Genomic DNA, 61996 nt, shown 5'->3' with positions numbered 1-61996 from the left:
TTTAGTGTCATATTCCAAGGGTTACATATACTTGTTTTTCTTTGCCTTATAGTCTGATTCATAAAGCAGTGCTGGTGTGAGACTGCTCTGTGGTAGTGCAGACTCATCACTCTCTTTCTCAGTCTCTATAACTGTCTAACTGTTCACACATTCATACACAGTTTTTTTTCTCTCTCAGACATTGTCTGTCTATCTCTCTCTCACACACACAGTCTTTCTTACAATTATCAGTCTTTCTCCAGCTCTTTCACTCTCAGTCTCTCACCCCCCCCACACACAGACATAATTGATATTTCCCTTTCTCTCTCACCTACATATACATTATCACTATTAATCAGACACACATACACACACTCCCATGCCTCTCTCTCTCTCCCTCTCTCTCTCTCCCACACACACACACACACACACACACTATCACTGTATTAATCAGATTCAAATACCCTCCATCTCTCACTCTCTCTTTATATAAACACACACATACATTATCAATGAATCTATATTTCTCTCACTAACACACACATTTTACATATAATGTGTATGAAATGTTTAAGGAAGAGTGGTGCAGTTTAATTTCTGAGTTTTCTTAATTTCAGGCTTGATGCCCAACAGCTGTGCTAGGTCTATATCAACCCAGTGACCCAGTTACTTAGTGTTGGGACTTTGCTAAAGTGTTGAGGCAAGCTCCTAGCTAGTAACTCTAGATGTTGTGCTCTGTGAGCGCTTGTGCTACACCTCTCTTCTGCTCTGCGAGGGTGCCTGTGTTTTTACACTCCCCTGCCTTCTCCAGTTTTCCCTCTCACGTCTCTCTCTCAGCTTCCCTTAGTCACTAAAGCTCCTCCCTGTTTTCTGGTTTTGTTTGTAAAGCTTTAGAGTTTTGTTTTCCCCAGTGCATCAGGGCTGCCATTCTTCCCATGGCGTCCTTTGTTTTCCATTTTTTTCCACAGTCAGTGTGGTGTTTATTTTTTCCACTTGTTTTGTCGTTTTCCATTCCATGAAGCGTGATATATGCACAGTTCATTTAATGGCTGTGTGTGTCTGTGTGTGGGACAGTGCCATGCTCTTTAATTTTGCCTGTGTGTGTAGAATGTGATGTGTTTTCATGACTGACTGTTCTGTGAGTATCCAGCCACTATTGAGCTGATGTGGTCTGAGTCTATGACACAGAAGAGGATGACCAAAACACATCTGATTCCTCACATGATTCTCCATGGTAACATGTGTTAGTGTGAATGTGTGAGCATGGCTGCAGCACAGGGCTGTGTCCTCCCCATGTCTTCTAGCACCTGGACATTACACACACATGACCTGGATATCACATGCACCTGGCATGGACACCACCAACCTGATCTAGATTACACTATAATACTACATATTATACTATATATAGATATTATACTATAATATCATATCAAATTATAATAAAACATGATGAATCTAACAAAGGGTCTTAAATTACTTTATTGACTTTTAAAATCTTTAATTGAGAAATATTCAAGTCATTAAAAATATATTTTTAAAGGTTTTGCGGCCCATATGAATACATACCACCCCAGTCTTTAATCTCTGCTCCGGTCACTCTGGTGCATATTGATACCCAAACATATGTATGGCCTCAGGTCTGTCTCTCTCTCTGTCTCACTCACCCTCACACAACCCCTTCCATTGGTTGATTTCTCTCAAAGATCCTTTCAACTCCTCCCCCTACCCAGAGATTTAGTAGTGAACTTTGGGTGAAGCAATGGGTTTGATCTGCAAAAGTATTTCAGCCTGATCAATATGTTTAAAAAGTTTAAACAAGTCTTAGGATTGATTCTTTAAAAGTAAGACTCTGAAGTTTGAAGCAGACATTTGATACCCATTCAGAGAAGATAAAGTCACATGTCAAAGGGCAACATGAGCTCAGGTTTGCTGACAAAAGGAATGCCCATCATGACACTGCCCCCAAGTTCTCATATAAATAGGGGTAGAACTCACTGAGCATCACAGATAGAACGATGAGCCTAGAATCACATCTCTTATTCTATACTCATGATGAACTCATATTATAAAGAAGCTGCTCTTATGGCATGGAGGACAAAGAGAACAGAAACCCTGAAACAAGCTTTTATGAAAAAACTCAACACACATACCTGTATAATCTGGATGAATCCTATTTCAGCCATGAAGCACCCAGACTATTCAAGACAGGGTTCACCCACCCACTGTCCAGAGCTTTGAAGCTGTGCTGCATTCAGATACCTCCATCCTCGAACAAGATTCAGGCTATTGCTGAAGTAGTAGTAGCCAACCTGCAGGAGGTACAGAACATCTAAGCTGCTCTCAGAAGCATCAAAGAAAAAAAAACAAAGTGTGCAGGGAGCATGAAGATGTCATGAACTACTGGAATCTGCATGAAAACCTGAACCCCAGTGATCCGGTCATGTGGGAAACCTTATCGACAACCACTCTGGTCCTTCACCCAAGAAAAGAGTGCTGATGAAGGAGTGGATCATGCTGTTCTGCAAAACCATTGAAATCAGAGTCAGAACAGGATGTCACAGATGAGAACAAAACTGTATCTAATTTGGAAAATCTGATGTGTGTAGTACGAGAGTCTAGCAATCAGTAGAGTTCGATAGTATCTGAAGCCAATAATATGTTACCCATTACATGCATATATAAATCACATTCTTTGATTGCATGCTTTCATTTTTAGCTGAATGTAACAAGCATAACCTCTTTTACTGAAAGATGCTAATAAATCCATAATCCATTCTAGCACTCTTCATCGTGTTTCAATGAGTTCACCATGATTGAACATCTGCTGAAAAATATTTACTATGCTCCCTCAAACCCCGGGTCCTATGGAGGGGTCGAGAGTCTGCAAAGGTCTGTGGTGGAAGAAATGGCTAAAAGGGTTGATGATAAGGAAATCAAAAACTGGTTACCAGCTCAGCATGTATACACCCTACATAAACCAATCTCTGTGAAATTTAAAAGAAAGTAATTTTAGGAAACAGATGAACAATAGCAGGCCGATTTGGTAGACATGTCTAACTTATCACAGCATAGTGATAACATGAATTTTATGCTAATGTGTATAGATATACTTTCCAAGTATGCTTGGGTACGTGTGATAAAAAACAAGACGGATGCCGAGGTTACCAAAGCCTTTGTTTCGATTCTAAAAGAAGGCAGAGGTGCTAAAAAACTTCAGACTGATTTTTTAAATTAAAGTTTAAAAACCATGAAAAAAATGTAACATCAATCACTTTGCTACCGGAACGGGGCAAAAAGCTTCAGTGTGTGAACGGTTCAACAGGGCGTTGAAAACCAGAATGTGAAGATACTTCAAAGCCATCAGTACAAGAAAATACATCAATGTGGTGCAGGACTTGGTTCATGCATATAACAACAGCTATCACAGTAGCATCAAAAGGAAACCCATTGAAGTGAATGAAGGAAATTCATTCACAGTGTTTAAAACCTTGTATGGGTTGTTTCAACACAAAAAGGTGGAAAAACTAAGATTCAAATTTATAGTCGGTGATTACCGTCAGAATTTCACAATTAAAAAGAACTTTATGGATGAATATTTTAGTTTCTGAATGTCTAAGGAGACACTCTCCCATATACAAATTACAGGATTTTGATGGGGAAAATATAGAAAGGACCTTTTATGAACAGGAGCAGCAAAAGATTATAGTGGGAAAAGACAAAGCCTTTAAAATAGAAAAGATACTATCCGAAAAAACTAGGAACTGAAAAAAGATGAGCTTGATCAAGTGGGTTGGCTGGCTCGATAAATTTAACTCCTGGATTCCAGCCGAGGACGTCCTTAACATTGTGAAAGGTTGGGGGGGGGGGGGGGGGGGCTCTTTAATTGCGTGCTCACGTCTCTGTGTAAAAAGACGCGTTCGATTCCTTTGTAAGCAAACCCAAACTAAGCAAGCCTTTGGTTAACTCTAAATGCACATTACTGACATAAAAGTGTTCCTGAATAGAGCATTAGTCCCCCCTTTTCTATTTTATATTAATTTCTATTGACCACTGCAGTGCCATTTTCTTGGAGTGACAGCAATTCTCACCTATGTGTGAAGGGGGAAGGGGCAGGTGACTAGCATTTACTTCCAGGTGTTTCCAAGTGTTTCTAGAGCAAGTAGTGTGATTGGCAGCTGTTTCATCAAACAGAGGAGGGTTAGACGAAAACGTAGACCCCTCACTTGCCTTATTTAGTCAATCCTTTAATGTTTAAAGGTCTGCGCACTGTGCACTGTCAGTGCTTCAGTGTTAGTAGATAGCCTAGCACTTGGGTTTGACGCTGTTTGGCGAAACTCGTACAACCATAAGAATAATTTGATAATTTTACCAATACGTTTGGACATCATGGAAAGGAAGAGGCTTATTTTAGCTGAAGTTTATGTGGAGTTGTTTGGGTGCTGCCAGCGTGGACTAGCTTCGATGTTTGTATAGCAAATCACTGGATGCTTCCATTGACTGCTGGAAAAATTCGTAATCCTGATACAAATCGTAAGTATAAATGAGAAGGTATACTTCTTTACAGTATTACAGCATTTACAGTATTTTCCCCAGCATTTACAGTATTAGCTACAGTATTTTCCTATAATAACAATGATGCTATGAAGCTAATATTGTTGTGGAACTTACTAAAGTAACTTACTCTGATATTTTAGCAAAAAGAAACATGCAAACTTGATGTATAGTGACTGATGACTTTGTGTGCATTTGGAGAGGTTTTTGGTCACTTTGGAGAAGTCTAGGACACCTACTGGAAACATTGTGTAGCTACTTAGTCATTAGTCATGTATATGCTCAAAACTGTTCAGTTTATTAGACAAGACGCTGGTGAATCAGGAAATGTAGAGTATGAGTGAAAATGAATCTCCAGCATCGACACACATTATAAACCCAAAACATCAAAGGCGTTTTATGTTTTGTATTTTGACATTTTCTTCTATATTAGATGAGCTCAAATGGAACCTAAATGATGGACAAATAAGCCTGGATGTGAATGGATGTCTTATCCCAAGTGTCTACTTCAATTTGAATCCTGAATGATCATTGTGCTATGTGTACAATTTCAGATAACTAGTGTTAGTCAATCAAAAATGATCTTAAAACTGCAGGTGCGTGGACAGGTTTTGCTGGAGCGCTGTGGGAACAAGGGGGAGGGATACAGATATTGCACCAACTGGCCGTTGAGTCCCTGATTAGTCCACGCACAGCCTCAATCCTCCGTTCCTCCTCTTGACGAAGAAGACACTTGCGGACGCTGGAGAGGTGGAGGGTCAAATGAAACCTTGCTGAAGAGCCTCTTTAATATATTGTCCCATTGCTCTTTCCTCCTCTTGGGAGAGAGGGTAAACCCTACATCAGGGAGGAACCGGGACCTCCTTCAGTGTGATGGCGCAGTCCCAGTCATGGTGTGCAGGTAGCTGTGTTGCTCTCGTAGGGCTGAATACCTGCACCAGGTCACTGTATTCCTGTGGCACGGTGAGGTCATTATCGGCCTCGGGACTCTTGATGGAGGTGGACTGCAGGGACACTGTCTGGTGAAAAAGACGTTTGCCCTCGCAGGCGACCGCCTACTCAAGGACCCGATTCTCCGTCCACTGCATGTGGGGATGTGTGCCTTTAACCATGGAAGCCCTAGCGTAATTGGATGAGAGACGGAAGGGAAGAGGTAAAAAGCAACATGCGCCACATGTTCAGTTTCAAGGAGGACACGAGGAGTAATGTGTTATGAGCCCCAACCCCACGGGTCCCCCATCGAGTGCCTGCATGCTTAACGGAGTGGGGAGGGTAATGGCTCTTATTCTCAACTTCTTAGCAAATCCCCAGTCCATTACATTGCCCCCTGCACCAGAGTCAACCAGTGCCGAAGTGGAGAGTCCACGGCCCATGTGTACAATCACCACAGATAGTATGCACATAGACAGGTTTGAGGAAAACTGCAACAATTGCAGTGCTCCCTTCGGTTCTCCGGCTTGCCTTTTACGCTGGCCACACTTAGCTGCATGGGCTCCACCGGAACTTCTGCTTGCGCCACTGCAGGTGCATTCTCCTGCTGTTGTCGACCTCGGGGAAATTGCCGGGATCGCTCCTACAGGAGATGGTCATACGTGATAGCAAGGTGTACTACCTCATTCAGTGAGTTGGCTTCCTGCTTACATGCCAGTTCCGTCTGTAGGTCTGCCAATGACGAATGTATCAGCCAAGGCAGACTCTTTCCACCTAGCTCCCGCAGCTAACATCCAGAATTCCATGGTGTAATCTACCATTGTTTGGATTCCTTGCCTCAGGCATAGCAAGTAGTGCTCACAAAGACTCCCCTGACACTCAACCGTGACAATGAATCAAACAGAGGGTCCTCAAAATTGTTTTATTGGCTTAATTGAAAAATAAACATTTTAAGTGATTTAAATAAAAAGAAAAGTTTTCAGCCTCTTTATAATATTTATATATGAATACATATCACCCCAGTCTTTAATCTCTGCTACGCTCCTCATGTCAATCTGGCGCATACTGATAACCAGACATGTGTACAGTCTCAGGTCTGTCCCTCACTCAGCCACTCACACACACCCCTCCCATTGGTTGATTCTCTCAGAAAGACACAACTCCTCCTCTACCCATGCTGGAATACACCTTCTGACAAAAATTATGTAATGACTTTAGGCCAGAAAGTTCAAAACATGCCGCCTTTTTTCTCCCCAACCAAGCAGACCTGTGTATGAAAGGGATGTGAGATTTGTTTAATTGAGATATATTAATGTGATTAAATATATTACAGTCTCATATTCTACCACTCTGTATTCTCTGCTTTCTCTCTGTTCAGTGCCCTTCTCTCTGACACACACACACACTCACGCTGTAGTCAGAGGTCACAGTTATTCTTTGTGAGCTAGCTAGGAAAGGTTATTGTAACATGCTGTTAAATGTCTATATTCTGATGGTTATTGATAAATATAACCGCTGATATATTTATATATATTGATAAATATGACCGCTGTATCATAGAGTTCCAGTTATATGTACGTGAACCATTTTGATCAACTGAAATGTAGACGTATGTACATGTAACATTTTTCTGATTATGTAAATCATACGGCTATTCTAACTCTCATGGCTAGCTAAATAGATTACAATTTTGATTTCTATTGTGTAATACTTTGGATATAAATGTTTACATTTTCTGTTACAGAACAAGACAAAATATAGTCATCCAGTATAGTCTACCATTTTGAGAAAAACCTGAACTTCAAAGTGGGTGAATCTATTTATAAAAAATTGAACCAATAAGATCACAGTTCATTTAGATTACATGCTTTGCGAGTGCTTTAGGTATGAGGGCTACCATAAAGGTAATCTTTCTGCTCACACATCAGTCGGTCTGTAATTCTGTACTCTGTGTTTCTAAGGTTCCAACTTTCACGGGTTCCTTGAATCTGTGGAGAAAAGTGCTGACCAAGGTAATTTCTAATTTGTGAACCTTTATACATTTTATGTAATTTATTTATCATTTAAATTTTTTTTATTACTTCTCATTTGTAGATATGAGAAGACCAAAAACAGTTCCTATGCTGAATGAATTGTTGCACAGTAATCTTTTCTAGAGTGTGTCTACCATATGTTAAAAGAGCTGCTTTATTTCTAAAAGTTTATGCAGTGTGTTAATTTGTCACACAGAGGCAGAAGGGGTGAATCCGATATACCTCTCAACCATCGTCAACTATTCGAGTCCTCTGGTGGAGCTCACAGGTTTTGCAGCAGACCTTGTACAACTAAAGAAATGCATACAGTCCATATAAACACACTCTGGTGGAGGGTAGCTCCATCACAGGGTGAAAAGTTTCACTTCACTCTGGCACTGGAGCTAAAATGCTAACAGCTCCCCTGAGGTGTTCAGACCATGGTTCAGAGACAAAAGATAAAAACAGACCAGCTGAACTGGTTTCTGGTAATGAAAACTGCCGTGTACAAATTCCAAACTGTACAAAACTGAAGCCAAATCATCTGAGTGCTCATATTCTCTCTCTCTCTCTCTCTCTCTCTCTCTCTCTCTCTCTCTCTCTCTCGCTCTCTCTCTCTCTCTCTGTACTCCTCCTATGTCTCTCTCTCACCATCTCTCACTCTCACACAGACATGTGACAGCAGCACTACACCATGATGGATCTCTCTCTGTCTCACACAACACATGTTGATAGAAAGTGTTTCATTCTTTTCAAGCAGCTAAACTGGTTTCTGGTGATGACAAGTGGTTGTGTCTCAGTTCCAAACAGAACTTAAACAGAAAAATCCCCAGTATGAATTAAAACCTACACTGTTAGTGTAGTGACCTGAAGTGCTAACTTTACCCATCCAATGTTATCTAAACACTTGTACAGTGATGTTAACACCCGCGGTGTTGATACACCTCTTACAGTATTCATGGTGTTTACATATTTGTATTTGTGTCTGTCTCTGTGATCATGGTTGTTTCTCTCTTGTTTTCTGCATCTGCTTCCATGTCTTCCTGTGTCTTCTGTTCTCACCATGTCTGCTCTAGTGTCTTCCTTCTTTTCCCAACACGCACACACAGATGGACATATGGTATAAACACACACATGGAGGGAGATATGATATTCACAACAAGACTTGTTCTTCCACTCTTGGGATGTTATGGGACTGAAATGTGCTCATACTGGTTTGGCTCCTTCTAAAAAGAAAAAAAAGGTGCAACTAGATTATCGTTCAGATCATAACAGGAAAGAAACAGAGAGTGTGTGTACAGATGGACTGCAGTGAAGAAACAGAACATGTTTACAGGTGGACTCCAGTGAAGAAATAGACAGTGTGTGTACAGGTGTGTTTATAGTAGTAATAAACAGTTATGATCAACAATTGGTCAGTTATGTTGCTACAGTAGTGAAAACTCAGTAGTGAAACAGTAGCTAAAGTGAGTGTGTTGACAATTAATTAATCTGGACATCCTGATGAAGACAGATCCAGACATTCTTCCTGAAGACTTATAGACTGAACAGTAAAGGTAACACTGCTCCCATGCTTCATAGATATTGCTGTAATCTTGTGTATTTCTCTCTGTAATTAATTATGGCTTTCAGTAAGATTCCTAATACCAATCATTAGCCACATTCCTAAAACCAGTCATACGGCCAGATTCCTAATACCAATAATACGGCCAGATTCCTAAAACCAACCATGTGGCCAGATTCAGAAAGCCTATCATATTTACATTTACAGTAATTATAGTATTTAGCAGATGCTCTTATCCAGAATGACTTGCAAAATTGCTTTGTCATTTACTCATAGAAAACATCCTAGCCCGTACAGTAGGTTAGAGTCCAATATACCAATGATCTAGAATACAGGAATCACTGCTGATGCCTACAAGTACAAAATACATAAGGTCTATCTTAAACAATGATAAGTGTAATACACAATAAGTGCTAGGGTTTGTTAAACAACATCAGTGTAATAAACAATACCCTACAATAAGTACTAATTTACTCAGTCAATATAGGAGCAGGGTCAGTTGTCATTTAAATATTCCACAAATAGATGGGTCTTCAGTCTGCGGTTGAAGACTGCAAGGGACTCTGCTGTCCGGACAGCAAGTGGGAGTTTATTCCACCATCTTGGAGCTAGGACAGAAAATTGTCTAGTTGCTTGTCTTCCATGAGACCTGAAGCACAGTATTTCAAGCCAAACCTTACTTGAGGTTCGAAGTACTCAAGGTACGAATTGAGGACCATTGACCTCATGTATGAAGGGGCTGGTCCATTTTTGACTTTGTAGGCAAGCATCAAGGCTTTAAATCTGATGCGTGCAGCTACTGGAAGTCAATGAAAGGAGCACAGCAGTGGAGTAATGTGAACTTCAGAAAATTGAAGACCAGTCATGCTGCTGCATTCTGGACAAGTTCAGAATGAACTTAAGGACAAATTCACATCCAAGAATACCTAGATCTGCAGGAAAGTCCACATACCTGGACTACTGGATTTGAACCTTTCCTATACAAAGTGTTGCAACAAGACCAAACTCAAATAAGGAAAATATTCTTTATTAATTCTAATGTATCCTACAAGATATTTGATTGTGTGGACTATGAATCCAGTTTCCCTCAGTGAATGTAACAGGTTCCCCAACCTGAACAGTTCTGAGACAGCTGTCTTTAGAAATTCATGTGAACTTTCCATATGTCTTTGAAATGTTCTAAGCGCAAGCGGAGACAGTATGGGGAATGCAGTTTATTAGAGAACACACATAGTCCATAGATGTAATTCAAAGTACAAGCCGTATATCCAGAAAATCATGTATGTTTATACAATATGACATACAGCTGTCTTTACTGTCTGTAAATATATTCTGTATATGACATACAGCTGTCTTTATTGTCTGTATGCATGTATATACTGTATATGATATACACCTGTCTTTATTGTCTGTCTGTACATATATACTGTATTTGACATACAGCTGTATTTACTGTCTGTGTATATAATGCATATGACATACAGCTGTCTTTAGTGTCTGTATGTGTGGATATACTGTGACACAGCTGTATTTACTGTCTATATGTATGATGTATATTCTGTATATGACATACAGCTGTCTTTATTGTCTGTATGTATGTATATACTGTATATGACATACAGCTGTCTTCTATTGTCTTTATATGTTTATATACAGTATATGACATACAACTGTCTTTATTGTCAGGATGTGTGATGTATATACTGTATATGACATAGAGCTACCATTACTGTCTGTATTTATGTTTATTGCATAGCTGTCTTTACAGTCTGTATGTATATACTGTATATGACAAACAGCTGTGTTTATTGTCTGTGTGTATATGTTGTATATGACACTCAGCTGTCTTTATTGTCCGTATGTATAATGTATGGCCTACAGGTACCATTACTGTCGGTTTGTGTGTGTATACATTATGACATAGAGCTGTCTTTATTGTCTGTTTGTGTGTATATACTGTATAAGTATTTCTGTCTGTATGTATGTACTGTATGTGACATACAGCTGTCATTATAGTTTTTATGTATGTTTATACTGTATATGACATACAGCTGTCTTTACTGTCTGTATGTATGATGTATATTCTGTATATGACATACAGCTGTCTATTGTCTGTTTGTATATTTATACTGTATATGACATAGCTGTCTTTACTGTCTGTATGTATGTACTGTATGTGACATACAGCTGTCATTATAGTCTTGTATGTATGTTTATACTGTATATGACACTCAGCTGTCTTTATTGTCCGTATGTATAATGTATGGCCTACAGCTGTTTATTGTCTGTATGTATGTTTATACTGTATATGACATACAGCTGTCTTCTATTGTCTGTATATGTTTATATACAGTATGTCTTTATTGTCTGGATGTGTGATGTATATTCTGTATATGATATATCGCTGTCTTTACTGTCTGCATGTATATAATGTATATGACATACAGCTGTCTTCTATTGTCTGTATATGTTTATATACAGTATGTCTTTATTGTCTGGATGTGTGATGTATATACTGTATATGATATACCGCTGTCTTTATAGTCTGTATGTATATTTATATGTAATGTTGAGCGATAAGGAGGCGGACACATGCGCGGAGAGGAGCGAGATTTATTATGCGCAAATCCAAAATCAGAGTTGTTATCGTAGTCCAGGCTCAAAGAGCCAACACGGAGAGCACGGGGATATATAAGTAGACAAAATAAACACACGAAGGCAAACTGGGAAGCAGGCTATAACTAAGGCTAGGGAAAACTCATGGCTAAGAAACACAGAGTACAAACCAACAGTATACAGTATACAGTATAAACATACATAAAGACTATAATGACAGCTGTATGTCAAATACAGTACATACATACAGACAGTAGACAGCTGTATGTCTTATACAGTATATACACACAGACAGTAAATACAGCTGTATGTCATTTACAGTGTATACATACAGACAGTAAATACAGCTATGTCATATACAGTATAAATATACAAACATGACATAGCTGTATGTCATATACAGAATATACATCATACATACAGACAGTAAAGACAGCTGTATGTCATATACAGTATAAACATACATAAAAACTATAATGACAGTACAGCTGTCTACTGTCTGTATGTATGTACTGTATGTGACATACAGCTGTCATTATAGTCTTTATGTATGTTTATACTATATATGACATACACCTGTCTTTATTGTCTGTGTGTTTATATGTGTATCTGACATACAGCTGTCTTTACTGTCTGTATGTACATACTGCATTATATTCCGCTGTCTTTACTGTCTGTATGTATATACTTGTATTTGATGTACAGCTGTCTTTATTGTCTGTATGTGTGTATATACTGTATATGATATATAGCTGTCTTTACTGTCTGTATGTGTGTATATACTGTATATGATATATAGCTGTCTTTACTGTCTGTATGTGTGTATATACTGTATATGATATATAGCTGTCTTTACTGTCTGTATGTGTGTATATACTGTATATGAGATATAGCTGTCTTTACTGTCTGTATGTGTGTGTATATACTGGATATAACATACAGTCTTTTGATCCCCCTCAAGACACTAACACTTTCTGAAATCTTCATACAGATTTTCTCTGCTGTTTTCTACAGGTCTGCAAAGATGCACCATAACAGATAAACTAAGACATTTACCAAGACTCTGCTGGTTGTGTGGTCTCCTGTAACTCAGGTAAGGCTCTGACCTTAAGTAAAGAAATTAGGGTGCTAGTAACACTTACATCTTGCATTTGATTCACAGGGTGCACACGTACTGTCACACTGATACACATGTAAGCCACTCTGGAGAAGAGTGTCTGTAAATGTGTGTGAACAAATGAATCCTTATTAAATCCTCGATAAATCAGTTTTCTTACTGGGTAACTCCATCACAATTGTCAGATTTTCATAACTATTGTACCAAGGGTCGATTTCACACAGACACCTATAACAGAGCCACAAACATTTTCATTACATGTTTACATACTTCCTCACATATTTGTTTCTGGGTTAAATTTCCTGTGTTCAAGATCAACATTTTTTACTTGTAACTACTACTTCTTTTTGATAAACACATGCAACCTCTGAAATAATGTGGATGAACCTGTTTATTGCTGCTGTGTTTCAGTTGAATGTTGCTTAAGATTGGTCATGGACAACCAAGAGAAAACACCAGTCAGGGGAACAATTCCAATGTTTGAAAGTAATAGGGGGGCACTGTTTCACATTTTCATTAAACTGTCTCATTGAATTTGTGGTGAATTTGAGTAAGAATACATAATTTTTATATATTATTTTGTTGAGTCAGTTTGAGTGTCATTGGGCTGTCAGACCCACAGGCTGTTCGTTGTGTTGTGTATTGTGAATCTGGCCCATGGGCTATGTGTTGTGTATTGGGTGGGCTGTGTGCTGTGTGTCTGCACCAGAACAGTGCAAATGCACTGTAACGCTCATCCATTAGTATTGTGCAGGTCATACCTCAGTCTACAGTACTACACATACAGTCTGATTACACATACACATACACATACAGTCTGGTCCTCCATGTTGATTGGGCGTATGGCAGTGTAGTGTCTGTATCCCTGTCACATCTGGTCCTCCATGTTGATTGGGTATAGGGGTGGACGGTGTCTGTATCCCTGTCACATCTGGTCCTCCATGTTGATTGGGTATAGGGGTGGACGGTGTCTGTATCCCTGTCACATCTGGTCCTCCATGTTGGTTGGTTCTCCTTCCAGCAGCAGTCTGTGGGTCGCCTCCCATCTCACCCTCACAGGTCTGTTCTCTGATCATTCCCATCTCACCCTCACAGGTCTGTTCTCTGATCACTCCCATCTCAACCTCACAGGTCTGTTCTCTGATCATTCCCATCTCACCCTCACAGGTCTGTTCTCTGATCACTCCCATCTCAACCTCACAGGTCTGTTCTCTGATCATTCCCATCTCACCCTCACAGGTCTGTTCTCTGATCACTCCCATCTCAACCTCACAGGTCTGTTCTCTGATCACTCCCATCTCAACCTCACAGGTCTGTTCTCTGATCATTCCCATCTCACCCTCACAGGTCTGTTCTCTGATCACTCCCATCTCACCCTCACAGGTCTGTTCTCTGATCACTCCCATCTCACCCTCACAGGCCTGTTCTCTGATCACTCCCATCTGTTCTCTGATCACTCCCATCTCACCCTCACAGGCCTGTTCTCTGATCACTCCCATCTCACCCTCACAGGCCTGTTCTCTGATCACTCCCATCTCACCCTCACAGGCCTGTTCTCTGATCACTCCCATCTCACCCTCACAGGCCTGTTCTCTGATAACTGAATATAAAGTTTGATTTTGTGTATCACACAACTTTGAAAATCATCTCATTGTATTACCTGGGATTTCACATCTTATTCAGTAACATTCCAATGCTTTTTCTTAATTGTGAAAGCCTATTAACTCCTTCCCCACCAGTAAGGCTGTTTCATAATCAATGTTTTTCTGTCTGTAAATGTGTTTCTATACTGCCATCTTGTGGTCACTGATGGGCATTTCAATGTCCATGGTGCCATTTGTGTAAAAATAAATTATCTATTATAGTTATGTGACATTAGTGATGGGCAGATCATCAATAACTGCCCCACTAATTTAAATGTGAATTTAAATATGTGTATTCAGAGTAAAACAAGCAGACTGTATGACCTCAGACTATCAGTGTTTTCATAACAGACCCACACAGTGGTAGTGAGAGATGACAAACAGGTAAAACCCAGTGAACACACATCAACACTTTACTCAGTCCTCTCCACATCCCTCACACAGCACACTTCACCCAACACACATTCACTCCTCTCTGTCACTCACACAGCACACTTCACCCAACACACATTCACTCCTCTCTGTCACTCACACAGCACACTTCACCCAACACACATTCACTCCTCTCCACATCCCTCACACAGCACACTTCACCCAACACACTCACATTCACTCCTCTCTACATCACTCACACAGCACACTTCACCCAACACACTCTCATTCACTCCTCTCTCCATCAATCACACAACACTTCTCCCAACACAATCACATTCACTCCTCTGTCACTCACACAGCACACTTCACCCAACATGCTCTCATTCACTCCTCTCCACATCCCTCACACAACACTTCTCCCAACACAATCACATTCACTCCTGTGTCACTCACACAGCACACTTCACCCAACACACATTCACTCCTCTCTGTCACTCACACAGCACACTTCACCCAACACACATTCACTCCTCTCTGTCACTCACACAGCACACTTCACCCAACACACTCACATTCACTCCTCTCTACATCACACACACAGCACACTTCACCCAACACACTCTCATTCACTCCTCTCTGTCACTCACACAGCACACTTCACCCAACACACTCACATTCACTCCTCTCTGTCACTCACACAGCACACTTCACCCAACACACTCTCATTCACTCCTCTCTGTCACTCACACAGCACTCTTCACCCAACACACTCACATTCACTTCTCTCTACATCCCTGCACTGTGAATATAAAACGTTTGTGAACCTTCAGTAAACCGGACTGTTGCCCTTCTTCACATTGCAGGATGGACAAAGAACAGCTTCTCTTCACTTTAAATGACCTGGAGACAGAAGACCTGAACATATTCCAGTGGCATCTGAAAAACGGAGTGGAAGGTTTCCTGTGTATCCCAAAGTCTCAGCTGGAGAAATCTAACAGACCTGACACTGTGGACAAGATGGTGCAGAAATATGGCCCAAATGGAGCTGTGGAGATCACACTGATCATCCTGAAGAAGATGAACCACAACCAACTGGCTGAGACCCTGAGAATCAAACACAGTGAAAATAAAGCAGGTGAAATCATGTTCAATTTTTAAACTCACTATTTCAGGATTTTATATGCTCATAGCATTTGGTTTTGTTTTGTTAGTGAACTCAATAGATAAAGAATGAAGAGGAAAACAATGCTTAGTTAATTTACAAAGTAGAATGAGACAAAATTCAAAATAATTTGGTATATTAAAAAACAAACATTGCAAACAATATGTTTTGAATAACAAATGTTCATTAGCAACAATGAGAAAAGTGTCAGTCTCAGTTTAAACATGAGCAAATTACAAATGTAGTCCAATAATGATAAACAATGTGTTTGGCACAGACTGTATAACTTACAAAATGCATAATAACAAATGTGCAGTGTCTTTTCAAACATAGCAGTCACAACCAAAAAATGCACATAGGACTCACAGTTAATAAAGTAGGTTTTGTGTTTTATATGTTCTGCTCTTTACTCTGATGTCTTCTCTCACAGGTGGAGACAAATTTGAATTGTCGACTGCTAAAACTCCAGCAGGTAAATTCAACCCAGTCACACCTTTAGGCATGAGATTATATTACAACTTTAAACAACATGAATATCACATACACTACTGTCATCATTCACATACACACATCACATACACTACTGTCGTCATTCACATACTCACATCACATACACTACTGTCGTCATTCACATACATACGTCACATACACTACTGCCATCATTCACATACACACATCACATACACTACTGTCGTCATTCACATACATACATCACATACACTACTGTCGTCATTCACATACATACGTCACATACACTACTGTCATCATTCACATACATACATCACATACACTACTGTCATCATTCACATACTCACATCACATACACTACTGTCGTCATTCACATACTCACATCACATACACTACTGTCATCATTCACATACTCACATCACATACACTAATGTCATCATTCACATACTCACATCACATACACTAATGTCATCATTCACATACTCACATCACATACACTACTGTCGTCATTCACATACTCACATCACATACACTACTGTCATCATTCACATACTCACATCACATACACTAATGTCATCATTCACATACTCACATCACATACACTAATGTCATCATTCACATACTCACATCACATACACTACTGTCGTCATTCACATACATACGTCACATACACTACTGCCATCATTCACATACATACATCACATACACTACTGTCATCATTCACATACTCACATCACATACACTACTGTCGTCATTCACATACATACGTCACATACACTAATGTCATCATTCACATACTCACATCACATACACTACTGTCGTCATTCACATACATACGTCAAATACACTACTGTCGTCATTCACATACATACGTCACATACACTACTGTCATCATTCACATACACACATCACATACACTACTGTCGTCATTCACATACTAACATCACATACACTACTGCCATCATTCACATACACACATCACATACACTACTGTCATCATTCACATACACACATCACATACACTACTGTCATCATTCACATACACACATCACATACACTACTGTCGTCATTCACATACTCACATCACATACACTACTGCCATCATTCACATACTAACATCACATACACTACTGCCATCATTCACATACACACATCACATACACTACTGTCATCATTCACATACATACGTCACATACACTACTGCCATCATTCACATACACACATCACATACACTACTGTCATCATTCACATACATACATCACATACAATACTGTCATCATTCACATACTCACATCACATACACTACTGTCGTCATTCACATACATACGTCACATACACTAATGTCATCATTCACATACTCACATCACATACACTACTGTCGTCATTCACATACATACGTCAAATACACTACTGTCGTCATTCACATACATACATCACATACACTACTGTCATCATTCACATACACACATCACATACACTACTGTCATCATTCACATACTCACATCACATACACTACTGTCATCATTCACATACTCACATCACATACACTACTGTCGTCATTCACATACATACGTCACATACACTAATGTCATCATTCACATACTCACATCACATACACTACTGTCGTCATTCACATACATACGTCACATACACTACTGCCATCATTCACATACTCACATCACATACACTACTGTCGTCATTCACATACATACGTCACATACACTAATGTCATCATTCACATACACACATCACATACACTACTGTCATCATTCACATACACACATCACATACACTACTGTCATCATTCACATACTCACATCACATACACTACTGTCATCATTCACATACTCACATCACATACACTACTGTCGTCATTCACATACATACGTCACATACACTAATGTCATCATTCACATACTCACATCACATACACTACTGTCGTCATTCACATACATACGTCACATACACTACTGCCATCATTCACATACACACATCACATACACTACTGTCGTCATTCATATACATCACATACACTACTGTCATCATTCATATACATCACATACACTACTATCATCATTCACATACTCACATCACATACACTACTGTCGTCATTCATATACGTCACATACACTACTGTCATCATTCACATACTCACATCACATACACTACTGTCATCATTCACATACTCACATCACATACACTACTATCATCATTCACATGCACACACCACATACACTACTGTCATCATTCACATACACATGTCACATACATTACATACACTTCTGTCAGCCTGCAGTTATTAAACAGTCCCTCAGATACTGCACAACATTATAGTTCAGGTAATAATTAAATCTCAAAATTATTGCACAGCTTCAATGTTGTTACACCTGTTAATATAATCACATAGTCTAAAAGAATTGGAGTTTCCTAGATCTAGCTACTTAAATCTTTAATGAAGAAGGCACAAACTATTTTTTTTTAAATAATTCTATTACATACCAGAACTGTGAAGGTTAAACCACGATAGTAGTGAGAAATCTCTCCCCAGCCTAAACGCATCATGTTCATTTATGCTCTTTTCATAACAAATCTCATTCACGGGAGACAAACCAAATAATGGGGGGAGTCCTTCTCTAGTTGACATCCAGCACAGCAGAAACAATACAAACAATAAAGAACAAAATACCTCTTCATTAACACACTGAGCACTGGTAGACACATGACCTCTCCCTGAGTGTTTCAGCACCTCTTCATTAACACACTGAGCACTGGTAGACACGTCACCTCTACCTTAGTGTTTCAGTACCTCTTCATTAACACACTGAGCACTGGTAGACACATGACCTCTCCCTGAGTGTTTCAGCACCTCTTCATTAACACACTGAGCACTGGTAAACACATCACCTCTCCCTGAGTGTTTCAGCACCTCTTCATTAACACACTGAGCACTGGTAGACACGCCACCTCTCCCTGAGTGTTTCAGCACCTCTTCATTAACACACTGAGCACTGGTAGACACATCACCTCTCCCTGAGTGTTTCAGCACCTCTTCATTAACACACTGAGCACTGGTAGACACATCACCTCTCCGTGAGTGTTTTGGCACCTCTTCATTAACACACTGAGCACTGGTAGACCCAACACCTCTCCCTGAGTGTTTCAGCACCTCTTCATTAACACACTGAGCACTGGTAGACACATTACCTCTCCCTTAGTGTTTCAGCACCTCTTCATTAACACACTGAGCACTGGTAGACACATTACCTCTCCCTTAGTGTTTCAGTACCTCTTCATTAACACACTGAGCACTGTTAAACACATCACCTCTCCCTGAGTGTTTCAGCACCTCTTCATTAACACACTGAGCACTGGTAGACACATTACCTCTCCTTTAGTGTTTCATTACCTCTTCATTAACACACTAAACACTGCTAGACACGTCACCTCTCCCTTAGTGTTTCAGTACCGCTTCATTAACACACTAAACACTGCTAGACACGTCACCTCTCCCTGAGTGTTTTAGCACCTCTTCATTAACACACTGAGCACTGGTAGACACATTACCTCTCCCTTAGTGTTTCAGTACCTCTTCATTAACACACTGAGCACTGGTAGACACATCACCTCTCCCTTAGTGTTTCAGTACCTCTTCATTAACACACTGAGCACTGGTAGACACATCACCTCTCCCTGAGTGTTTCAGTACCTCTTCATTAACACACTGAGCACTGGTGGACACATGACCTCTCCCTGAGTGTTTCAGTACCTCTTCATTAACACACTGAGCACTGGTAGACACATCACCTCTCCCTGAGTGTTTCAGTACCTCTTCATTAACACACTGAGCACTGGTAAACACATCACCTCTCCCTTAGTGTTTCAGCACCTCTTCATTAACACACTGAGCACTGGTAGACACGCCACCTCTCCCTGAGTGTTTCAGCACCTCTTCATTAACACACTGAGCACTGGTAGACACATTACCTCTCCCTTAGTGTTTCATTACCTCTTCATTAACACACTAAACACTGCTAGACACGTCACCTCTCCCTGAGTGTTTCAGTACCGCTTCATTAACACACTAAACACTGCTAGACACGTCACCTCTCCCTGAGTGTTTTAGCACCTCTTCATTAACACACTGAGCACTGGTAGACACATTACCTCTCCCTTAGTGTTTCAGTACCTCTTCATTAACACACTGAGCACTGGTAGACACATCACCTCTCCCTTAGTGTTTCAGTACCTCTTCATTAACACACTGAGCACTGGTAGACACATCACCTCTCCTTTAGTGTTTCAGTACCTCTTCATTAACACACTGAGCACTGGTAGACACATTACCTCTCCCTTAGTGTTTCATTACCTCTTCATTAACACACTAAACACTGCTAGACACATCACCTCTCCCTGAGTGTTTCAGTACCGCTTCATTAACACACTGAGGACTGGTAAACACATCACCTCTCCGTGAGTGTTTTGGCACCTCTTCATTAACACACTGAGCACTGGTAGACCCAACACCTCTCCCTGAGTGTTTCAGCACCTCTTCATTAACACACTGAGCACTGGTAGACACATTACCTCTCCCTTAGTGTTTCATTACCTCTTCATTAACACACTAAACACTGCTAGACACGTCACCTCTCCCTGAGTGTTTCAGTACCGCTTCATTAACACACTAAACACTACTAGACACGTCACCTCTCCCTGAGTGTTTTAGCACCTCTTCATTAACACACTGAGCACTGGTAGACACATTACCTCTCCCTGAGTGTTTCAGCACCTCTTCATTAACACACTGAGCACTGGTAGACACAACACCTCTCCCTGAGTGTTTCAGTACCTCTTCATTAACACACTGAGCTCTGGTAGACACATGACCTCTCCCTGAGTGTTTCAGTACCTCTTCATTAACACACTGAGCACTGGTAGACACATCACCTCTCCCTGAGTGTTTCAGTACCTCTTCATTAACACACTGAGCACTGGTAAACACATCACCTCTCCCTGAGTGTTTCAGCACCTCTTCATTAACACACTGAGCACTGGTAGACACGTCACCTCTCCCTTAGTGTTTCAGTACCTCTTCATTAACACACTGAACACTGGTAGACATATATAACCTGTTACAGCTCAGCATACATAAGACAGTTAGTGCATATGTAAAGCCTTGCACACACTCTGTGATTATGAACTAATGGAGGTAGCACTGACCAAAAAGAGAAGGCAAAGCAAAGCTGCAGAAAGTAAGAACTAAGATCCAGCTTGGTTCAGTTAAAGACTCATTGAGCCATTACAGACTGTTCCGTCTCATAACAATAATCAAAACTTTGACTCTCATTTGGAGTCTTTTTGATGTCTCCTTATTTGGTAGTACTACTGATAGTTATTCTACTCTACAGTGGTAAACAAACTTCAGAGAGAACATGATATAAAGTTAACATTTTGAAGCTAAACTAAACAGGCACTTTCCTTATTCACAGGTTATATGAATCACAACTTTTTCTTCCCACTTTTTAACAGGTGGAGGAAAACATGATCTCAGTAGTAGGAGAATGAAAATAAAATATAAGGAAAAATTTGAGAAGTTGTATGAGGAGGCTACAATAGAATGTGATCGTGTGCCTATAAAAGACACTTACACTGAAGTTTACATGATCAAAGGATGCACAGGAGGAGTGAATACAAAGCATGAAGTGAGACAGGTGGAGGACTTTTACCCCAAAACAGAAGAAACACCAATCACACTCAGTGACCTCTTCAAAGTGCAGTCTACTGAAAACAAGCATGGTACTAAAGTCCTGACATTGGGAATAGCTGGAGTGGGAAAAACAGTCTCTGTGCACAAGTTCATTCTTGACTGGGCTGAAGAGAAGTGCAACCAGGACATAGATTTCATCATGTACCTCCCATTTCGAGAGCTGAACTTGGTCAAGGATGAAAAGTACAGCCTCTCAAAACTACTTCTTTACTTCCATCAAGAACTCCATTCTGGAGATGAAAAGGAGATATTAAATGAAAAACTTCGGCTGCTTTTCATACTGGATGGACTGGATGAAAGTAGAATTCCTCTAGATCTTCATCAGAAGAAGGTATCTAATGTGAATGAAAAGACTACTCTTGATAAACTAATAACAAACCTCATAAATGGAGAACTGCTTCCTTCTGCTCTCCTCTGGATCACTTCACGACCTGCAGCAGTCAGTAAGATAAATTACCAATACTTTAACCCTGTTACAGAAATCCGTGGATTCAATGACCCACAGAAGGAGGAGTACTTCAGGAAGAGAATCAGAGATGAAGATCAAGCCACCACAATTCTCTCACACATTAAGACTGCAAGAAGCCTTCATATCTTGTGTCACATACCCGTCTTCTGCAGGATCGCAGCCACCGTGCTTCAGAAAATGCTGAAGGATGGTAAAGACATGAAAAATGCTCCCAAAACTCTGACAGAAGTGTATCTACGTTTCCTGATGTTTCTCACAGAGCAAATGACTGAGAAATACAGCACAAAGCAAAGCACTGACAATACAGTTCCATCCGAGACAAAAAGAGCAGAGGTGCTGGGTATCATGAAGCTTGGCAAGTTAGCTTTTCTTCAGCTCCAAAAAGGACGGCTGCTGTTCTATGAGAAAGATCTGAAAAAATGTGGCATTGATTTCCAAGAGGCTTTAGTGTACTCTGGAATTTGTACACAAATTTTTAAACAGGAGGGGAAGATCTTCAGCTTTGTGCATTTAAGCTTCCAGGAGTTTCTTGCTGCTGTATTTGTGTTCCTAACATTCAGGGATGAAGGCAACCCACTCCTTAAAACCCCACTGGAGAAAATGAAATGGAAGTTAAAACACAGACTGTGTGATCTGCTCAAGACAGCAGTAGATAAAGCCATGAGGAGTGAAAATGGACACCTGGACCTTTTCCTCCGTTTCCTCTTCGGCCTCTCACTGCAGTCCAATCAGAGGATCCTGAAGAGTCTACATCCAGAACTGGACATCAAAGAAGAAAGTTTAGAGGAGACTGTGAAATACATCAAGAAAACCATCAAGAGAACAAAATCCTTTGAAGAGACTATCAATCTATTCCACTGCTTGAGTGAAATGAAAGACAACTCTCTGATAAGTGAAATACAGACCTCCCTGAACTCAGGGGACCTCTCAACACAGACACTCTCATCTGTACAGTGTTCAGCTCTGGTGTTTGTGCTGCTGATGTCAGAGGAGATTCAAGAGAAATTTGAGCTGAAGAAATTAAGGCCATCAGATAAAGGACTGAGGGAATTATTTCCAGTGTTGAAAAACACCAGGCGAGCTCTGTAAGTATCTTTTGGATTAATCATTTTAATTTTTAAAGGTTTTTATTACTGAAGCTCCTTCTGTAACTAATCAAATTATGTGAATGTATTTCTCAGTCAGAACAAACTGAACAATAGTTTTCATTTCCAGTGGTAAAAGGTTGTACTGTAAGTATATTTTGAATGGTAAACTTTGGGGAATGGCTTTTCTGACAGCAACAACATTAAAGAACAGATAAGCCTTTATCTTAAGAGCAGACCAGTGCATTCCAGAATTACTGCAATGTCTTCTTACCAGTTGGAATGCAACACATGACTGTCATTCTGTAATTGAAATGTCACACTGGTCTTGCTGGCAAACACTCAGAAAGCCACACTGAGTCAAGACACAGGAGTGTTCAGCAAGGAGCTCTGTATTTTTTTTAACAGAGACAGAGAATATATATACATTATGTGTGTGTGTGTGTGTGTGTGTGTGTGTCCAGGGATGGTTGGTGCTCTGTGTGTGTGTGTGTGTGTGTGTGCGTGTGTGTGTGTGTGTGTGTGTGTGTGTGTGTGTCCAGGGATGGTTGGTGCTCTGTGTGTGTGTGTGTGTGTGTGTGTGTGTGTGTGTGTGTGTGTGTGTGTGTGTGTGTGTGTTCAGTGATGGTTGGTGCTCTGTGTGTGTGTATGTCCAGTGATGGGTGGTGCTCTGTGTGTGTGTATGTCCAGTGATGGGTGGTGCTCTGTGTGTGTATGTATGTCCAGTGATGGTTGGTGCTCTGTATGTATGTATGTATGTATGTATGTCCAGTGATGGTTGGTGCTGTGTGTGTGTCTGTGTGCGTGTGTGTGTGTGTGTGTGTGTGTGTGTGTGTGTGTGTGTGTGTGTGTGTGTGTGTGTGTGTGTTCAGTGATGGTTGGTGCTCTGTGTGTGTGTATGTCCAGTGATGGGTGGTGCTCTGTGTGTGTGTATGTCCAGTGATGGTTGGTGCTCTGCGTGTGTATGTATGTCCAGTGATGGTTGGTGCTCTGTATGTATGTATGTGTGTGTGTATGTCCAGTGATGGGTGGTGCTCTGTCCTGTCTTAACCTCCTCCCCTTACCCTGCACCCAGTGCAGTAACCCAGGGGTCTGTGGTTCTGATAGAGTAGCTGTGTGTAAACTGGCTGCTGCTTCTTTTTCAGCTTTCCTTTTTCAGGGAACATAGATGAGGGAACAACACTGTGTGTGTTGAAGTCACCACACTAGAGTGGGACAAGAAAGTGAGCATGTACTTAAATGTACTGTAGGTTATGAGATCAAAGAATTTATGAGACAGGTGAGATAAGACAGGTGAGATAAGACAGGTGAGATAAGACAGGTGACTGGAGTACTTCATTGTGAAAAAATTAAATGTATCAGACAAATAAACTCTAGTAACAGCCTAGCAGCACATGTAGCGTAAAGTGAAAACAAAAAACACTGCAAACAACACACCAGCGGTAAACATTTTGAATTTATTTCACCAAGTACAAGTCTATTTATTAGTCCAAACACCATGTAGTAGTAAAGTTTAGCCTGAAATGAGGTGAGGAATTGCTGAAGTACAGAAGAATTATTATTAGATAAAGCATAAAGAAACACTAACCAGGTAGAGAATTATCAATGTAAAGAACCAGACTAACCAAGATTGCAAAAGATAAGGCAATGAACAACACGAACCAAACATACCAAATGACCCAAGCATAACATTGAACACAGCAGAGCAGCAGTAACAGAGAGACAGTACACAGCACACAGCAGAGCAGCAGAAACAGAGAGTCAGTACACAGCACACAGCAGAGCAGCAGTAACGGAGAAGACAGTACACAGCACACAGCAGACCAGCAGTAACAGAAAGACAACACACAACAGAGCAGCAGGAACAGTGAGACAGGACACAGCACACAACAGAGCAGCAGTAACAGAGAGACAGGACACAGCAGAGCAGCAGTAACAGAGAGACAACACACAGCAGAGCAGCAGTAACAGAGAGACAGTACACAGAATATGTGGTGGAGTTTCTGACCTACTGAAGGCTATAATCATCTGTTCCTCATGTCTGTCATTGCAAAAATCTTTAACCCTTTTCGTTGCTTCCCATAATCAATGTTAGTGGTTCAAACGGTTTCCACAGTAAGTGCTCCAACCCAACTGTTGCTCTTCCAGGCACTTGGCTAGGCCTCTCACTGCAGTCCAATCAGAGGATCCTGAAGAGTCTACACCCAGAACTGGACATCAAAGAAGAAAGTTTAGAGGAGACTGTGAAATACATCAAGAAAACCATCAAGAGAACAAAATCCTTTGAAGAGACTATCAATCTATTCCACTGCTTGAGTGAAATGAAAGACAACTCTCTGATAAGTGAAATACAGACCTCCCTGAACTCAGGGGACCTCTCAACACAGACACTCTCATCTGTACAGTGTTCAGCTCTGGTGTTTGTGCTGCTGATGTCAGAGGAGATTCAAGAGAAATTTGAGCTGAAGAAATTAAGGCCATCAGATAAAGGACTGAGGGAATTATTTCCAGTGTTGAAAAACACCAGGCGAGCTCTGTAAGTATCTTTTGGATTAATCATTTTAATTTTTAAAGGTTTTTATTACTGAAGCTCCTTCTGTAACTAATCAAATTATGTGAATGTATTTCTCAGTCAGAACAAACTGAACAATAGTTTTCATTTCCAGTGGTAAAAGGTTGTACTGTAAGTATATTTTGAATGGTAAACTTTGGGGAATGGCTTTTCTGACAGCAACAACATTAAAGAACAGATAAGCCTTTATCTTAAGAGCAGACCAGTGCATTCCAGAATTACTGCAATGTCTTCTTACCAGTTGGAATGCAACACATGACTGTCATTCTGTAATTGAAATGTCACACTGGTCTTGCTGGCAAACACTCAGAAAGCCACACTGAGTCAAGACACAGGAGTGTTCAGCAAGGAGCTCTGTATTTTTTTTAACAGAGACAGAGAATATATATACATTGTGTGTGTGTGTGTGTGTGTGTGTGTGTGTGTGTGTGTGTGTGTGTGTGTGTGTGTGTGTGTGTGTGTGTGTGTGTGTGTCCAGGGATGGTTGGTGCTCTGTGTGTGTGTGTGTGTGTGTGTGTGTGTGTGTGTGTGTGTGTGTGTGTGTGTGTGTGTGTGTGTGTGTTTGTTCAGTGATGGTTGGTGCTCTGTGTGTGTGTATGTCCAGTGATGGGTGGTGCTCTGTGTGTGTGTATGTCCAGTGATGGGTGGTGCTCTGTGTGTGTATGTATGTCCAGTGATGGTTGGTGCTCTGTATGTATGTATGTATGTATGTATGTCCAGTGATGGTTGGTGCTGTGTGTGTGTGTCTGTGTGCGCGTGTGTGTGTGTGTGTGTGTGTGTGTGTGTGTGTGTGTGTGTGTGTGTGTGTGTTCAGTGATGGTTGGTGCTCTGTGTGTGTGTATGTCCAGTGATGGGTGGTGCTCTGTGTGTGTGTATGTCCAGTGATGGTTGGTGCTCTGCGTGTGTATGTATGTCCAGTGATGGTTGGTGCTCTGTATGTATGTATGTGTGTATGTATGTCCAGTGATGGTTGGTGCTCTGTATGTATGTGTGTGTGTATGTATGTCCAGTGATGGGTGGTGCTCTGTCCTGTCTTAACCTCCTCCCCTTACCCTGCACCCAGTGCAGTAACCCAGGGGTCTGTGGTTCTGATAGAGTAGCTGTGTGTAAACTGGCTGCTGCTTCTTTTTCAGCTTTCCTTTTTCAGGGAACATAGATGAGGGAACAACACTGTGTGTGTTGAAGTCACCACACTAGAGTGGGACAAGAAAGTGAGCATGTACTTAAATGTACTGTAGGTTATGAGATCAAAGAATTTATGAGACAGGTGAGATAAGACAGGTGAGATAAGACAGGTGAGATAAGACAGGTGACTGGAGTACTTCATTGTGAAAAAATTAAATGTATCAGACAAATAAACTCTAGTAACAGCCTAGCAGCACATGTAGCGTAAAGTGAAAACAAAAAACACTGCAAACAACACACCAGCGGTAAAAATTTTGAATTTATTTCACCAAGTACAAGTCTATTTATTAGTCCAAACACCATGTAGTAGTAAAGTTTAGCCTGAAATGAGGTGAGGAATTGCTGAAGTACAGAAGAATTATTATTAGATAAAGCATAAAGAAACACTAACCAGGTAGAGAATTATCAATGTAAAGAACCAGACTAACCAAGATTGCAAAAGATAAGGCAATGAACAACACGAACCAAACATACCAAATGACCCAAGCATAACATTGAACACAGCAGAGCAGCAGTAACAGAGAGACAGTACACAGCACACAGCAGAGCAGCAGAAACAGAGAGTCAGTACACAGCACACAGCAGAGCAGCAGTAACGGAGAGACAGTACACAGCACACAGCAGACCAGCAGTAACAGAAAGACAACACACAACAGAGCAGCAGGAACAGTGAGACAGGACACAGCACACAACAGAGCAGCAGTAACAGAGAGACAGGACACAGCAGAGCAGCAGTAACAGAGAGACAGTACACAGAATATGTGGTGGAGTTTCTGACCTACTGAAGGCTATAATCATCTGTTCCTCATGTCTGTCATTGCAAAAATCTTTAACCCTTTTCGTTGCTTCCCATAATCAATGTTAGTGGTTCAAACGGTTTCCACAGTAAGTGCTCCAACCCAACTGTTGCTCTTCCAGGCACTTGGCTAGGCCTCTCACTGCAGTCCAATCAGAGGATCCTGAAGAGTCTACACCCAGAACTGGACATCAAAGAAGAAAGTTTAGAGGAGACTGTGAAATACATCAAGAAAACCATCAAGAGAACAAAATCCTTTGAAGAGACTATCAATCTATTCCACTGCTTGAGTGAAATGAAAGACAACTCTCTGATAAGTGAAATACAGACCTCCCTGAACTCAGGGGACCTCTCAACACAGACACTCTCATCTGTACAGTGTTCAGCTCTGGTGTTTGTGCTGCTGATGTCAGAGGAGATTCAAGAGAAATTTGAGCTGAAGAAATTAAGGCCATCAGATAAAGGACTGAGGGAATTATTTCCAGTGTTGAAAAACACCAGGCGAGCTCTGTAAGTATCTTTTGGATTAATCATTTTAATTTTTAAAGGTTTTTATTACTGAAGCTCCTTCTGTAACTAATCAAATTATGTGAATGTATTTCTCAGTCAGAACAAACTGAACAATAGTTTTCATTTCCAGTGGTAAAAGGTTGTACTGTAAGTATATTTTGAATGGTAAACTTTGGGGAATGGCTTTTCTGACAGCAACAACATTAAAGAACAGATAAGCCTTTATCTTAAGAGCAGACCAGTGCATTCCAGAATTACTGCAATGTCTTCTTACCAGTTGGAATGCAACACATGACTGTCATTCTGTAATTGAAATGTCACACTGGTCTTGCTGGCAAACACTCAGAAAGCCACACTGAGTCAAGACACAGGAGTGTTCAGCAAGGAGCTCTGTATTTTTTTTAACAGAGACAGAGAATATATATACATTATGTGTGTGTGTGTGTGTGTGTGTGTGTGTGTGTGTGTGTGTGTGTGTGCGTGTGTGTGTGTGTGTGTGTGTGTGTGTGTGTGTGTGTCCAGGGATGGTTGGTGCTCTGTGTGTGTGTGTGTGTGTGTGTGTGTGTGTGTGTGTGTGTGTGTGTGTGTGTGTTTGTTCAGTGATGGTTGGTGCTCTGTGTGTGTGTATGTATGTATGTATGTCCAGTGATGGTTGGTGCTGTGTGTGTGTGTCTGTGTGCGTGTGTGTGTGTGTGTGTGTGTGTGTGTGTGTGTGTGTGTGTGTGTGTGTGTGTGTGTGTGTGTGTGTGTGTGTGTGTGTGTGTGTTCAGTGATGGTTGGTGCTCTGTGTGTGTGTATGTCCAGTGATGGTTGGTGCTCTGCGTGTGTATGTATGTCCAGTGATGGTTGGTGCTCTGTATGTATGTATGTGTGTATGTATGTCCAGTGATGCTTGGTGCTCTGTATGTATGTGTGTGTGTATGTATGTCCAGTGATGGTTGGTGCTCTGTATGTATGTGTGTGTGTATGTATGTCCAGTGATGGGTGGTGCTCTGTATGTATGTATGTATGTATGTATGTCCAGTGATGGGTGGTGCTCTGTCCTGTCTTAACCTCCTCCCCTTACCCTGCACCCAGTGCAGTAACCCAGGGGTCTCTGGTTCTGATAGAGTAGCTGTGTGTAAACTGGCTGCTGCTTCTTTTTCAGCTTTCCTTTTTCAGGGAACATAGATGAGGGAACAACACTGTGTGTGTTGAAGTCACCACACTAGAGTGGGACAAGAAAGTGAGCATGTACTTAATTGTACTGTAGGTTATGAGATCAAAGAATTTATGAGACAGGTGAGATAAGACAGGTGAGATAAGACAGGTGACTGGAGTACTTCATTGTGAAAAAATTAAATGTATCAGACAAATAAACTCTAGTAACAGCCTAGCAGCACATGTAGCGTAAAGTGAAAACAAAAAACACTGCAAACAACACACCAGCGGTAAAAATTTTGAATTTATTTCACCAAGTACAAGTCTATTTATTAGTCCAAACACCATGTAGTAGTAAAGTTTAGCCTGAAATGAGGTGAGGAATTGCTGAAGTACAGAAGAATTATTATTAGATAAAGCATAAAGAAACACTAACCAGGTAGAGAATTATCAATGTAAAGAACCAGACTAACCAAGATTGCAAAAGATAAGGCAATGAACAACACGAACCAAACATACCAAATGACCCAAGCATAACATTGAACACAGCAGAGCAGCAGTAACAGAGAGACAGTACACAGCACACAGCAGAGCAGCAGAAACAGAGAGTCAGTACACAGCACACAGCAGAGCAGCAGTAACGGAGAGACAGTACACAGCACACAGCAGACCAGCAGTAACAGAAAGACAACACACAACAGAGCAGCAGGAACAGTGAGACAGGACACAGCACACAACAGAGCAGCAGTAACAGAGAGACAGGACACAGCAGAGCAGCAGTAACAGAGAGACAGTACACAGAATATGTGGTGGAGTTTCTGACCTACTGAAGGCTATAATCATCTGTTCCTCATGTCTGTCATTGCAAAAATCTTTAACCCTTTTCGTTGCTTCCCATAATCAATGTTAGTGGTTCAAACGGTTTCCACAGTAAGTGCTCCAACCCAACTGTTGCTCTTCCAGGCACTTGGCTAGGCCTCTCACTGCAGTCCAATCAGAGGATCCTGAAGAGTCTACACCCAGAACTGGACATCAAAGAAGAAAGTTTAGAGGAGACTGTGAAATACATCAAGAAAACCATCAAGAGAACAAAATCCTTTGAAGAGACTATCAATCTATTCCACTGCTTGAGTGAAATGAAAGACAACTCTCTGATAAGTGAAATACAGACCTCCCTGAACTCAGGGGACCTCTCAACACAGACACTCTCATCTGTACAGTGTTCAGCTCTGGTGTTTGTGCTGCTGATGTCAGAGGAGATTCAAGAGAAATTTGAGCTGAAGAAATTAAGGCCATCAGATAAAGGACTGAGGGAATTATTTCCAGTGTTGAAAAACACCAGGCGAGCTCTGTAAGTATCTTTTGGATTAATCATTTTAATTTTTAAAGGTTTTTATTACTGAAGCTCCTTCTGTAACTAATCAAATTATGTGAATGTATTTCTCAGTCAGAACAAACTGAACAATAGTTTTCATTTCCAGTGGTAAAAGGTTGTACTGTAAGTATATTTTGAATGGTAAACTTTGGGGAATGGCTTTTCTGACAGCAACAACATTAAAGAACAGATAAGCCTTTATCTTAAGAGCAGACCAGTGCATTCCAGAATTACTGCAATGTCTTCTTACCAGTTGGAATGCAACACATGACTGTCATTCTGTAATTGAAATGTCACACTGGTCTTGCTGGCAAACACTCAGAAAGCCACACTGAGTCAAGACACAGGAGTGTTCAGCAAGGAGCTCTGTATTTTTTTTAACAGAGACAGAGAATATATATACATTATGTGTGTGTGTGTGTGTGTGTGTGTGTGTGTGTGTGTGTGTGTGTGTGTCCAGGGATGGTTGGTGCTCTGTGTGTGTGTGTGTGTGTGTGTGTGTGTGTGTGTGTGTGTGTGTGTGTGTGTGTGTTTGTTCAGTGATGGTTGGTGCTCTGTGTGTGTGTATGTATGTATGTATGTCCAGTGATGGTTGGTGCTGTGTGTGTGTGTCTGTGTGCGTGTGTGTGTGTGTGTGTGTGTGTGTGTGTGTGTGTGTGTGTGTGTGTGTGTGTGTGTGTTCAGTGATGGTTGGTGCTCTGTGTGTGTGTATGTCCAGTGATGGTTGGTGCTCTGCGTGTGTATGTATGTCCAGTGATGGTTGGTGCTCTGTATGTATGTATGTGTGTATGTATGTCCAGTGATGGTTGGTGCTCTGTATGTATGTGTGTGTGTATGTATGTCCAGTGATGGGTGGTGCTCTGTCCTGTCTTAACCTCCTCCCCTTACCCTGCACCCAGTGCAGTAACCCAGGGGTCTCTGGTTCTGATAGAGTAGCTGTGTGTAAACTGGCTGCTGCTTCTTTTTCAGCTTTCCTTTTTCAGGGAACATAGATGAGGGAACAACACTGTGTGTGTTGAAGTCACCACACTAGAGTGGGACAAGAAAGTGAGCATGTACTTAATTGTACTGTAGGTTATGAGATCAAAGAATTTATGAGACAGGTGAGATAAGACAGGTGAGATAAGACAGGTGACTGGAGTACTTCATTGTGAAAAAATTAAATGTATCAGACAAATAAACTCTAGTAACAGCCTAGCAGCACATGTAGCGTAAAGTGAAAACAAAAAACACTGCAAACAACACACCAGCGGTAAACATTTTGAATTTATTTCACCAAGTACAAGTCTATTTATTAGTCCAAACACCATGTAGTAGTAAAGTTTAGCCTGAAATGAGGTGAGGAATTGCTGAAGTACAGAAGAATTATTATTAGATAAAGCATAAAGAAACACTAACCAGGTAGAGAATTATCAATGTAAAGAACCAGACTAACCAAGATTGCAAAAGATAAGGCAATGAACAACACGAACCAAACATACCAAATGACCCAAGCATAACATTGAACACAGCAGAGCAGCAGTAACAGAGAGACAGTACACAGCACACAGCAGAGCAGCAGAAACAGAGAGTCAGTACACAGCACACAGCAGAGCAGCAGTAACGGAGAAGACAGTACACAGCACACAGCAGACCAGCAGTAACAGAAAGACAACACACAACAGAGCAGCAGGAACAGTGAGACAGGACACAGCACACAACAGAGCAGCAGTAACAGAGAGACAGGACACAGCAGAGCAGCAGTAACAGAGAGACAACACACAGCAGAGCAGCAGTAACAGAGAGACAGTACACAGAATATGTGGTGGAGTTTCTGACCTACTGAAGGCTATAATCATCTGTTCCTCATGTCTGTCATTGCAAAAATCTTTAACCCTTTTCGTTGCTTCCCATAATCAATGTTAGTGGTTCAAACGGTTTCCACAGTAAGTGCTCCAACCCAACTGTTGCTCTTCCAGGCACTTGGCTAGACAACAATAAATTAAGCACTTCAGCCAACAGATTCTTTTCCACATCCTCCTTACTCTCTCCCTTAAGATAAGATGAGGAAATGCAGCCTCAGCTTCATCTAAATTAAAACAGTCAGCTGATACAATTTAAGATTTATTGACTCTAGCCACTGCCAACACTCCACACCTGCAGAGTTTCTATATATTTTCTCAAGTCAAAAATGTGTTCGTGCTCCCTGCGTCTCACTTAACAAATCGCTATCCATATGATTATTTTCTAATTTGCTTCGCTGAATTCCATCAATTATTATGTTGACTTAACCATAACTTATTTTAGTAAAATGAAAATTTACACTATTCCAAAATTCTATTAATCGCCACTCACATTGTTTATATTCTTATCCTGTAATACTTTAATCCCACCTTCTCCTACTGCTACTATTTTAATGTGTCTGTAATATGTACACTCTCTACTGCTGTAACTGTCACCGGTTTTATATACTGTACCTCCATCCGTTACTTTATTGTATTTATTACTAAAACCTCATTAATATATTTTGCGTGTATGCATTTTATAATTAGATGATATTAATCACGTTTAAACAGATCTGTCTGCGTATCCATTCACTTCCTGCACTTTTAAGACGCCCAAGACCTACCACAAAACTCTGTGGACAAGGTCTTAATACCACCTATGCAGAATGTTTCAAACACGACTTCTGCTTACCTATAACGGTGCACGTGTGTGGATTCAGACCCTGCTCACAGAACAACGCAGCTCTGGGCCATCTATCAGCTGGTGCTGATAACCCTACTGCTGACGGTGTGGGTGCGTTTGAAGAGAATAGCCGGTCCCATCTTTATTCTGAGCTCAATGTTACAAACGAGGCATAGTCCAGAATATGTCTAACAGTCACACACAACACATATTTTTATACAGTTTTCAGAAGTGATTATGTAATCACCCCACCTTCTTTACATACATCTCCACCACTATGTTCAAACATACATTATTCAATATATGCAAATTGAGATTCATCATTATGCAAGTTAAACTTGACACCATTGTATCCCATTGGAAGATTTTTTTTAAACAAAGATGATCTCAACTCACACCACCAAACATCTGCAAAATGATGTGGTAGGTCAGTATCACTCTGCCCTTGTGGTAAGATAATGAACCTTGCTTAGCCACAGAACTCTCAAAGAGGCTTTCAAGTCTTTTAAAAACAGATCTTTTTCAACACTAATGAAGTTATTTCTCACAGGAACAGTTCAGAGTAATCTGCCTTAGACTTGTACAGAAGCCTGTATCAGAACCTCAGTTCTGCACTTAGAGTCCCAAAAGGTCTCTGACCTTAAGATACCCCAGAAACATTATTCATGTTTTCAGACAGTCTTGCACCTCTCTGCACCTGCTACAGAGAGCTTTAAAGCCTATTATAATTATATCACAGATCACCTCATGAAAATACAGAATAACGATTGGCCTTTACCCCAACACATTTTATTACCTTATTTTTGTATAACCAGAGCTCTGTAGTTTACATACTGAAGCTGAGAGTCTCCTGTGATGTTTATCACTAATGATTAATGATAAATGTAACTGTGAGAAGTGTAGATAATTCACTAATGATTAATCTGTACTTCTCATAGATACATTTATCAGTAATGATTAATCTAAACATGCTGCACTCAACACAAGCAACAAATGACTGAAGTCATGGTGAAATACAAATACTTGATAGCTAGTAGACACTTAGCTTTGGTTAGTTGTCTGCATCAGCAAGTTTTGAATGGTCGAGTAGTCTCCTGTGACTTGTAGACATTGTTGATATCAGAATTGTATGCAGTTACAGAAAATGAATAAACAATAGGACAATAGTAAAGATTGGAATGCCTAAACTGTTATTCATGTGAAGGAATTTCAAAAACAGGAAATGGCATCACACAGGTGATGCCACCATCATAATAGCTCTTCCGTCAAGTGGCACCATTCTATTTGAAGAGAAATACATGGACTTCGTTCATGACCTGTGTCTCATATTTTGTGCATGCGCACACATACACACACACACACACACACACACACACACACACACACACACACACACACACACACACACACAATTAGTAATATCTTTTCATTATCATAAACTCATTTTGTGTTGTCTGTACTGTAGATCCTCTGATTGAACTGCATTTTGTACTCTATGTATTTCTTTGCAGACTATCTGGCTGTAATCTCACTGAAGGGTCTTGCAAATCTCTCACAACAGTTCTACAAACAGAAAATACATTGAGAGAGCTGGAGATGAATAATAATGACCTGCAGAATTCAGGAGTGGAGCAGCTCTGTGCTGGACTGAAGAGTTCACACTTTAAACTGGAGATTCTCAGGTGAGTTTCTGTTAATTTATTCTTAAATGGAACCATTATGGTGCACAATTTATCAAATGTGATTCTCCTCTTCTTTAAAGAAATTACAAAACTGCCTTGTAGTGCAACATTAACAGAGTTAAAATAAGGTACTGCGGAACAAAGTTATATAGATCCAGACAAAACATTTCTGGTGAAACTAGCTGCATTTCATTAAATGAACACACTGTGGCCACAAAGAGTTACATTTTACTGCATGATCAGGTTTACACAACTAGTAGTAAAAAATAAAGAAATAATAATAATAATAATAATAATAATAATAAGGAGAAGAAGAAGAGAAGAAGAAATATTATTATTATTATCATATTTAATATTGTTATATTGTTATGTTGTTATTGTTATGCTGTTAGGCAGGCAGTATGGTGGCTTGGTGTTCAGTTCATTTACCCATCAGCATTAGGGTCTTGGGTTTGAGTCCCTCCCTCAGTGAAGTTTCTCTCAGCACTAGGGTCTTGGGTTCCAGTCCTTATCTGTGCAGGTTTCCTTCAGGATCTCTGGTTTCCTCTCACAGTCCATAAACACAGAAGTTAGGTTGATTGGATATTCTAAATTGTCCTCTTTGAGTTTATGTTTGTATAGTGATGGGTGGTGCTCTGTGTGTGTATATCCTCTGATGGTTGGTGTTCTTTGTGCATGTATGTTCAGTGATGGTTGGTGCATATATTGAATAATGTATGTTTGAATATAGCGATGGAGATGTTGTGTGTGATTGTTAGATATTCTCTGGACTATGCCACATTTGTATGTAATGTAATAAATACTGGACCAGCTATTCTTTTCCATTAATTTTTGAGTCTCCATATTTATTTTCTATTTAAAGTGTACTTCATAAATTTATTAGAATGTGGGAAAAATCTAGGAACCACACTAGCTAGCTAATCAATGTTACCAAAACTAAGTCCAGGTGACTAGCAACCGCTATTGGATCTCCACAGGAAATTCTAGTCAGACTGATTCATCTGACACTGTTCATCTCAAAATGTTTCACTCGATTTATAAATGTGTAACTTTCTACATATTTTTGTATATGGTCTGCAGTCCTCTCAGAAATCAGTTTATTAGCTCCAGCTTTATCTAGCTAGCTACATATGAACATTACAGGGAAGTAACCGTTCACTAACTCTGCTCTCACTAGCAAGAATGTTTTGTAGAAAGTGCCCAAGTTAACTAGATATATATTTTTTCTGTCAGATTTTGTGTCAATTTCTTATCCACTTATTATTCAGTGTTCTTATGTCTCTCTTCAAAATTAATCTTGAAGCATCTTTTCCTCAATGACAGTGTTTAAACATAATATTTATTTACGATTTATTCAAACGGATTTCATTTTTGTACATCCTCACTGCAAATTTGGTATTAAATTACATTGGAAGTTGTATTAAAAAGTCTTACATCTGATTTGGGGGTGCCTGCAGACACAGTATCATATAATGCTCTGTGTGTGTGGGGGGGCGGGGTGTATTTGTGTTCACATCCAATATTTTGTGTCAGGTAGATCGAAAGGTTGATTAATTCTCTGAGAATTTGATTTGCCTATTAAAAGAATTGGCATCCAGTTCCCCATAGGGGAACATTAGTATAACTATCTGTGATTCTAGTTATTTGTTAGCTTTAGTTTAGCTAAATAAATGTTTAGATAAAAGTCTTATGAGTAAATGGTGTATTTTCAGCCATTAGTCACTTCATTTAAACCTTCTGGAAGATTATGTGGATAATAACATAGTAATCAGGGATTAGCCACCGTGGCTAATGTTGATTCCTTCATATGTATTTGAATCCGTTTGATACAGAATAAGGAGGATGTTGTTAATAGTACTGCTAGCTAATGGGATACCTACAGCCTAATAGTACATAGTCCAGTGTGCATATATATATATATATATATATATATATATATATATATTAGTTTCACATTCAGTGAGAAAGTGCAGAACACTTCATCCTTCCTAACACACTGACCTGTTTGTCAGTGTTCCATAGATACTTAAAGTTGGGGTGGACCATCAATACTTATAGTTGGGGTGGACCATCTCAAATTTTGTAAAGTATATTTGATGTATTTGGTTGAATGTTTCACATTCATTGAGAAAGTGTAGCTCTGTCTCTAGAGTGTCTTTGTTACACTGATGTCTTATATTGGCTGGTCTGGACCGCCAGGCTGTGTTAACTGAGTCTGGACTTTCTCAACGTGGTTCTGTGTTTAATATCAGTCACTTTGAGCAGATTGTCTGCTACAATGTTCTGTTTCATAGCCAGTTAATACTGCATTTTACTTTGTACTTGGGTTTGTGTGTTCCAGTGGGTGATGTAGTTTTGTTTTTGAAGTGATATAATTTGTATTTCAGTGATTTTTCTAATTTCAGAGGAATTATGATTTTTGACAGTTCTGATTTCTACCAGATAGTGATTTCATCTGAATCTCCCTCTCTTTTAATGTCAGGGAGTGTAACAGCAATGAGGAGGATTTCCTTGTAGTTTAAAGGGCAGTGAGTCACCGAATCAGATTTATATCAGATTTACATCAGGTTTCATGGAGATTCATAATGTCTTTATCTTTGTGTTATTTGTGAATTCAGTGTTTATACTTTTGTACCCAAACATGGATGATTTTATGCCTTGAATGTTCCATAGAGAGACAGATAATGGTTTCATTATTTAAATGAAGTATGAAAGGAAAAACACAAATACAAACAGATTCAAAGTGAGATAAACCTGTAAAAGTGAAGGAATATGTTGAAATTATATGTACAAATATGTACAATTCATGTATATAAACATACATATTAAAATGGTGTAATGACTAACCTATAAACAGTGATATTTATTTATTTGTCTTTTTATTTATTAATTCATTTATCTATTTATCTATTTCTTCATTAATGAATTGTGACTTTGACATATGAGGTTGAGTATCTGTGTGATCTCTCCATCTCTGTAGTGTTTGTGGAGGGTGGAGTTTGTACTACAGAGGTGTAGGCCTGCTGTTTGGGCTGCATGTTGGGGGTGGGTGGTGATGGCAGGTGTACTTTACTGTGGATGGCTTGCTGGGCAGCTGGCAGAGATGCTCACAGTGTCCTTGTTCAGGTGGACGTGGTCATGAAGGCTGTGGATGCTGAGGTTGGAGTGGTGTGTCAGGTGCACATTAGCCAACAGTGCACATCCACAGGAGATCTCTGCATTTATCTTGTGGATTGTAGCTGGATGGAAGTCTCTACTGGGCAGGATGGTAGAGATGGTGATTTTGAAGGAGGGGAAGGTCTCTGTGGAGGTCTGTGCTACTCTTCTTACTCTGCTACTCTCTTGCTTTCTAAATAATGGGGTGGCTTGGATTACCTGAGATGGCATGTGTAAGAAGCTGGAGGGCATTGCTGGTTCGGGAACACCAAACTTTTGCAACTTTAGATCCTGGGAAAAGCTGTTCCTCGTTTAAGAATTTTCCATTAAAATCAATTAAAATGACTATGCCTGCATCTGGAGGAATATTAGGTTTTTTATCTGACTTAGTGTGGATGGACCGGACGGGGCTCAGTGTGGCAGTCTGTGGTTCAGAGTTGATTTAGTGTTGCTGTGCAGAATCAGAGGTCTGCTGGTTGGCTTTTAGACTTTGTAGCTCCTCCTTCAGGGTGATCATGCTACTGTCCCTGAGCTGTAGTTCATCTCTTTTAGTTTCTGTAGCTCCTCCTTCAGGGTGATCATGGTACTGTCCCTGAGCTGTAGCTCATCTCTTTTAGTCTCTGTAGCTCCTCCTTCAGGGTGATCATGGAACTGTCCCTGAACTGTAGTTCTTCTCTTTTAGTCTCTGTATCTCCTCCTTCAGGGTGATCATGGTATTGTCCCTGAGCTGTACTTTCTCTCTGACTGCACTGAGCTCCCTCCTGAGAGCCTCTCTGTCCTTCTGGAGCTCCAACACTTCTCCTCTCAGATGTTTGAATTCTATTGTCTCAACTTCCTGGAGAGAAAGACTTTCTCTTTGCTGGAATACCGTGATCTCCATTTGTCTGTGTTGTGCTGGTCTGGCCTGTGTTGTGCTGGTCAGGCCTGTGTTGTGCTGGTCTGTGAGGTGTTTTCCCATCCCTCCCCTGAACCCTGGGCTACGTGGCTACTAGTCTCCTCCTCCTCAGTTACTTTCTCAGTTTCTGCTACTGCTCTGATAAAGGTAAAGTTTTCCTGAACAGAGCAGAGGCCTCACTGCCTTGAAACATGATGGTGCCGTTGTGATAAATGTTCACAGTTAGGATGGTGTTATCCTCATCTTCATCTTCAATGACTATCTGTCTTCCATTACATATGCCCCTTTTTATATTTGGCTTGTTATGGCACAGACAGCTCTGTGGCACGATTCACTGTATTCTGTACATAACAGGAGACTGGTGATGGTGGTTTTGTTCACTGTATTCTGTATATAACAGGAGACTGGTGATGGTGGTTTTGTTCACTGTATTCTGTATAGAACAGGAGACTGGTGATGATGGTTTTGTTCACTGTATTCTGTATATAACAGGAGACTGCTGATGGTGGTTTTGTTCACTGTATTCTGTATATAACAGGAGACTGGTGATGGTGGTTTGGTTCAATGTATTCTGTATAGAACAGGAGACTGGTGATGATGGTTTTGTTCACTGTATTCTGTATATAACAGGAGACTGCTGATGGTGGTTTTGTTCACTGTATTCTGTATATAACAGGAGACTGGTGATGATGGTTTTGTTCACTGTATTCTGTATATAACAGGAGACTGGTGATGATGGTTTTGTTCACTGTATTTTGTATATAACAGGAGACTGCTGATGGTGGTTTTGTTCACTGTATTCTGTATATAAATGTAAATGTAAATTATCCTTTTATGTTTCATGTAATTTTCCACGTCTTCCTTGGCTTTATCCGTAGTTTTGTCCTTGTAGTTTTGATGCAAGATGCTACTGTTCCACTCCTGTTAGCTGCTGTGTGTTTAGATGGTTTCTTGTGTTGTTGAGAAATTTCATCAAAATTGTTGTTCTCTTGTTTCTTACTTGAGAGTTGAGTTGTTGTTTTTTTTTATCTCTTTACTAATTTACTAATTTACTTTGGTTTATCACATTTTAAAACCCCTGTACTTCTAAGAAAGTGTTCCAGTTAAACTTGATAGTTAAACATGACAATACTTTCTCTTATCTGTGTGTGTGTGTGTGTGTGTGTGTGTGTGTGTGTGTGTGTGTGTGCGTGCGAGAGACAGAACTATTATCTATGTGTGTGCATGATAAAGAGAGAGACAGAACTATTATCTCTGTCCCTGTGTGTGTGTGTGTGTGTGTGTGTGTGTGTGAGAGAGAGAGAGAGAGAGAGAGAGAGAGAGACAGAACTATTATTTGTGTGTGTGTCTGTGTGTGTGTATGAGACAGAGAGAGAGAAGGAGACAGAAAGATCTATTTTGTGTGTGTGAGAGAGAGAAAGACAGAAGTATTGTGTGTGTGTGTGTGTGTGTGTGTGAGTGAGAGAGAGACAGACAGAACTATTAGGTGTGTGTGTGCCTCAGAGAGAAAGAGAGAGAGAGATTCAAACAGATCTATTTTGTGTGTGAGAGAGAAAGACAGAAGTATTGTGTGTGTGTGTGTGTGTTTGTGTGTGTGTGTGTGTGTGTGTGTGTGTGTGTGTGTGTGTGTGTGAGTGAGAGAGAGAGAGTAAGTGAGACTGACAGACACCTCTATTATTTGTGTGTGTGTGTGTGTGTGTGTGTGTGTGTGTACGAGAGAGCGAGAGAGTCAGAAAGTATTGTAAGAGACCAAAGTATTGTGTGTGTGTGTGTGTGTGTGTGTGTGTGTGTGTGTGTGTGTGTGTGTGTGTGTGTGTGTGTGTGTGTGTGTGTGTGTGTGTGTGTGTGTGAAAGAGAGCGAGGAAGAGATAGAGCAGCCTGACTGACTGACTGATTGACTGGCGTCTACCTCTCACACACCTGACTGACTGATGGGATCTGCCTCACACATACCTGACCCGACTGATGGGGTCTGCCTCACACTCCTGACTGACTGATGGGGTCTGCCTCACACTCCTGACTGACTGATGCGGTCCCTGACTCAGCTATTAAGCCTCCAGGATTCTCGGTGCACCACACAGACAGAACTCAGGACCTCACTGGGAAATGCAAAGGCAGAGGAGAATGTTTCATGATCAATGACTCCTAGTGTGAGCAGAGGAATGTAAACACTAGTAAAAGATTCTGCTCTCTGCATTCTGTCCATTCCTCCATAATCACTACTGCAGTGTTCATCCCACCATCATTACTACTGCAGTGTTCATCCCACCATCATTAGTACTGCAGTGTTCATACACTAATATTCACTACTGCAATGTTCATTCCTCCATAATCAAAACTGCAGTGTTCATTATTCCATAGTCAAAACTGCAGTGTTTATTTCTACATAATCACTCCTGCAGTGTTTATTTCTCCATAATAAATACTACTGTGATTATTCCTCTAAAATCACTACTGCTGTGTTCATTCCAACATAATCGCTACTGCAGTGTTTATTCCTCCATAATCACTACTCTGCGTGTCTGCCAACAATATTTTCGGTTTGTATATTAATGTGTTTGTATTTGTGAAACATTGAATGAGATCTGTGTTGTTCTGTTTCCTCTTATGGTGTTAGGGGTGGGATATTTTGATATTTGGACTCTGATTATGGTAACTGCCATTCACTGACTTATGAACCAACCATCCATTATTTGTTCATCTGTCTTAGGTTGCTAATGAATGTTATTTGTCATGTCTTTGTCCATTTTGTCTTTGATGAAGACACAGTAGTGTTAAATGTTGCTGTGTTTGTAAAATTAAAAGGCTGAAAATATATCGGTGTGTTCCAGACCTTTCAAACTCTTCTTTACACTTTTATTAGCAGTTCAGATCTTTTAATTCATCATCCTCTGACTGAACTACATTATTTACTGTATTTAATCTTTTACAGACTATCTGGCTGTGGTCTCACGGAAGAGTCTTGCAAATCTCTCACATCAGTTCTACAAACAGAAAACTCTTCACTGAGAGAGCTGGAGATGAATAATAATGATCTGCAGAATTCAGGAGTGGAGCAGCTCTGTGCTGGACTGAAGAGTTCACACTGTAAACTGGAGATTCTCAGGTGAGTTTCTGTGACTATTTTTGAATGTAAATAAAGAGCCATTTTAAAAAGGTCAGTGTCAACTCCCTTATAGTACAGTATTAAACAAACATTGTCAGGCAAGGCAATGCAAGGAAATTTACACTTATTATAAAGTTCTCTTTGTTAAATATTTCTAAATATAGTTTTCTGTTGAAACCTCACTGCATTTCATTAAATGAACACACTGTGGAGACAAAAAGTTACATTTGTGATGCATGAGCAGATATTCAAGTCTAGAAGAGAAATATAATTTTGTAAAGAGAAGACACAAATGAGTCCTTGTCCACGTGTACAGGTGTGTTTATTACAATGCTGCTTCAACTAGGCGCTTTGGCATTTTGTCCACAAGCTGCATCTTTGTTCACCTGAGCGCAGAAATTTAGGAAAATGTCTTACAGGATGAATATATTCATAAACTCCAACAACAGTGTTGTAAAATGAAGTGTTCTAATGTAAGATTTTCACTGAGTGATTTTATCTAGTTTATGTATGGAAACAATGTAAACATCAGTCATTCTATTCTCTCTGCAAATAAAAGCCCTTAAAGTCTTAATGAAAACATTTAAAGCTGAACCATTGAGGTTCTGGACACATTACAGGACACTTTTAAAAGCACATATGATTCCCTTGTGTTATTGGGTGGGAGACCCTGTTCTCATTATGATTTACACCGTGTGTTCAACACATGTTGAGATGAGCTGAACTGACAGCCGTGCTGGAGGAAAGAACGCAACAAGTTAATATTCATTCAATAGAACTGAAAGGTTTATTGGTTATTCCTTAAAATAAACCTGTGATCTTTCTCCACAGGTGTTTTTATGAAACATGTAGCTGGCTAATATTAGTAACCTTAAGCTTGCCAAGTTACAGTATATTGTTGGTTACTACACCTAGATACCTCACGCTAACGTCATATTAGCTTGACTTAGGAGTGAATGTTGGCTGCTAATTTTTTCATCAAGCCAGAGACAGCAAACAAAAATAGAACAGTGATGGTAGAAGACGTGGAGTCAGCAGAGAGAGAAACTGAGCAGACAGCTGACAGTAAACTCAGGACATCTGAACACAGTAGTGAGGAACAATGTTCAGCACTGGACGAGTGAACCTGTGGACTTAATTACAAGAGAGAAAGAAAGACACACAAGACACAGTAATCAGTAATCAGGAGATTAGAAGGAGAGAAGGAGTGAAGTGCGTGTGTGTGTGTGTGTGTGTGTGTGTGTGTGTGTGTGTGTGTGTGTGTGTGTGTGTGTGTGTGAAAGAGAGCAAGTAAGAGAGAGAGCAGCAGAATTATTATCTGTGTGTGTGTCTCTGAAATAGAGAAAGAGAGAGACATACAGATCTATTGTGTGTGTGTGTGTGGGTGAGTGAAATAGAGAGAGAGAGAGATCTATTATTTGTATGTGTGAGAGAGACAGAACTATTATCTGTGTGTGTGTGTGTGTGTGTGTGTGTGTGTGAGAGAGAGAGAGACAGAAATTTTGTTTGTATGTGTGTGAGAGAGACTGCAGTGTTCATTCCTCCATAATCACTATTGCAGTGTTCATCCTACCATCATTACTACTGCAGTGCTCATACACTAATATTCACTACTGCAATGTTCATTCCTCCATAATCAATACTGCAGTGTTCATTATTCCATAATCACTCCTGCAGTGTTTATTTCTCCATAATAAATACTACAGTGAATATTCCACCATAATCAATACAGTGGTGTTTATTCCTCCATAATCACTACCGCAATATTAATTCCTTCATAATCAATACTACAGTATTCATTACTCCATAGTCACTACTGCAGTGTTTATTTCTACATAATCACTATTGCAGTGTTTATTCCTCCATAATAAATACTACAGTGAATATTCCACCATAATCAATACAGTGGTGTTTATTCCTCCATAATCACTACCGCAATATTAATTCCTTCATAATCAATACTACAGTATTCATTACTCCATAGTCACTACTGCAGTGTTTATTTCTACATAATCACTATTGCAGTGTTTATTCCTCCATAATAAATACTACAGTGATTATTCCTCTAAAATCACTATTGCGATGTTCATTCCAACATAATCAATACTGCAGTGTTTATTCCTCCATAATCTCTACTGCAGTGTTCATTCCTCCATAATCACTGCTGCAATGTTTATTTCTCCATGATAAACAATACAGTGATTATTCCACCATAATGAATACTGTGCTGTTTATTCCTCCATAATCACTACTGCAATGTTCATCCCAACATTATCAATAATGCAGTGTTTATTCCTCCATAATCATTACTGCAGTGTTTATTCCTCCATAATCACTACTGCAGTGTTTATTCCTCCATAATCACTACTCTGCTTGTCTTCCAACAATATTTTCTGCTTGTATATTAGTGTATTTGTATTTGTGAAACATTGAATGAGATCTATGTTGTTCTGTTTCCTGTTATGGTGTTAGGGGTGGGATATTTTGATATTTGGACTCTGATTATGGTAACTGCCATTCACTGACTTATGAACCAACCATCCATTATTTGTTCATCTGTTTTAGGTTGTTAATGAATGTTATTTGTCATGTCTTTTTCCATTGTGTCTTTGATGAAGACACAGTAGTGTTGAAATGTTACTGTGTTTGTAAAATTAAAAGGCTGAAAATGTATCAGTGTGTTCCAGACCTTTCAAGCTCTTCTTTACATTTTTATTAGCAGTTCAGATCTTTTAATTCATCATCCTCTGACTGAACTACATTATTTACTGTATTTACTCTTTTACAGACTATCTGGCTGTGGTCTCAATAAAGGGTCTTGCAAATCTCTCACATCAGCTCTAAAAACAGAAAACTCACTGAGAGAGCTGGAGATGAATAATAATGACCTGCAGAATTCAGGAGTGGAGCAGCTCTGTGCTGGACTGGAGAGTTCACACTGTAAACTGGAGATTCTCAGGTGAGTTTCTGTGACTATTTTTGAATGTAAATAAAGAGGCATTTATCTGGTCAGTGTCAACTCCCTTATAGTACAGTATTAAACAAACATTGCCAGGCAAGGCAATGCAAGGAAATTTACACTTTTATATTATAAAGTTCTCTTCTTTAAATATTTCTAAATATAGCTTTCTATTGAAACCTCACTGCATTTCATTAAATGACCACACTGTGGAGACAAAGAGTTACATCTGTCATGCATGAGCAGATATTCAAGTCTAGAAGAGAAACATAACATTGTAAAGAGAAGACACAAATGAGTCCTTGTCCACATGTACAGATGTATTTATTACAATGCTGCTTCAACTAGGCGCTTTGGCATTTTGTCCACAAGCTGCATTTTTGGTCACCTGAGAGCAGAAATTTTGCAAAATGTATTTTACAATCACACATGATTCCATTGTGTTTTTGGGTGGGAGACCCCATTCTCATTATGATTTACACCATGTGTTCAACACATGTTGAGGTGAGCTGAACTGATAGCCGTGCTGGAGGAAAGAACTCCACTGAAAGAATCTCACTGTAGCTCCACAGATCTGCTGTAGTGTCAGCTGTGTCCACTCTCACTGTAGCCCCACAGCTCTGCTGAAGTGTCTGCTGTGTCCATTCTCACTGTAGCCCCAAAGGTCTGCTGTAGTGTCAGCTGTGTCCACTCTCACTGTAGCCCCACAGGTCTGCTGTAGTGTCGGCTGTGTCCACTCTCACTGTAGCTCCACAGGTCTGCTGTAGTGTCGGCTGTGTCCACTCTCACTGTAGCTCCACAGGTCTGCTGACTTGTTTAGTTTTTTTTGTTGTGTGTGTTAATGTAAATGGTTGATTTTAGTGAATAAATTATTTGTGTGAAGTAGCGATATTGTGAGTCGAAGTTCTGATCCAGCTGAAACAACATGTGAATGGTCCTCTTTTCACCAGTATTTTACTGCACACATACAGTCCATGAAGGACAAACTCCAGGGACACATTTCATGTCAACAGCAGACATGAGATAGTTGTCTCACACACACTTAACTGACTGATGGGGTCTGAGTCACACACACACCTGACTGACTGATGGGGTCTGAGTCACACACACACCTGACTGACTGATGGGGTCCCTGACTCAGCTATTAAGTCTCCAGGATTCTCGGTGCACCACAAAGACAGAACTCAGGACCTCACTGGGAAAAGCAACGGCAGAGGAGAATGTTTCATGATCAGTGACTCATAGTGTGAGCACAGGAATGTAACCACTAGTAAAAGATTCTGCTCTCTGCATTCTGTCCAATCACTACTGCAGTGTTTATTTCTCCATAATCACTACTGCAGTGTTTATCCCTCTATAATCAATACTGCAGTGTTTATACCTCCATAATCACTACTGCAGTGTTTATTCTTCCATAATCACTACTCTGCGTGTCTTCCAACAATATTTTCTGTTTGTATGTTAGTGTATTTGTATTTGTGAAACATTGAATGAGATCTGTGTTGTTCTGTTTCCTGTTATGGTGTTAGGGATGGGAAATTTTGATATTTGGACTCTGATTAGGGTAACTGCCATTAACTGACTTATGAACCAACCATCCATTATTTGTTCACCTGTCTTAGGTTGCTAATGAATGTTATTTGTCATGTCTTTGTCCATTTTGTCTTTGATGAAGACACAGTAATGTTGAAATGTTGCTGTGTTTGTAAAATTAAAAATCTGAAAATGTATCAGTGTGTTCCAGACCTTTCAAGCTCTTCTTTAAATTTTTATTAGCAGTTCAGATCTTTTAATTCATCATCCTCTGACTGAACTACATTATTTACTGTATCTACTCTTTTACAGACTATCTGGCTGTGGTCTCAATAAAGGGTCTTGCAAATCTCTCACATCAGCTCTAAAAACAGAAAACTCACTGAGAGAGCTGGAGATGAATAATAATGACCTGCAGAATTCAGGAGTGGAGCAGCTCTGTCCTGGACTGAAGAGTTCACACTGTAAACTGGAGATTCTCAGGTGAGTTTCTGTGACTATTTTTGAATGTAAATAAAGAGCCATTTTAAAAAGGTCAGTGTCAACTCCCTTATAGTACAGTATTAAACAAACATTGCCAGGCAAGGCAATGCAAGGAAATGTACACTTTTATATTATATTATAAAGTTCTCTTCTTTAAATATTTCTAAATATAGTTTTCTGTTGAAACCTTGCTGCATTTCATTAAATGACCACACTGTGGAGACAAAGAGGTACATTTGTGACGCACGAGCAGATTTTCAAGTCTAGAAGAGAAACATAACATTGTAAAGAGAAGACACAAATGAGTCCTTGTCCACATGTACAGGTGTATTTATTACAGTGCTGCTTCAACTAGGCGCTTTGGCATTTTGTCCACAAGCTGCATTTTTGGTCACCTGAGAGCAGAAATTTTGCAAAATGTATTTTACAATCACACATGATTCCCTTGTGTTTTTGGGTAGGAGACCCTGTTCTCATTATGATCTACACGGTGTGTTCAACACATGTTGAGGTGAGCTGAACTGACAGCCATGCTGGAGGAAAGAACGCAACAAGTTAATATTCATTCAATAGAACTGAAATGTTTATTGGTTATTCCTTAAAATAAACCTGTGATCTCTCTCCACAGGTGTTTTTATGAAACATGTAGCTGGCTAATATTAGTAACCTTAAGCTTGCCACGTTACAGTATATTGTTGGTTATTACACCTAGATACCTTACGCTAACATCAAATTAGCTTGACTTAGGACTCAATGTTGGCTGCTAATTTTTTCATCAATCCAGAGACATCAAACTAAAATAGAACAGTAATGGTAGAAGATGTGGAGTCAGCAGAGAGAGAAACTGAGCAGACAGCTGACAGTAAACTCAGGACATCTGAACACAGTAGTGAGGAACAATGTTCAGCACTGGACGAGTGAACCTGTGGACTTAATTACAAGAGAGAAAGAAAGACACAAGACACAGTAATCAGTAATCAGGAGATTAGGAGGAGAGAAGGAGTGATGTGTGTGTGTGTGTGTGTGTGTGTGTGTGTGTGTGTGTGTGTGTGTGTGTGTGTGTGTGTGTCACACTGGGTGCCTGATGTACTGTAACAAAGCTAATGAGGCTAATGTTAGCTTCCTTAAATCTAAGGAACTCGCTAGAATATAAAATACTCCTGCTTGTTCGTTTACAGTTAGTATAGAGAGACAGAAAACAACCAGGATGAAGAGAAAGAGTAATGCAATTGCCATGGCAACCTTCTTTAGTAAGAAGACAGCAGGAGAGAGAAAAGGCAGAAGAACTTGATGGTGAAAGTGTCCAGGAGGAGGACATGGAAGAGAGTGAACACAGCAGACAGAGACAGAGGAGCCAGCTGTGTCCACTCTCACTGTAGCCCCACAGGTCTACTGTAGTGTCAGCTGTGTCCACTCTCACTGAAGCCCCACAGCCCTGCTATAGTGCCAGCTGTGTCCACTCTCACTGTAGCCCCACAGCTCTGCTGTAGTGTCAGCTGTGTCCACTCTCACTGTAGCCCCACAGCTCTGCTGTAGTGTCAGCTGTGTCCACTCTCACTGTAGCCCCACAGGTCTGCTGTAGTGTCAGCTGTGTCCACTCTCACTGTAGCCCCACAGCTCTGCTGTACTGTCAGCTGTGTCCACTCTCACTGTAGCCCCACAGGTCTGCTGTAGTGTCGGCTGTGTCCACTCTCACTGTAGCCCCACAGGTCTGCTGTAGTGGAGAGAAGTGAGAAGTGAGTCGAAGTTCTGATCCAACTGAAACAACATGTGAATGGTCCTCTTCTCCCCAGTATTTTACTGCACACATGCAGTCCATGAAGGACAAACTCCAGGGACACATTTCATGTCAACAGCAGACATGAGATTGTTGCCTCACAAACACTTAACTGGCCGATTGTGTCTGAGTCACACACACACCTGACTGACTGATGGGGTCTGCCTCACACATACCTGACTGACTGATGGGGTCCCTGACTCAACTATTGTGCCTCCGGGATTCTCGGTGCACCACACAGACAGAACTCAGGACCTCACTGGGAAAAGCAAAGGCAGAGGAGAATGTTTCATGATCAGTGGCTCAGTGTGAGCACAGGAATGTAAACACTAGTAAAGGATTATGCTGTCTGCATTCTGTCCAATCAATACTGCAGTGTTCATTCCTCCATAATCACTACTGCGGTGTTTATTCATCCATAATCACTAATGCAGTGTTTATTCCTCCATAATCACTACTCTGCCTGTCTTCCAACAATATTTTCTGTTTGTATATTAGTGTGTTTGTATTTGTGAAACATTGAATGAGATCTGTGTTGTTCTGTTTGCTGTTATGGTGTTAGGGGTGGGATATTTTGATATTTGGACTCTGATTATGGCAACTGCCATTCACTGACTTATGAACCAACCATCCATTATTTGGTCACCTGTCTTAGGTTGCTAATGAATGTTATTTGTCATGTCTTTGTCCATTTTGTCTTTGATGAAGACACAGTAATGTTGAAATGTTGCTGTGTTTGTAAAATTAAAAATCTGAAAATGTATCAGTGTGTTCCAGACCTTTCAAGCTCTTCTTTACATTTTTATTAGCAGTTCAGATCTTTTAATTCATCATCCTCTGACTGAACTACATTATTTACTGTATTTACTCTTTTACAGACTATCTGGCTGTGGTCTCAATGAAGAGTCTTGCAAATCTCTCACATCAGTTCTTCAAACAGAAAACTCACTGAGAGAGCTGGAGATGAATAATAATGACCTGCAGAATTCAGGAGTGGAGCAGCTCTGTGCTGGACTGAAGAGTTCACACTGTAAACTGGAGATTCTCAGGTGAGTTTCTGTGACTATTTTTGAATGTAAATAAAGATCCATTTTAAAAAGCTCAGTGTCAACTCCATTATAGTACAGTATTAAACAAACATTGCCAGGCAAGGCAATGCAAGGAATTGTACACTTTAATATTATAAAGTTCTCTTCTTTAAATATTTCTAAATATAGTTTTCTGTTGAAACCTTGCTGCATTTCATTAAATGACCACACTGTGGAGACAAAGAGTTACATCTGTGATGCATGAGCAGATTTTCAAGTGTATAAGAGAAATATAATTTTGTAAAGAGAAGACACAGATGAGTCCTTGTCCACGTGTACAGGTGTATTTATTACAATGCTGCTTCAACTAGGAACTTTGGTATTTTGTCCACAAGCCTCATCTTTGGTCACCTGAGCACAGAAATTTTGCAAAATGTCTTACAGGATGAATATATTCAAAAACTCCAACAACAGTGTTGTAAAATGAAGTGTTCTCATGCAAGATTTTCACTGAGTGATTTTATCTAGTTTATGTATGGAAACACTGTAAACATCAGCCATTCTAATCTCTCTGCAAATAAAAGCCCTTAAAGTCTTAATGAAAACATTTAAAGCTAAACAATTGAGGTTTTGGACACATTACAGGACACTTTTACAATCACACATGATTCCCTTGTGTTATTGGGTGGGAGACCCTGTTCTCATTATGATTTACACCGTGTATTCAACACATGTTGAGGTGAGCTGAACTGACAGCCGTGCTGGAGGAAAGAACTCAACAAATTAATATTCATTCAATAGAACTGAAAGGTTTATTGGTTATTCCTTAAGATAAACCTGTGATCTCTCTCCACGGGTGTTTTTATGAAACATGTAGCTGGCTAATATTAGTAACCTTAAGCTTGCCAAGTTACAGTATATTGTTGGTTACTACTCCTAGATACCTCATGCTAACATCATATTAGCTTGACTTAGGAGTGAATGTTGGCTGCTAATTTTTTCATCAAGCCAGAGACAGCAAACAAAAAAGAACAGTGATGGTAGAAGACATTGAGTCAGCAGAGAGAGAAACTGAGCAGACAGCTGACAGTAAACTCAGGACATCTGAACACAGTAGTGAGGAACAATGTTCAGCACTGGACGAGTGAACCTGTGGACTTAATTACAAGAGAGAAAGAAAGACACACAAGACACAGTAATCAGTAATCAGGAGATTAGGAGGAGAGAAGCAGTGAAGTGTGTGTGTGTGTGTGTGTGTGTGTGTGTGTGTGTGTGTGTGTGTGTGTGTGTGTGTGTGTGTGTGTGTGTGTGTGTGTGTGTCACACTGGATGTACTGTAACAAAGCTAATGAGGTTAATGTTAGCTTCCTTAAATATAAGGAACTGGCTAGAATATAAAATACTCCTGCTTGTTCATTTACAGTTAGTATAGAGAGACAGAAAACAACCAGGATGAAGAGAAAGAGTAATGTTATTGCCATGGCAACCTTCTTTAGTAAGAAGACAGCATGAGAGAGAAAAGACAGAAGAACTTGATGGTGAAAGTGTCCAGGAGGAGGACATGGAAGAGAGTGGACACAGCAGACATAGACAGAGGAGCCAGCTGTGTCCACTCTCACTGTAGCCCCACAGGTCTGCTGTAGTGTCAGCTATGTCTACTCTCACTGTAGCCCCACAGCTCTGCTGTAGTGTCAGCTGGGTCCACTCTCACTGTAGCCCCACAGGTCTACTGTAGTGTTGGCTGTGTCCACTCTCACTGTAGCCCCACAGGTCTGCTGTAGTGTCAGCTGTGTCCACTCTCACTGTAGCCCCGCAGGTCTGCTGTAGTGTCAGCTGGGTCCACTCTCACTGTAGCCCCACAGGTCTGCTGTAGTGTTGGCTGTGTCCACTCTCACTGTAGCCCCACAGCTCTGCTGACTTTAGTTGGTTTTTTTTGTGTTAATGTAAATAGTTGATTTTAGTGAATAAATTAGTTGTGTGAAGTAGCGATATTGTTTCAGACATTTCTGCACCCATAATTCATCATTTGATACTACATAATTCAGATACACTGAGAATTATAACCACACATAGAATTATAATCACATGTAGAATTAGAACCAAATTTAGCAATTTAACTACATGTAGAAATATAACCACACATAGAATTATAACCACAAGTAGAATTTTTGGAATCTTGAAATACAACCTTTTTCGAAGGGATGAATCAAAGAACTGAAGATACTTGTAAGTGATATAAAATATTAAGTGCTGGACAGAAATTAAACCTTTCTCAGGTAACAGTATTTATGTTTATGTAACCCACACCCTTGATTTATTGGTGAAGATTTATTCAAATTGTAATCTCATGGGTTAATTAATGACTCCCTGACTGACTTCATGTGAATGTCATAATCTGATAAGGAATTAAACAGTATGTAGTTTATTATACAATATAATAGTGGTTTTACCACTGTATTAACTTGTGTACCCTGAAATTCCTCTGTGCTGTAAGGATATTTTAATGTGTCACCACAAGAGAGAGACAGACAGATATATTATTTGTGTGTGTGAGAGAGTCAGAACTGACTGACTGATGGGGTCTGCCTCACACACACCTGACTGACTGATGGGGTCCCTGACTCAGCTATTAAGCCTCTAGGATTCTTGGTGCACCACTCAGACAGAACTCAGGACATCACTTGGAAAAGCAAAGGCAGAGGAGAATGTTTCATGATCAGTGACTCATAGTGTGAGCAAAGGAATGTAAACACTAGTAAAAGATTATGCTGTCTGCATTCTGTCCAATCAATACTGCAGTGTTCATTCCTCCATAATCACTATTGCAGTGTTCATCCTACCACCATTAGTACTGCAGTGTTCATACACTAATATTCACTACTGCAATGTTCATTCCTCCATAATCAAAACTGCAGTGTTCATTATTCCATAGTCAAAACTGCAGTGTTTATTTCTACATAATCACTCCTGCAGTGTTTATTTCTCCATAATAAATACTACTGTGATTATTCCTCTAAAATCACTACTGCTGTGTTCATTCCAACATAATCGCTACTGCAGTGTTTATTCCTCCATAATCAATACTGCAGTGTTTATTTCTCCATAATCACTACTCTGCATGTCTGCCAACAATATTTTCGGTTTGTATATTAATGTGTTTGTATTTGTGAAACATTGAATGAGATCTATGTTGTTCTGTTTCCTGTTATGGTGTTAGGGGTGGGATATTTTGATATTTGGACTCTGATTATGGTAACTGCCATTCACTGACTTATGAACCAACCATCCATTATTTGTTCATCTGTTTTAGGTTGCTAATGAATGTTATTTGTCATGTTTTTGTCCATTTTGTCTTTGATAAAGACACAGCAGTGTTAAATGTTGCTGTGTTTGTAAAATTAAAAGGCTGAAAATGTATCAGTGTGTTCCAGACCTTTCAAACTCTTCTTTACATTTTTATTAGCAGTTCAGATCTTTTAATTCATCATCCTCTGACTGAACTACATTATTTACTGTATTTAATCTTTTACAGACTATCTGGCTGTGGTCTCACGCAAGAGTCTTGCAAATCTCTCACATCAGTTCTACAAACAGAAAACTCACTGAGAGAGGTGGAGATGAATAATAATGATCTGCAGAATTCAGGAGTGGAGCAGCTCTGTGCTGGACTGAAGAGTTCACACTGTAAACTGGAGATTCTCAGGTGAGTTTCTGTGACTATTTTTGAATGTAAATAAAGAGGCATTTTAAAAAGGTCAGTGTCAACTCCCTTATAGTACAGTATTAAACAAACATTGCCAGACAAGGCAATGCAAGGAAATATACATTTTTATATTATATTATAAAGTTCTCTTCTCTAAATATTTCTAAATATAGTTTTCTGTTGAAACCTCACTGCATTTCATTAAATGACCACACTGTGGAGACAAAGAGTTACATTTGTGATGCATAAGCAGATATTCAAGTGTATAAGAGAAATATAACATTGTAAAGAGGAGACACAGATGAGTCCTTGTCCACATGTACAGGTGTATTTATTACAATGCTGCTTCAACTAGGCGCTTTGGCATTTTGTCCACAAGCTGCATTTTTGGTCACCTGAGCGCAGAAATTTAGCAAAATGTCTTACAGGATGAATATATTCAGAAACTCCCAACAATAGTGTTGTAAAATGAAGTGTTCTAATGTAAGATTTTCACTGAGTGATTTTATCTAGTTTATGTATGGAAACACTGTAAACATCAGTCATTCTAATCTCTCTGCAAATACAAGCCCTTAAAATCTTAATTAAAACATTTAAAGCTGAACTATTGAGGTTCTAGACACATTACAGGACTCTTTTACAAGCACACATGATTCCCTTGTGTTTTTGGGTGGGATATTGTCTAAGTGTGTGTGTGTGTGTGTGTGTGTGTGTGTGTGTGTGTGTGTGGTACCTAGCATGTGTGGTGTTTTGTAATTACATCAGAACTTCAGACATTTCTGACATTTCTGCATCCATAATTCATTATTTGATACTACAGAATGTAGATACATCAAGAATTATCACCAATTGTAAAATTATAACCACAGGGAGACTTATAACTACTTGTAGTATTAGAACTAAATATAGAATTATAACTACTTGTAGAATTATAACCACACACACAATTTTTGGAATCTTGAAATACAACCTTTATCAAGGGTATGAATCAAAGAATGGAAGATACTTGTAAGTGATATAAAATATTAAGTGCTGGACAGAAATGAACCTTTCTCAGATAATAATATTTATGTTTATGTAACCCACACCCTTGATTTATTGGTGATGATTCATTCAAAATGTAATCTTATGGGTTAATGAATGACTCCCTTACTGACTTCATGTGATTTGTCATAATCTGATAAGGAATTAAACAGTATGTATGTAGTTTATTATACACTTAACTTGTGTACCCTGAAATTCCTCTGTGCTGTAAGGCCATTTTAGTGTGTCACCACAAGATGTTCACTGGTCCCATCTGTCCCCCCAGTAAATATGTTCTGCAGGCCTCAACTGGACATTTGGTGCTGAAATTATTTGCCAGCAATCAAGCCAGAGCTCACACTATTTAGTTCAGGATCAGTATAACAACTGTTCATACACAGTAAACTAGACCTCACACTGTTTAGTTCAGTGCCAATATGACTACTGTATATACACAGTAAACCAGACCTCACACTGTTTAGTTCACGGCCAATATGACTACTGTATATACACAGTAAACCAGACCTCACACTGTTTAGTTCAGTGCCAATATGACTACTGTATATACACAGTAAACCAGACCTCACACTGTTTAGTTCAGTTCCAATATGACTACTGTATATACACAGTAAACCAGACCTCACACTGTTTAGTTCAGGGCCAGTATAACTACTGTATATACACAGTAAACCAGACCTCACACTGTTTAGTTCACTGCCAATATGACTACTGTATATACACAGTAAACCAGACCTCACACTGTTTAGTTCACAGCCAATATGACTACTGTTCATACACAGTAAACCAGACCTCACACTGTTTAGTTCAGTGCCAATATGACTACTGTATATACACAGTAAACCAGACCTCACACTGTTTAGTTCAGTGCCAATATGACTACTGTATATACACATTAAACCAGACCTCACACTGTTTAGTTCAGGGCCAGTATAACTACTGTTTATACACAGTAAACCAGACCTCACACTGTTTAGTTCAGGGCCAATATAATTACTGTTTATACACAGTAAACCAAACCTCACACTGTTTAGTTCAGAGCCAATATGACTACTGTTTGAAATCTTATTTATTACACAGATTGACACAAATATGTTTCATTTGCTGTTTATAATGCTTCACCTCGATTGAAACGTGTGTGTGTGTGTGTGTGTGTGTGTGTGTGTGTGTGTGTGTGTGTGTGTGTGTGTGTGAGAGAGATGGGGAGAGAGAGAGACAGAACTATTATCTACGTGTTTGAGAGAGAAAGAGAACTATTATCTGTGTGTGTGTGTGTGTGTGTCTGAAATAGAGAGTGAGAGACAGCCAGAGAGAGACAGACAGATCTATTATTTGTGTGTATATGTGAGAGAGAGAGAGAGAGAGAGAGAGAGAGAGAGAGAGAGAGAGAGAGAGAGAGAGAGACAGACAGATCTATTTGTGTGTGTTAGAGAGGCAGAACTATTATCTGTGTGTGACCACCACTGATAGAATGTGCTCCTCACTGGACCCCTTGCTGTGCTCCTTGTCTTTCTGCTTCCTCCATACAGGAGAACAAACACTGACCACAGAAAATACTTAAAACCACAAGATGTCTGGAGGGCTCAGAAGTTCAGAAACAATAGTGAAGGTGTTTTGCAAGGAAATTATATAAAATACAAATAGTGGGAGAGTCAAGGCACTGCTCTGTTAAAAAAAAAAAATGTGTAAAACTCTTATTTAATGCATTGTTCATAGCAACACTCTAATACAATGGTTATGCTAGTTTTAATGTGTCCAAGCTACATCCCACACAATATAGTAACATGGCCGTCTTTAGGGTTCACAAATTATGAAGAAAATCATCAGTTTTATCTTACAGTGTTTGGAGTGTTGGAGGCAGCCATCTTCAGTTGCTGGTTATTTCAGCTGCAGATGATTAGAGAGAGATACCAACCTTTATACATCTCTGTTATGTGCCAGTGCAGGAGGAGAGACCACAACAGACACTTTATTGTGAGCACAAACCATTATTACAAAAAAGTAATAGAGATCTACAAACATGCCGTCTGACTCTATGGGAATTATAAGCCAGAATAAAAGCCAAACCCAACACATGCTCCACCCCAAACCTGTCTTCATTAAACATAAACCAGAAGAGGGAAAAGAAAATACAGTAGTAGATGTAACAAGCTCAAATCCACTCAGTGAATGTACAGTAATCTTCTGTATGTTGATACACACAGCCACACAATAGACTACACTACCCAACACTGGCACAATGACCTGGGGGAGTTGTTCTAGGACAGAGCCAACTCTGGAAACTGAAGGTACAAATCTGTGTTCTATTAGCATGCCTGAGTTCAGTCTGTCTATTAAATCTTATCAGGCTGCAGTTATGGAGTGTTTGTAGTTTCACTGTAACTGTAGTGTGGTAGCAGCAGGGTGTGTTTGGGTGTGTGTAGGGCACCAGAATGGTCAGAAACAGTATAACACCATTATATGTAGTGAAGATAATGTTCCTAATATTTTTCTCAACTAAAACTGGGAGCACACGAAACAGCAGAAAACAGTTTGGTCTAGAAATACAGTAATAACCTTGTGATTGTTGCCCTTGTGTTTTTAGGAAGTCTATGTTGACGTATTAAAAAATGTCAAAAGGTACAATAAAAACACTCCACAAATTTTTTTAAATTGTACCATTTGAAAAAAAAAATAAAGGTAGTAATAACATGAATATCCAAGAAGCACTTGTATCCAGCAGTAACAGAAATATGAGTGAGAAGGTTCTCATTTTGAGTGACAGTAATTTGATCCAATCACATATGTGGTAGGACGGCCGGGGCGGCAGAATATTGAATGACGTCATTACAGTGGCCAATAGCATCAGAGGAGCTGTTTTAACTTACTGAGGTGAAGAGAACTGTAGTGGATCATGAAAATGACAGAAAATCTCAAACTGGAATTGGAGGATATTTGCTGCTATGGTGATTTCCAAGAGAAAAGGAAAATACCAGAAAGGGACGGACAAAAAGTAAAAGTAGATGGACTAAGACAGACAGACAAAGCCTGTGTGAGTTTTTCACTGAATCTCTGATCGTCATTCATGGCTAACAGCTAACTAGGTAATGTTAGCAAAGAAAGTCTAGCTATGTTGATTTGTTTAGTTGTTTACTGTTCAGCACAGATATCTAACCAGCTAACAGTCTCAACAATTTGACCAAACCGTCAATAAGCAAGATTGGACTTCTTGTTTTTGCAACAATCAAGTTACAGTCTTTAGGAGAAATGCGGTTGGATCTTCACGTAGTTGAGAGCAGGAGGGAGGAGGGTGCGGGTGTGACGGGAGATTTGACGGGGATGTGATTTATAACATCTGGTGTTCATGAACTACAGCTGTGTATTAATCAGTCATGTCCCCTACATCAGTTTAAACACATTTAAACCTTGTAGCTAGGTTACAGGTGGTTACTAGGTTACAGGTGGTTACTAGGTTACAGGTGGTCACTAGGTTACAACCGCGATCACGCTATCCGCGCTTTAGCGATTCACGGTCAAGTCATCTGCGGTTTAAATTCAATGCGCCTATATGCGCGATTATACGGTATTATGCTGCTCACAGCAATCTAACTCTTCCTAAGCAAAGAAACAGACTTGCGTATTTGTACAAAATACAGTTTATTTGATTGAACTAGTTTAATTGCATAATTAGATTAAACACAATTGGTAATATATTTACACAGCATAATAAGCATTGTGGAAAAGCTTTTTCTACATAATGTTTCTCAGAAGGCTATTATAGATCTTGACGGCCAGCTGAAACAGGGGTTATCACTAGTGAAATGTGGCAAATGTGCAGGGCAGGGGAACTCCAGGGCTGAAATATTCCACTGCCAATTGATTGGTGGCCCTTGGCCATCACCAGATCATTAATAAATCTATATTGAAGTTTTACATATTTTTCTGAATTTTAACAAAATGCAAAAACAGTTCCACTACCACATGTGAGTAGAAGCCCTTGACTATTGGCAGAGTAAGTTTGGACACTCACTGTACAATGTCTTCATAAATCCATATTAAAGTCAAACTACCTTTAGGCGAAATAATGCACTCATTTTGTATAGACTGAATTTGCAGAGTATCAGCAGAGTAAGTTTGGACAGATTTCACTCTACTATTTTTCATAAACTCCTATTAAAATAATAATACCTTTGGGTGAATTCATGTACTCATTTCATTCAGGTTGATTTTGGATATCTATTTCCCAGAAATGTCCCATAAAGCCAAGACAGTTCCATGACCACATAAGAGTACATTTATATTTACTTTTACAGCATTTGGTAGATGCTTTTATCCAGAGCGACTTAGAAAAGTGCTTTGTCATTTCCTCATAGAACAGATCCTAGCCAGTAAAGTAGGTTAGAGTGCAAGATACCAATGAACTAGAATACTGTTGAAATACAGGGATCAATGCTAATGTCTAGAAGTACAAAATACATTTAAGCTCTATAACAGACAATCAGTGCAATAAACAATAAGTACTAGAGTTAGTCAACACAGGAGCAGTCAACATCAGAGTAATAAACAAGTACTAGAGTTAGTCAACATAGGAGCAGTCAGAGTAGTAAACAATAAGTACTAGAGTTAGACAACACAGGAGCAGCCAACATCAGAAATAAACAATAAGTACTAGAGTTAGACAACACAGGAGCAGTCAACATCAGAGTAATAAACACCCTACAAGAAGTACTAGAGTTTCAGTTAGTCAACATAGGAGCAGGATCAGTGGTCATTTAAATATTCCACAAACAGATGTGTCTTCAGTCTGTGTTTGAAGACTGCGAGGGACTCTGCTGTCCAGACAGCACGCGGAAGTTTAATAATCCCATATTAAAGTCATACTACCATTAGGGGAATTCATGTACTCATTTACAATATGCTGATTTTGGATATCTATTTCTCAGAGATATTCCCATAATGACAAAATAATTCCACTATACTATATACTATGGAGTATGTTGTGATATCTGTTGTATCTACTGTAGGGTATATTGTAAAATTTTATCTACTGTAGAGTACATTGTGATATCTGTTGTATTTACTGTAGGGTATATTGTGATATCTGTTGTATTTACTGTAGGGTATATTGTGATGTCTGTTGTATCTGCTGTAGGGTATATTGTGACATCTGTTGTATCTACTGTAGGGTATATTGTAATGTCTGTTGTATCTACTGTAGGGTATATTGTAATGTCTGTTGTATCTACTGGCAGTCTAGCTATCTGTAATCTTGAGGAAAACACTTGTGAAAGTCTGGCATCAGCTTTGCAACTTCCAAAAAAAAGTATGCATCGCTTAGGATCCTTAGACGTTATCTGAGTCACAGGTCCATAAATGTGACAGTGTTATTACTTCTGTTATCACAGCCAGATGTAGAATTCTGCCAAGATTTTACTGGCATCATCTCATACAGTCTGACATGTAACAGTCTTATAAGACCACTGAAATCACACAGTGTAAGTCCAGCTTTAGGGTTCTTCTGATGTAGTTTAATAGTGCACTAGAGTTCTGAAGGGCTGAATAAAATAAGAGCTAAAATAAACACAGACAGCAGCGATCTGGAGAAGAGTGAACAAAACCATCTGCCATGGAGGACGCCAGAGAGAGATGAGAGTGGAGGAACCTCCACTACAGTTACCAGCCTCTCTAGCTGCCCCATGCAGGCTGCTCTGGAAGTGCATCTCACTCTCTGTCTCTCTCTACCTGTTTCCCTCCTTTCTGCAGACTGTCTGGTTGTTTGGTCACAGAGGAAGGCTGTTCTTCTCTGGCTTCAGCTCTGAGGTCAAACCCCTCCCACCTGAAAGAACTGGACCTGACGTACAATCACCCAGGAGAGTCAGGAGTGAAGCTGCTCTCTTCTAGACTGGAGGATCCCCACTGCAGACTGGACACTCTCAGGTATGGAACGTTAGTGTGTGCATGCGTATGTGGGTTTGTTTGTGTGTGCTTACGTGTATATGTGTGTGTGTGTGTGTGTGTGTGTGTGTGTGTGTGTGTGTGTGTGTGTGTGTGTGTGTGTGTGTGTGTGTGTGTGTGTGTCTGTGTGTGTTTATGAAAGAGTGAGAATGAGAAAATAATGAAAACTGAGTCTTCCATTCCTGAGTAGTGCAGTTCCCATATCATACTGTGGTGGCTGGTGAGTTCGCTCTCCATCATTCTCCTGTAGGAACTGCTGAGTTTTAGTTGACATGCTACATTTCCTCAGCCTCCTCAGGAAGTACAGATGCTGTTCTGTCAGGAGTTTATAAACTCTGTTCCATTTTTTGAGGTTAGTTGTAATTCATTTTTGAACCACAGGGTGTCAGTAGCAGCGAGTCGGTTTATGTGTGTAGCGATCGTAGAGTGAGAGAATACAACTCCAAGAGTTCTAGTTATTGTAGTTATTATAGTTATTGTAGTTATCATAGCCGTGCTAATGCAGTTGTCTGCGTACATCTCATACCTTTTGAAAACATTGTGGTTGTGTGTAGTTTATTGTATTGTTATTTGTAATCACAGATCATTATTTGGTGGATAATGTTATTCTCTGTGAAGTTTGCTGCATTGTGTTTTGTGTATATCGGTACTTGTTGTGGCTGGCTTGTTGTTGATTTGTCTTTCATGTGATTCAGTTTCACGTTTCCTCCTGTTGTC

The 61996-nt window shown here is 39.8% G+C and overlaps 2 protein-coding genes and 1 long non-coding RNA gene across 3 annotated transcripts in view; all 3 read left to right on the top strand.

The window, feature by feature from the left end:
* Positions 1 to 8814: 8814 nt before the first annotated feature.
* LOC145657412 (uncharacterized) lies at positions 8815 to 15922 on the top strand. The gene is made up of 3 exons (XR_014123049.1): positions 8815 to 9031; positions 12670 to 12748; positions 15654 to 15922. It is a non-coding gene; the product is annotated as an uncharacterized LOC145657412 (long non-coding RNA).
* Positions 15923 to 21978: 6056 nt separating this feature from the next.
* On the top strand, positions 21979 to 31296 carry LOC145652015 (uncharacterized). Its single transcript, XM_081701037.1, has 4 exons — positions 21979 to 23738; positions 25834 to 26274; positions 28361 to 28801; positions 30852 to 31296. Exons 1-4 carry the CDS (start codon positions 21979 to 21981, stop codon positions 31294 to 31296), a joined length of 3087 nt encoding a protein of 1028 aa, XP_081557163.1.
* A 22936-nt stretch (positions 31297 to 54232) lies between these two features.
* The window catches only part of LOC145657385 (stonustoxin subunit beta-like), an 18581-nt gene continuing 10817 nt past the window's right edge, over positions 54233 to 61996 (top strand). The window contains exons 1-2 of the mRNA XM_081711783.1: positions 54233 to 54304; positions 61088 to 61261. The gene's annotated coding sequence lies outside the window, so the exon portion shown is untranslated. The remainder of the gene's footprint in view (positions 54305 to 61087; positions 61262 to 61996) is intronic.

The sequence above is a fragment of the Electrophorus electricus genome, chromosome 1, assembly GCF_041902795.1.
Source record: "Electrophorus electricus isolate QZ-2024a chromosome 1, ASM4190279v1, whole genome shotgun sequence".
Taxonomy (NCBI): Eukaryota; Metazoa; Chordata; class Actinopteri; order Gymnotiformes; family Gymnotidae; genus Electrophorus; species Electrophorus electricus.
The sequence above is the reverse complement of the archived record's forward strand: the minus strand, read 5'-3'. Positions and strand labels throughout refer to the sequence as shown.

Bases quoted from the DNA above. Each gene is read 5' to 3' on its own strand.
- LOC145652015 (XM_081701037.1), top strand. From the start codon at position 21,979: ATGAAAATAAAATATAAGGAAAAATTTGAGAAGTTGTATGAGGAGGCT. The intron at 23,739-25,833 runs GTAAGTATCTTT...AATCAATGTTAG, and splicing joins AAAAACACCAGGCGAGCTCT to TGGTTCAAACGGTTTCCACA. The intron at 26,275-28,360 runs GTAAGTATCTTT...AATCAATGTTAG, and splicing joins AAAAACACCAGGCGAGCTCT to TGGTTCAAACGGTTTCCACA.